The sequence below is a fragment of the Gossypium hirsutum genome, chromosome D02 (assembly GCF_007990345.1).
Source record: "Gossypium hirsutum isolate 1008001.06 chromosome D02, Gossypium_hirsutum_v2.1, whole genome shotgun sequence".
NCBI classification, from domain to species: Eukaryota; Viridiplantae; Streptophyta; class Magnoliopsida; order Malvales; family Malvaceae; genus Gossypium; species Gossypium hirsutum.
Window position 1 is genome coordinate 46,513,093 of NC_053438.1, and position 72,089 is coordinate 46,585,181.

General features: G+C 32.5%; 2 protein-coding genes and 2 long non-coding RNA genes across 5 annotated transcripts; all 4 read left to right on the plus strand.

The window, feature by feature from the left end:
• The first annotated feature begins 19,944 nt into the window (after positions 1 to 19,944).
• LOC107910145 (protein SPIRAL1-like 1) lies at positions 19,945 to 22,011 on the plus strand. Of its 2 annotated transcripts, none has more exons than XM_016837916.2 (3): positions 19,945 to 20,181; positions 20,647 to 20,881; positions 21,677 to 22,011. In XM_016837916.2, exons 2-3 carry the CDS (start codon positions 20,651 to 20,653, stop codon positions 21,764 to 21,766), a joined length of 321 nt encoding a protein of 106 aa, XP_016693405.1. In that variant the 5' UTR covers positions 19,945 to 20,181; positions 20,647 to 20,650; the 3' UTR covers positions 21,767 to 22,011. The 2 variants fall into 2 exon arrangements, with proteins under 2 accessions (XP_016693405.1, XP_016693406.1); XM_016837917.2 differs by having other exon boundaries at positions 20,018 to 20,181; positions 20,607 to 20,881.
• Positions 22,012 to 22,988: 977 nt separating this feature from the next.
• Positions 22,989 to 33,609, plus strand: LOC121214665 (uncharacterized). Its single transcript, XR_005910272.1, has 3 exons — positions 22,989 to 23,171; positions 24,639 to 24,703; positions 32,767 to 33,609. It is a non-coding gene; the product is annotated as an uncharacterized lncRNA (long non-coding RNA).
• An 8,158-nt stretch (positions 33,610 to 41,767) lies between these two features.
• LOC107910146 (ubiquinone biosynthesis protein COQ4 homolog, mitochondrial) lies at positions 41,768 to 43,901 on the plus strand. Its single transcript, XM_016837918.2, has 2 exons — positions 41,768 to 42,178; positions 43,126 to 43,901. Exons 1-2 carry the CDS (start codon positions 41,996 to 41,998, stop codon positions 43,618 to 43,620), a joined length of 678 nt encoding a protein of 225 aa, XP_016693407.1. The 5' UTR covers positions 41,768 to 41,995; the 3' UTR covers positions 43,621 to 43,901.
• Positions 43,902 to 51,240: 7,339 nt separating this feature from the next.
• Positions 51,241 to 56,498, plus strand: LOC121214666 (uncharacterized). Its single transcript, XR_005910273.1, has 5 exons — positions 51,241 to 53,539; positions 54,369 to 55,081; positions 55,160 to 55,244; positions 55,343 to 55,620; positions 55,700 to 56,498. It is a non-coding gene; the product is annotated as an uncharacterized lncRNA (long non-coding RNA).
• Positions 56,499 to 72,089: the final 15,591 nt, after the last annotated feature.

A 72,089-nucleotide genomic window follows, 5' to 3' on the forward strand; every position in this document is an offset into this window, starting at 1 on the left:
CTTGGAAACTTTGAAACCCTAGCCTTGTCTTTCTCCTTTCTTTCTTTCCTTTTTTTTTCTTTTCTTTCTTTCCTTTCTGTTTCGTTTCGTTTTGTTTCTTTCTTTCTTTATTCATTTACTTATTTGTTTGGTTTTATTATATTTACTTTATTATTATAATATTATATATATTTACTTAAATATTAAGTAACATATTATGATATATATTTTAACTTAAAATTTTATAATAATTTCACCCTTATGCCGCCTCATTTATAAACTATAGCAAAATTATTTCTTTAGGCCTTTTAACTTTTTGCTTTAATCTATAATTCAACTTTCACCCTTTATGCAATTTAGTCCTTATACCTAATTACTCTCAATTCATGCAAATTCACCTAACCAAAACCTAATTAACTACACAACTAAATAAATATTTACGAGTCTGATTTACGATAACGGAGTCTTAGAAATGCACTTTCTGACACCCGTGACTATCGAGTCGTTACAAAGTAGGACTCGTCAACTCGATTAACTCGAAATTTTTTACTTAATTCAATCGAATGATCACCCTAAACTAAATTGATGTCTAAGTTGGTGTGCACTTCTCCAGGCACTAAATGAATAATAGTAAACACATAAAACAGAAGAAGCTTTTACGTTGTTCGATTTCTCTTCTATGGAGCATAACTCGGTGAGAAATATGCACTCTCTTCAAAAATTACAAAGTGAACCTACTCAATCACACACACCGTGATCGTTCCCTTACCCTTGCACTTTGAAGACACAATACTCTTACCCTTATGATCACCCATTGTGATCACAGCTGTAACAGCCCGATTTTGACCCTAATCGAAACGGTGGTTTCGGGACCACGAATCTGAGTTAGAAAAATATTTTAAAATTATTTTATGTGTTTATTATGTGTGAATTTACTTGTGTGAAAATTCTGTGCTTTAATTTCGTCGTTTGAGTGTCCGATTAAATAAAATGATTAAATCGCATAAAATGAAAATTTAGTTGTTATTTCTAAAAGGGTCGAATAGTGGTTGTTCTTTTAATATGGAGGTTTTATGTTGCAAGTTGACCATTGAAAAGGTATTGGACGACATTATGCTTATAATATATAGTTTTTATATTATTTATAAAGGTTATAATATATATTATATTATAATGTTATAATAAAACAAATAAAAGCCACTATCATCTTTTATTTCTTTATCTACTAACCGAAACTAAAGAAAAGAAAAGAAAAGAAGAAAAACCTAGCTATTCGGCCTTCTTTGAAGCTTGATTTAAGGTTAGTTTTTGTTCGGTTTTTGATAATTTTTATGTTTTTGTAATCATTGCTTCGAATACTTCAAGACCCATGCTTGAATTTTTTATTTTGATGAAGATTTTGAGATGTGCCATTGATGAGTTTATGAGTTTTATGATGATATTTGATGAATTATGAAATATAAGTGTTAGATTAATATGTTTTGTCTTTGGATTTTTGGTGAATTTGAGTAATTAGGGTTAAATTATAAAAATAATATTTTGAGGGACTAAAATGTAAAATAAATGAAATATATGGACTTGTATGGAGCCTATGAATGTTTGGCCCCAGCATGATATATGCAAATTTTGTGTATTTTGAGTTTTATGCAATAGGGACTAAATTGAAAAAAGTGTAAAATGTCATGGGCAAAATGGTAATTTGCCCATTTATGTGCTTTTGGATTAAATCGAATGATTTGATGAATAAAAGGGTTGAATTTTAATATGCTTAGATCAAGAACCAAAGAAAACGGAACTGGATTGGGGAAAAACAAAAATAAACAAATAGCCAATTATTTCGTCCATCGATATCCGAGGTAAGTCTATAAGCATATAAATGTTGTTAAATTTGCAAATGTATAAATGTTATTTGTTGAATTGAATTTTGTGGATATATATATGTGTATTGGTTGAATGTGTGATAAGCTAGGAAGTTTTATTTCATGTTCGATTCGATCGAGATACGTTATCCGAAAGCCCCGTACGAACCTTAGGAATAGTTAGGATACATATGTCATGACATAGAATTCTGATATGTGTTTTCGTGTAAGACCACGTCTGGGGCGTTGGCATCGACTTGTGTTTACGTGTAAGACCCTGTCTGAAATAGTGGCATCGATATGTGATTACATGTAAGACCACATCCGGGACGTTGGCATTGTACGAGCCTTCCAACTATCCACGTATCCTTTTTAATTTCGAACGGTTCAACGGGCAATGTTAAGTGAAGATCGAATGTAAAATCAAATAAAAAGGTTCAGGTATGTACATATACTAAGTTATGAAGGTAAGGTAAGTTGAATGATTGAATTATTGATATAATGATACATGTTAATGTGAATTATGTGCAAGTTTATGCGATTATATACAAATTCGGCCTTGTGATGTTAATATATTGCATAAGGTGAAGAAAAAATATGTTAATATACATAAATGAGTATTTGATCAAAAGAAAGTTGGTTCAAAGTATACATGATTTGATATTGAAATTATAAAAAATATATATATATGAGATTATGATAATTTATCAATATTTACTATGAATAAATTGTGTATATGAATTCATGATTCTTTTGTTTATGACTTACTAAGCTTAACTAGCTTATTGGGTGTGTTCTTGTTTACCTCTGTTTTATAGATTTTGGAGTCAAGTTACGAGCTCGGGAATCGTTAGCAAAGTCTATCACACTATCGACTAACCTCGGTATTTTATAAGCTGAAATTTTTCTTTGAAAATTATGGCATGTATAGGCCAGCTTTGGAGTTAGTTTAATTCGAAAGTGTTTGTATAAAAGCCATGCGAAAATGGCTTAATTTCCTTACTTGTGTTCGGTTTTGGTTTAATTATGGCTTAAGTTTGTTTTGGTCATGGTTTAATCTTATATGGATAGTAATCACATGGTATGGCATATATATATGGTAATGTTTTGTTCATGTGTTTCGGCAATAAGGTAGATGAGGTATATTTGATGTATTTTAGTAAGATAAATAATGTTAAGTTTAAGTGATTTTGGTTATGTGTTACATATATATATGTATGATATGCTTAGTATGTTTTGTTATGATGATTTGATATGATTTAACTTAAATAAATTGGGTATGAGTAATGAATATGTTAAGGTCATTCGGTTTTGTAATTATATTATTTGAAAATGCATTATATGGTATGGTTTGTGAGTGGGGATGAATAGGTGTTTCGGTTTGAATAATTTGATATTAGATGGACAAGTATTGGATTTATGTTATAGGTATCTATAAGCTTATAATGTATTTGTATATATATTTATTATAAAGGTTTGGCTGCTAAATGGTAAATAATGAATTATGAGTATGAACATATTTGGCTTGTTAAAATATGTGATATGTGTATGGCATGATTATATAAATATGAAGTAAATAAGGTTTCTTATATGACCGAATAGGTAGTTAATTTATTAGTTAAGTGTATGTATTCTAACTATGGTATTTGGGCATGTGAAATAAATGTAATATTGGTTGTTATTTGTGTTCAAGATGCTTTAAATTATTATAGTTGATGCGCATAATCTTGAAATGAATTAAAATGGCTAAGTATATGATATGTTTGGTAATTGTTAAATAAATGAAATTGAATTAATGGATGTCTTAATGCATGCTATGTATGAGATGATTATATGTTTGAATATACATTGGTTATTTTGATTTAGTTGTAATGGCAAAGTATGCAACTTTATTATGCTTGAATGGTTCGGTATATGTACTTTGAATTGATTATAAAGCATGCGAATTTGGTATACAATAATTTGTTCTTTGTGGTCAATAATGTTTTAGGCATTCAAAGGCCATGCATTTGAATTTCATACGATCCGAACTTTGTATTAATGAAGCATGATTTGTATATGTGAAATGATTTAAATATATATGAATTGATTTAGAAAACTTAATAAAGAAGATTATATTGCCTAGTATTTGAATTCAATTGAATGTCTGCTCTGAGTTGTGTTTTGTTAGGTAATGCCTCATAACTCTAATCTGGTGACGGATTCGGTTTAAGGGGTGTTACAATAGCAAGTAAAACCGCAACAAACTATTTTACTATCAAAATAACACTCTTACACAATTATTTTCACAAGAATAAATTAAGTGTCTAACTTTAAATCTATTTTCCTAGGCAAGTCTCTCAAATATATAGATTTTGATTTCGAGACTTGCTTATAATTGAAGATCTAATACAATTCCAATAAAAAAGCAATATCATAAGATAAATACAATATAATAATAGCATATGAAGTAAATATGGACTCTATGGTAGCTCATCAATAGAATCACGATCCAATCCAAAGTCCATAATTCAAGGGATTGCTTTGGGGAATTTCAATCCAAATTAATTATCAATATTTGTATTCCTAAGCAACATGGTCTTTCATAACGAGCTAGATATTCACCATGTAATCAGCATAGCCCAAATATAAGGTTCAATAAGTTGCCAACACCTAAATTTGGAAATTGTTTCCACACACATTTGATGGGCAGAGAAATGGGCACTCCATTTGACATCAAATTTTCAATTTCATATTTTCAGCAATCTCCACATTTGTTAATTTGTTGAAAAAAGCACTCAATGCAGGAAGCTTGAAATAGAAAAAACCAACTCCCCTCAGCATATACACCTTAACTTAACTTAACTTAGAAAGTAATTAAGCAATTAATCATCACTGCTAGGATAATTTGCATCAATAACTAACTGACAATAATTATAACTAAGTAAGTTAAGAAGGTAATATCGAATGCATTAATGTAAATTAAAGTTAAAGAAATCCAAGTTTATCACCAACAACAGAAACAATAAAATATAGTAGAAAAATCACTTAACAAATATCCAAAAACTGTAAAACAGAAAAAAATTCATAAAAATATCCAGACAATTTCGCCCTCAAAATGAGCATCCAACAAAGGCAAAAAAAAGTCAACAACTCCAGTAAAAGCAACAACACCAACGTATTCTTTTCTCCCCCTGTTTAATCTTCTTCCTATTTTTGTTCCACAAGATTGCCAAATTAGGCTACATCATCAAAAGCTTGAAGATATGCAACCAAAGCCTGTGCATTGGATATATGACTTATACAGTATGTAGCATCATTCACAATAGTGAAATTCTTAGCCCAAGACATTGGTAAATAATATCATTTCATTGAAATTACATGATAGATGAAAAGTAAATATGGTCACGGGTAGTTTGTCTTTGTGATGAATGACTTAATTACTATATGATAATAATTGACTTTTCATAAAGGAAGATGTAATGGTTACCATAAGATAAAATAGGATCATATTAGGAGAACGAATTTATCCCAAAGAGATTAAGGATATCCTATGAGGATAACACACTTATGGCAAGGTCATTAGACAAGCATTGATCGAGTAGCTTTCATAATAGTATGTAATTGGGGAGAGCTCAATCATGATACTATAGTGGAATGACTTCGTGACTAAATGAGTTTATAATTAATAGCAAAAAGCTGAAACTTAATTATAAATTATTTGAGTTCTAATCACATATGTCCAATCAATCCCTTCATTAGCTCGTTGAAACCAAAAATGAATTGCATGTTGAATCAAATAAACATAAATTGATAGAAATGATAAAGTTAGAGAAATGGGTTACATTCAAAAATGAATGTGATTTCTCACTTAGTATGGAAATGACTTAATAACTAATTTAAATTTTTCGAATTATTATTTAGTTAAATAATAGAAGTTCGAAAATAGAATTCAATTAATTGGTCATTATGAAATCCGTTGAATGTAGAAATTAAATATATTTTCTTACAGATTCTTTTACAGTAAAGTTGTCATAATTTAATGGGCTTAGAATTGGATTGAGAAAATTGTTTAATTGGAAAATTAATTTACTCAAATTAATGTATATTTTGGGAAATAGAAAAACATGTATTGGGTAGGATTAAATTATAAAGTGCTTGGTTAAAAGTTTAGGAAGCACATATAATTGGACCTAATACAATAGAGGCCTGAATCCCCATCGTAATACATATGAGGGGAAGCACACCCTGTTAGCCCCTCTCTTTCCTAGTTCAATTAGGGGATTGTTTTTTCTATTAAATAGACATAAAATGCATTCTACTAATTCAACTAGAGTTTTCACTTTCTCTCCCTATAAATAAATGGCACTGGTAGGGCTAAAAACACAATAAGTTATATACAACTTTGATATATTGTTATTCTGCCCAAAAATAGTGAGGATTTATTTCTAAGTATAAATTCTATTTTCTGGGAATAACAATTCTACTGGTTTCTATAAGAGAGAGATTTACTTTTCTACTAAAAGTAAGAAAATTATTTATGGTTCTGTGTTTGATTCGAAATTGTTCGAGTCCACAATCAAAGTAGTTCGTTATACAAGAATAGTGGAGAAGGTCGTGCAGTTGAAAGCCAAGAACGTCTAGGATCCATCAAGCCCAAAACACAGGTACTATTTTGGGAAAAAGTTTATTGCTATAAGTATCACAAATCGACCCAGTTTTTAAAATTTTATTTTTCTATTGTGCAAGAAAATCATTTTTGAACCAGATTTTTTCCAACAATTGGCACTTCTTTTGTCACTATAACTTCATCAGAAGAGGTTCTATCATTGAGAACTTTTGTACCTTCCTTTTCTAAAACACCTTATTCATGCAAGTCTTCTTCTAAAACTAGTTCAGTAAAATTAGTGGTAAAGTCACTTGGGTTTAGTGAGTTGGTGGAATTGGATAAGGGTTCAAAAGTAGCATATGGTACCAAAGAAGGATTTTGTGGAGCACCTTCTTCGTTCTGGCTAGTTAGGGTTTGAATGAGAAAGTCAATCATTCTTTATTGAATAGGATCAATATTTGACACCAAAGGTGACAAATTTTTAGTAAAGGGTTTAGAATAGAGACTTTTGGATTTGTAACACATCAAACTCAACCCAAAATTGGATCTGAGTATGATATGTCACAACTAAAATCAAACTAACTTCAAAGCATTTGGCGGAAGCTTTATAAAATTTTACAAAGTTATATATATAAAATATATAATGGTTGTTGCTTACTATAGTTAATTATCATCATTACAGTTTAAAATAACATACAAAAAAACTTGGCATATAAGTTTTTAATAAATATATTTATTGAACAAAATATAATAATTCAAATTCAAGCATTGTCAAAATAAAATCCCGTAAAAACAAAGTATTGTCAAAATAGTAGTTCTTAATACAAATAATTTCCATAATACAAATATACGCCACCCCAAGAGTCATGCATGATACATAATAAAACTGTCAGCTCACAATAGCAACAGTACTCTAATGTAGTCCTTCTAATAAACAGTCTTTCTTTAGTCAGCAATCTTAAGAAGGAAAAGATAAAAGAGTAAGCTCATACAAACTTAGTGAGTTCCAAAAAGATATTATACATATATATACTTACATTACAACTGGACCATTAAGAGGGACTTACACACAATAGTCATAGTACACCCAATGGTGTATACAAAATAAAGACAGACTTAGCATCCCAACTTACTTAACACAGTGTACGCGCCAACTTAACACAGCTTAGACAACCCATCTTTATGCCAGCCATGTACCAGAATTCAGAATCAGAAGCATATCATATAGTCTTATTCACATACATACTCCCCATTAACTCCTCATATCGTTTTCATTCAAATTAGCATGTTTTATCTGATCTGCTAGCTCGGTTTGCAAATTAGTTGCCCTACCGGAGGCTACACAAACATATCTCCTATTCTCCATCACCACAAATTAGATTATATTTCTCATATCAGAATCATATAATAGTGGCTTAGGCATGAAAGATAGCATTCACTTCATATCACAAACAGACTAAACTCAAACTGATGACACTAAATGACAATTAACCATGCACATACACCATTCATACATTACAGAGGTGGGTTACTTACCTTACACGAATTATAAAACAAAGAATTTTACAACACATGGAAGTAAGAAGGAACTCACCAGAAATAGCACAAGTTTACAAAGTAGGTCATTTGCCTTTATCGTTTGGACCCTCGTTAGCTTCTTGAGCTAAAGGAAAGAAAATTGAACATATCATATCATCAATATATCAAATCTTAACATGCATGCAAGAATTGATAGCACAAAATCCAAAAATAAGAAGTTTCCTTCCTCTTACACCATTTTGTTATTTATGCATGCAATATTAAAAATATGTAAATGATTTCAGTGATAACCAAAGGGTTCATCAATAATTACCAGTGATCTAGTACTAACGTGGAAGTTAGCTAGATACTACGAACCTTCACTTTGATGAAGTTTTCTAAACTTAGGTTTTTCAAAAATTTTAAAGGAAATTAAGAAAGAAGAAGAAGACGTAAAGGTGTTTAGAAAGACCACCGCTATCCTTATATACTCAAGCAACATAGATAATGATTAGTGGAAAATCAGATAATTCCACTAACACTCTTGATTCTTGTGATTAAGTGCACTTAGCAATATTTAAGTCTTATCATCTACAGTAGTCTAGTTTTGTTCTAACTAAATCTCAACTTGACTAACCAAATCATCATACATTAAAATAATAAAAAATCTAAATAACTACGAACTTAACGAATTTTCCCAAAGCATCTGGGTGGATGGATACTTAACAGAATAGTCCGTCAGACCCTAGAGCTCGTCAAAACTAGAAGTTCATCGAATGGTGAATTACATAGAATTTTATACTTAGCCAATACAAATACTTTACTTACCCAAATCTATCATTAATTTTCCATCTATAAGCCAAACAATAACCAATAACGGAGACTCCACTAGGCGGGTTGTTACAGGGTTTTGTTCGTGGATGGAGGATTCTGAAACATGGGATTCTCTTGAAGGGTGGATGACTTGGGAGAGGAAATAGGAATGGTTTCAGCCCGATTTTAGGACGTACTTGATTTTTTGTGCCACCATAGAGGATGAGGGAGTGGGACCTCCCTAACTTGCATCACAACTTGATACGGCCTTAGTTTAGTGATGAATCCGAGTCGTTTAGTTGCCCAATCGATAAACGAAGAAGTATGTTTTGTTTTAGAATTTAAAAGAAAATAGACTAAGTTGAGTTTACGGAAAGAAAGATGATTCGTACAAAAAAGAAGATAATGTATAATGTTAGGATAGAAAGGATGTGGTTGGAATTTGGTCGTTTACGGTTTAGGTATTAAAATGGAATGGTTTTTGGTATGTGTACGAATTGGTATGGTTTAAAACGAAATAAACCAAATTGGCTCAAAAGGTCAAGGATGAACCAACACTAAAGAAGAGTGTTGACCCGAAACATATAGGACCTAAAAGAGTCAGAATTGGCAATTTGGAAACCTTGATCCGATACTTAAGAAAGTAAGAACCAAGGGTATTAAGGGTGAACGCCACACTCGGGTTTAGGGAGTGATAAGTTTGGAAAAGACTCGGAAAGACACCACTAGAAACTAGATAAGTCTTACGGGTCTCGAACGAAATTTGAGAGAAAATGCCTCACAAATTCGGCAGCAATTCATTAACAAAATGTCAAAAGTTCTTTACAAAATAAAAATTTCAACTATTTATAAGCAACACCTAAGCTAGCCGAATAGTCACATACATCCTTAAGAATTAAGCAAATGAATCCATTTAATTAGGCTAGCTAAATTTAGCTGAATGTGAGCTCCATTGGTCAGCTTCTAGAATGAACATTAGACTTGGAAGCTTGGAAAAGTGCATGGCAGCAGTTAGGTTCGGTTAATAGACTTTATTAAGCTCATTTAAATGGCAACTATTGCTGGAAAGTGACCAGCAATTAAGGAGTTACTGATCAGCCTTTTAAGGTGTGAAAACTTTGAACCGAACAGCCAACATGTGTGAACATAGGCCCAGCAATGTGAAAGGAATTAAAATTGGTTGCATGTTCAGCTTGGGAGTAGGAAACAATAGCTACTTTGGCCGAATGGACACCTAGAAAGCTTCAAACAGCAGCCAATTTAATTTGCCAAACATGCATGTACCGTCCATTGCATGTACCTGAAATTAAATACATGCGGCTAATTAATTAGATGAGAACACATTAAAATCAAGCAGCAACAAATTAATCATCATAAATTCAGCTACACCTTAACACATTTAAAAGATGTAATGTAACTAGACAAATTAATTAGCTAAGTATTAAATTCAGCTGAACAAAAAAAACAAATTAAATTGATGTCTGAACTTAGGACGAATTAATTATGGACAAAACACATTAAAACCATGTAATATCATAAAACATATTTAATGTAGAATTATCCACCTAATTTAATTCATATGCATGCTGTAACTAACTAAACTAATTTATTTTAAAGACAAATTAAATAAATTCCAGCATCTAAAACGCATAATCACAAATTTTGCAATTGAGCTCAAATGAGCTAGAATGAGTTCATAGAGCTGAATCCGAGCTTAATTCAGCTAGTAAAAGGGTGCAAGGGAAACTTATGGAGATGTTCGAATCATCCTTAAAATGCTCAGCTAAAATGTCATTCCAAACTTGCTCCACTAAAGCTGAAATTGCTTCCTTAAATTGTTTTGCTCGAGCTCGAGTGATCGGGCCTTGCAGAAGTATTTGTGGATCTTTGCTTGTATTTGGTACACTCTGAGCCACGGCCGTATCATTCCCCCTTCTTCGAAACGACTTGTCCTCAAGTCGGAATCTGCATCAAAAGGGGTTAGATCAGCAACATTAAAACTAACACTAATATTATATTCACCAGGCAGATCAAGTTTGTATGAGTTATTGTTTATGCGTTCCAAGACTTGAAAAGGTCCATTCCCTCGAGGAAGTAATTTGGATCTCCTATGAGCTGAAAATCTTTCCTTTCGCATGTGTACCCAAACCCAGTCTCCGGGTTCAAAAACAACTCTTCTCCGGCCCTTGTTTGCTTTCTGGGCATAGATCTTGGTTCTTGCTTCAATGTTGGACCTCACCTTCTCATGTAAATTCTTCACGAATTTCAGCTTTCTTTTTAGCATCTGTATGAACAAAATGTTCATTAAGAAGAGGAACTAAATCTAATTGGCATTAGAGGATTGAAGCCATAAACGATTTCGAAAGGGGAATATTTAGTCGCCGAATGCATGGAACGATTGTAGGCAAATTCGACATGTGGTAAGCAATCCTCCCAAGATTTTAAATTCTTTCGAATGATAGCCTTAAGCAACGTTGATAAAATACGGTTGACCACCTCAGTTTGGCCATCAGTTTGAGGATGGCAAGTAGTCGAAAATAAGAGCTTAGTTCCTAGCCTTCCCCACAATGATCGCCAGAAATGACTCAAGAAATTTGCATCGCGATCCGAAACTATCGTTCTAGGAATGCCATGTAGACGAACGATTTCCCTGAAAAATAGATTAGAAACATGAACAGCGTCGTCAGTTTTTGTGCAAGCTATAAAATGTGACATTTTAGAAAAACGATTGACGACGACAAATATTGAATCCTTCCCTGTCTTAGTCCTAGGTAATCCAAGGACGAAATCCATGGATATATCCATCCAAGGACCTTCAGGAATTGGAAGTAGTGTATATAGTCCATGCGGCTTGATTGTGGATTTGGCTTTCTTGCACGTCAAACAATGTCCACAAACTCGTTCAACATCCCGCTTCATTTTCGGCCAGTAAAAATGTTCTTGGAGGGTAGCCAATGTTTTTCCCACGCCAAAATGACTCATGAGGCCCCCACTAGGTGCCTCGTTTACTAATAGATCCCTAGTGGAACTTTGCGGGATACACAATTTTCCTTCCTTGAAAAGGAAGCCATCTTGCCTATAAAACCTGTAACAGCCATATTCTCACAAGCAACATAAATTTCACCAAAATCATTATCAGTGGCATACAAATATTTCAGAAACACAAAACAAAGTAATTTGGAATCTAAATGTGACAGAAGCGTATACCTTCTTAATAATGCGTCGGCCACTATGTTTTCTTTACCTTTTTTATGCTTAATGACATAGGGAAACGACTCTAGGTATTCGACCCATTTGGCATGCCTTTTGTTCAATTTGTGTTGGCTTTTAATGTGTTTACGCGCCTCGTGATCAGAATGAATCACAAATTCTTTTGGCCACAGGTAGTGCTACCACGTCTCAAGGGCTCGAATGAGGGCGTACATCTCCTTGTCATAAACGGGATAGTTCAGCACGACTCCATTCAATTTTTCGCTAAAATAAGTGATCGGTCTCCCATCTTGAGTTAACACGACACCTATTCCTACACCTGATTATCACACTCAATTTCAAATGTCTTAGAAAAATCAAGTAGAGTTAATAACGGGGCTTTAGTAAGACAATCCTTAATAATAGTGAAAGCCTTCTCTTGCTCATCACCCCAATGGAAGGTGGAATTTTTCTTGATTAGACTCGGCAATGGTGCGGCCAGAGTGCTAAAATTAGGCACAAAGTGTCGATAGAAGCTTGCCAAGCCATGGAAGCTTCTCACTTGGCTGATACTCGTTGGTCTCGGCCACTCTTGGGTTGCCTTAATCTTTTCTTGGTCCACCTCAAGTCCATCCAAGCTAACTACAAAACCAAGAAAAACCACTTTATTAGAACAGAACGTGCACTTTTTAAGATTAGCATATAAAGTTTCTTTACGAAGAACATCTAAAACAGACCTGAGATGCGTTACATGCTCTTCTAAGGACTTACTATAAATTAATATATCGTCAAAATACACAACACAAAACTTACCAATAAAAGATCTCAACACATGGTTCATAAGTCTTATGAATGTGCTAGGGGCGTTGGTTAGACCAAATGGCATAAATAACCATTCATACAAACCGTGTTTCATTTTTAAAGCGGTTCTCCATACATCACCCTCTCGCATGCGAATTTGGTGGTACCCGCTTTTGAGATAGATTTTTGAAAATAATTTGGCACCGCTCAATTCATCAAGCATGTCATCGAGACGCGGTATCGGATGACGATATTTAATGGTTATTTTATTTACGGCGCGGCAGTCAACACACATACGCCAAGTTTCATCCTTCTTGGGTACCAACAATACCGGCACAACGCAAGGACTAAGGCTCTCTCGAATGTAGCCCTTTTCCATGAGTTCATTGACTTGTCTTTACAGCTCTTTGGTTTCTTCAGAATTGGTTTGGTATGCTGGTCGATTCGGAATAACGGCTCTAGGCACGAAGTCGATTTAGTGCTCAATCCCACGAAGGAGTGGCAAACCACTTGGCACATCATCCGGAAATACATCTTTAAAATCCTACAAAAGAGAGACAACAGAAGATGGAATGTTCTCGGGAAGTTCATTAGTGTTAAGAAAATTTTTCTTGTACATGAACACAAGGATCGGTTGCCTCATCAAAAATGCTTTTCGAACATCACTAACCCTTGCAAAAACACTCAATTTTTCACTTCCCTTTTCCTTTTAGTCTTTTTCTTTTCATTTTCTTGTATAGTTTTTCCTCTTTTCTTCTCATTTTTCTTGTCTTTTACATTTTCACTCTTTTCTTTTTCTCTCGTTTGTTCTATCAACTGTTTCAATTTAACTTGGTCCTCATAGACTTGCTTTGGCGTCAACGGGGCTAAGGTTACATTTTTTCCCATATGCTTGAAAGAATAGCGGTTTGAGTATCCATCGTGCATGACTCGACGATCAAATTGCCATGGACGGCCAAGTAGCAAGTGACCCGCATGCATTGGAACAACATCGCATAGTACCTCGTCGCAATATTTTCCAATAGAGAATGAAACTAGAACTTGCTTGGTGACCTTGAGTTCACCGCCATCATTGAGCCATTGGAGTTTGTAAGGGATCGGGTGCTTGGTGGTTGGCAAGCCTAACTTCTCAACCATAAGAGTGCTCACTACATTCGTGCAGCTACCAGCATCAATGATGACGCTACATATTTTCCCTTGAACTTGGCATCGTGTGTGGAAAATGTTTTCTTGTTGTTGCTCGTCTTCCACACCTTGGATGCTAAGGCTCCTTTTGACAACAAGAAGTTCTCCTTCAGGGACTTGTTCAATTTCATCCTCTTTGTCAGAACCCGCTTTGGGCTCATCTCCGAGTTCTTCCTCCTCCAATTCAATTTCTCCATTCGCACGAACCACCATATTGCTACGGTTGGGACATTAGCTGGTGATATGCCCCCTTCCGAGGCATTTAAAGGATTTGATATCCCTCGTTCGAATGGCAAATGAATCTACCGCCTTGCCTTTACTCGTGTCGCCCATAGGTCTATTTGTCTTAGCAGGCACCATTGGCTCTTTGGCATGACTTGGTGGATTGTTTCTATTCATGCTTTGACCCCATTTTGTTGTGCTCGTAGTGGGGTAGCTTCGAACGGTGCTCTTTCGCTTGAGTTACTTCTCCACCTTAATAGCCATATGCACCATGTTCACGATTTCAATGTAATGTTGTAGCTCCACAACATTGGCGATGTCTCGGTTGAGACCAGCAAGGAAACACGCCATCGTTGCTTCACGATCTTCTTGGACATCGGCACGAATCATTGAAATCTCCATCTCTTTATAGTAATCTTCAACACTTCTTGAACCTTGAGTGAGATTTTGAAGTTTTTGATAGAGTTCCCGGTGATAGTAGGATGGAATGAAACGTCGTCGTATCACAGCCTTCATTTCGGCCCAAGTGGATATTGGTCGTTCCCCATTCCTTCTCCGGCTCGTGGTGAGTTGATCCCACCAAATCATGGCATAGTCGGAGAACTCAATGGCCGCCAACTTCACCTTCTTGATCTCGGAATAATTGTGACAATCAAAAACCAATTCAATCTTCTTTTCCCATTCTAAGTAGGCTTTCGGATCGGATTTTCCTTGAAAAGATGGAATAGAAATTTTTATGTTCTTCAAGTCATCATCCACTCGTCTTCGATCTCGATTGTCTCGATTCCTTGGACCTCTTCGCCTTTCACTTTGGTTTGACCCTTGATCACTTTCAGCCTCACTTAGATCATAGAGGTCTTCTTGATTGGCGTCTGGGTGGCCTCCTTCTCTTTGTGTCCCTTGGGGAGTTCGTTCTCGTTGAGTCCTCTCCTCGACTTGTTCCAAATGCTCATTGAATGATTCCATCTCATTTCGGAGCATGCGTTGGAATTCTCGCAACATGGCTTGTTGAGCCAAATCCGGCACTCCACCTCCTCCAGGCACGATGTTTTGGATTGGTTGTCTTCCTCCACCTTCTGTCATGCTTTGTTCGGGGATTTGAGACATGAAATAGAAAACCTCACAACAAAACCCTCACAATTCTCTCAAAAAAAAAGTTGATGACACTCACACTCGTGCTTGCGCTCATTTTTCAACTTTTACCTCCACTCTAATACACTCACACACTCGTGCCTTTTTCCACTCAATTTCCTCTCGTGATTTCGTAGGAGACTCGATGTGACGTTATCTTAGTCCAGAGGGTCGACTTCAAAATGGCTCACAAGGGATTGATGTTAGGTTATGGGTAGGCTAAAAGAAACAAGGGAGGGTTTAAACTAAATGTCGCGTGAAAGAAAGAAATAATAGTATTAGGGAATGATCGGTTTTACAAAGAAACAAACAACTTCTCAATACACAACACTTGAAACACGAACACTCCTTTTTTTTTTAATTCACGAATTCTTTTTTTTCAATTCACTTTTTTTTAAATTTCTTATGTATAAATATATTTTAATTTCGAAATTTTCTTTTTTTCAAACTTTTTTTTACGTACCTATTCCGAAATGACTTCAAGTGCTCGTACTTCTCGTTTTAACCAGCTCTAATACCAAATGATACAACCTCAGTTTAGTGATGAATCTGAGTCGTTTAGTTGCCCGATTGATAAACGAAGAAGTATGCTTTGTTTTAGAATTTAAAATAAAATAGACTAAGTTGAGTTTACGGAAAGAAAGATGCTTCGTATAAAGAAGAAGATAATGTATAATGTTAGGATAGAAATGATGTGGTTGGAATTTGGTCGTTTACTGTTAGGTATTAAAATGGAATGGTTTTTGGTATGTGTATGAATTGGTATGGTTTAAAACGAAATAGACCAAATTGGCTCAAAAGGTCAAGGATGAACCAACACTAAAGAAGAGTGTTGACCCGAAACTTATAGGACCTAAAAGAGTCAGAATTGGCAATTTGGAAACCTTGACCCGATACTTAGGAAAGTAAGAACCAAGGGTATTAAGGGTGAATGCCACACTTGGGTTTAGGGAGTGATAAGTTCGGAAAAGACTTGGAAAGATGCCACTAGAAACTAGATAAGTCTTACGGGTCTCAAACGAAATTTGATAGAAAATGCCTCACAAATTCGGCAGCAATTCATTAACAAAATGTCAAAAGTTCTTTAAAAAATGAAAATTTCAACTATTTATAAGCAACACCTAAGCTAGCCGAATAGTCACATACATCCTTAAGAATTAAGCAAATGAATCTATTTAATTAGGCTAGCTAAATTCAGCTGAATGTGAGCTCCATTGGTCAGCTTCTAGAATGAACATTGGACTTGGAAGCTTGGAAAAGTGCATGGCAGCAGCTAGGTTCGATTAATAGACTTTATTAAGCTCATTTAAATGGCAACTATTGTTGGAAAGTGACCAGCAATTAAGGAGTTACTGATCAGGCTCTTAAGGTGTGAAAACTTTGAACCGAACAGCCAACATGTGTGAACATATGCCCAGCAATGTGAAAGGAATTAAAATTGTCTGAATGGTCAACTTGGGAGTAGGAAACAATAGCTACTTTGGCCGAATGGACACCTAGAAAGCTTCAAACAGCAGCCAATTTAATTTGCCAAACATGCATGTACCGTCCATTGCTTGTACCTGAAATTAAATATATGCAGCTGATTAATTAGATGAGAACACATTAAAATCAAGCAGCAACAAATTAATCATTATAAATTCGGCTGCACCTTGACACATTTAAAAGATGTAATGTAACTAGACAAATTAATTAGCTAAGTATTAAATTCAGCTGAACAAAAAAAAATAAATTAAATTGATGTCTGAACTTAGGACGAATTAATTATGGACAAAACACATTAAAACCATGTAATATCATAAAACATATTTAATGTAGAATTATCCACCTAATTTAATTCATATGCATGCTGTAACTAACTAAACTAATTTATTTTAAAGACAAATTAAATTAATTCCAGCAGTTAAAACGCATAATCACAAATTTTGCAATTGAGCTCAAATGAGCTGGAATGAGTTCATAAAGCTGAATCCGAGCTTAATTCAGCTAGTAAAAGGGTGCAAGGGAAACTTATGGAGCTGTTCGAATCATCCTTAAAATGCTCAGCTAAAATATCGTTCCAAACTTGCTCCACTAAAGCTGAAATTGCTTCCTTAAATTGTTTTGCCTAAGCTCGAGTGATTGGGCCTTGCGGAAGTATTTGTGGATCTTTGCTTGTATTTGGTACACTCCGAGCCAGGGCCGCATCACAACTGGCCTGAGCATGGCCACTTGGATCACAACTAGGGTGTTTCTCATATTTTTCTGCAATCATCATCTTAGTTTTTTCCATGAGAAAAAAAAGTTAAATACTTTGAAAGATCTTCTGTAAGAGAGCATAGACTTGCAAAACAATAATGCTTGAGATGTTTTAGATAAATCTTCATAAGAGAATTGAGAGGTCTTAATTGATGTGAATAACTTTTTATGGATGAAAAGAAGTGATCACAATCTCATTAATTTCATGTCATTCCCAAAGATAAAGAGAGAGAGAAAAAGAAAAATCTTTTTGATATTTTCCCACCAAAAATAAACTATAAAAATAAGGAAAATATTCCCTCTAAAACTAAAAATAATATAGGCTAAAACTAAGATAACGTTTGTCTTCAAAACAACATTAAGAATGACCGTCTGGATGCAATTTTAATTAACAAATAACTTTATGCACTACATATACCAACTGAGCTCCTTAAGCTCTCAAACATGTTGGCATCCAAGGCTTTTATGAATAAATCAGCTAGCTATTATGGGTTCTCACATGTTTAATCTCAACAGTTTCTCTTTCCGCCAATTCATGAATGGAATGGTACCTTATATCAATGTGCTTAGTCTTGGAATGTTGAACAGGATTCTTTGATATATTTATGACACGTGTATTGTCACACTAAATTGTGGCTATTGGCAAAGTTATCCTAAAGTCTTCAAGCAGTTGTTTCATTCAAAGCAATTGTGCACAACAACTGCCTACTGCAATGTACTCAACCTCTGCGATAGATAACAGGATTGATCATTCTTTCTTTATATACCTAGATACTAGATTACCTCTTGAGTACAAACACCCTCCTGACGTACTTTTTGATCATCCGCATTCCCGGCCTAATCAACATCACTATATCCTACTAGGTACATAAGGTTGTTTTTAGTGAACCAAATAGCAAGTTCAAGAGTTTCATGGACGTACTTGATGATCCTCTTCACAACCTTAACATGAGATTCTTTTGGATTGACTTGATATCTTACATATACACCAACAGTAAAATTCAAATTTGGTTGACTTGCAATGAGATACAACATAGTTTCTATCATACTTTTGTAAGTGGTTTGAGGAGTGGACACTCCCTCAATATCTAAACTTAGTTTCTCAGTCACTAATATATGAGTCCTGGCAGACTTTGATTCTTTAAGACTAAACTTCTTTACAAGGTTATTAACATACTTTTAAGTGGCGGGATCTGATACCAATTATTAGTAAAAAAAAGCTCGTTGCTAATAACAAAAACAACACAACCAAATTGGTGCCTAAGTTGGTGGGCACTTCTCTAGACACTAAATGAAGAATAATAAACAAACAAGACATGAGAATATGTTTATGCAGTTCAATTTTCTTACATCTGTAAAGCCTAGCTCAATGAGAAACATGCATTCTCTTCAACAATTACAAAGTGAACCTACTAAATCACACTACCGTGATTGTTCCCTCACCCTTACACTTAAAAGACATAATAATCTCACTACTATGATCACAACAAGTAAATCCATAAAAAATTATTTTACTACCAAAATAGTACTCTTACATAATTATTCTCACAAGAACGTATTAAGTGCCTAACTCTCAGTCCATTTTCCTAGGCAAGTCTCTCAAATATATAGACTTTAATTTCGAAACTTGCTTACAATTGAATATCTAATAAAATCCAAATAAAACAGTAATACCATGAGAGAAACACAATATAATAATAACATATTAAGTAAATATAGACTCTATGGACTCTATTACGGCTCATTTGTAGAATCACGATCCAATCCAAAATCTATAATCTAAGGGATTGCTTCGGGAATTTCAATCCAAATCACTTACCGATATTTATATTCTCAAGCAGTATGATCTTCCATAATGGGCTAGATATTCACCATGTAATCAACATAACCTAAATATAATGTTCAATCAATTGCCAACACTTAAATATGGAAATTGTATCCATACAGATTTGGTGGGAAATGAAATGTGCACTCTCTCTGGCACCAAATTTTCAGTTTTTTATATTTTTCAAAAAAATTGGATATTAATCCTTGAATTAATATGCCACCTCACTTTTCTGTCATTAACGAACAAGTGACCAAAAAGTTACAAGTCAATAACTTTAGTTATCATAACGTAACTTTTCATAGTTCAGTGGTAAAAAAAGAAGAAATTTCACCGAAGTTTAGTGACCACTTTTGTAGTTTACCCAAAAATAAACTAATAAAGTTTAATGTAAAATTGACCCTCAAACTATATAATGTTTTCTACTTATATACCTAAAATATTTCTCTGGTAAAAAATTATACTTAAACTATTAATTTTGTCTCAATTTACTCAATATACAATACCAACCAATGGTAATGTGCCATGTGTCATGTTCTTACTAGACATCACATACTTTTGGAGTTAAAATAAGATGAAATTGATAGTTTAGAAACATCTTTTGATTAAAAAAACCGTAAGCACCTAAATAGAAAATACAATATAGTTGGGGGCTAATTTTGTAGTTAAGCAAACCAATAATAATAGTAACGCTGGCATTTCGCCTCCTTTTTCAGTAGCCAACTCCTAGTTACTGCTCTTCCACTTTCGCTCTTCTCCAGATCTGATCTCAAAAGAAAATTTCAGGCAATTTCAGAACGCTAAGCCTAGATCTTTTCTTCACACTTCAAAAGGTTCAGTGTTTTATTCACTGAGTTTAGCTTCCAATTTGTTTACTGTATCTCTGATTTGATTATATTTCCCTCGTTGGCTACTCATTTTTATGCTTCATTTAATTTGTTTGATGTTTACGTTTTGCAAAGTGGAGAGTCCAAAGCTTTTCATGCGACGTCATTAATTTGTTTTACATTGCATTCGAGAAGTGGAGGGGGCAGGGCGAGGGGATTTGAAGTATAGGAATAACATTGCTGACTATAGTCTTCATCAAGGATTGTGATGGAAGTTCATGCGATATGCTTGTTTTTCTTCCTTTTTTTCTGCAATTCATCCATAATTTTATGTTCATTCCACCTCCTCTTGCTCCAATCCCTTTTGGATTATTGCTTTTTTGGCTATACTTATAGATTCTTACTTTGTGCTGTGTTTTTTTTCCTCCCAGCCTGTGTGATATTCTTTTTTTTTTTTTACTTCATTTCCAGTAAGATGGAAAAGATGGGTCGTGGAGTTAGCAGTGGTGGTGGGCAGAGCTCATTGGGCTATCTGTTTGGGAGTGGAGAAGCTCCAAAACCAGTTACAAACAAATCCGAAGCTGCTCCAATTGAAGCACAGGATGTGTCCAAACCTGCTCCTGCTCCTCAACAAGTTGCCAAGCAAATTCCTGCGGGTATTAACAGTACGCGTGCTGATGGTCAGAACACTGGCAATTTCATTACGGTATAACCCCTTTTGTGATTGCTTCATGAGTCTTTAAAATTGTATGACACTTATGGACTTGCCCTTTCAGTGTTTTAAGTTCTTGACATTCTCTTGTTTTTCCACCAATTTTTTAAATGAGCAATAGGAAACATGTTGCAGAATAGATGTAGAGGTAGTTCAGAAAGGGCTAACTGCGTGCTCAAAATAATACCTTGAAAATATGATTTATACAAGTTAGAAACTTGAATCTCATTGAGGAGAAACTATTACCAAGGAACTTGACATTCTTGGCCGCATCTTTAAGTAATGTGTTTCCAAGTTCTGTGAATTAGGCTTGAAGCTTCCAATAAATGTTATAGGTTAATTGCTGTCTGGGATTGACGAATCTAGGAAGTTTTTTCTTCTCATTTATATATATTTTTTATTAATTACTGTTAGAAGATAGCTGAAATGTATAATCTTTTATCCTTAGTGTTCATCTCCCCTTCCTTGACCTAAGTGGTAGATGAGTGAATAACTTTGTCGTATTAACTTTCTTTCCAAGGGTGATGGCTTAGAAAAATATATATTAATCAAATATACAACACGGATGTCATTCCCCTGAATGTGCTACCTTCTTCAAAGCACCATGATACTATGCTTGTAAATTTTCTTATTAACTGGTGGTGTTTATAATTGATTTTTTATGTTTAAATCAAGCAGTAATTAAGGGTGTATATCAAATTAAGTTTGGGGGGGGGGGTTGTTATTGGTTGCTCAATACCTATAATAACTTGTATAACTGTCTGTGTTTTATTTTTTTCCTGGATGCAGGATCGACCATCCACCAAGATTCATGCTGCCCCTGGAGGTGGATCTTCTCTGGATTACCTTTTCGGTGGGGGACCTGGCGGTAGCAAATGAGATCGAATGACTTAATATATCTTGATAATGGTAGTATTTTGGTTGTTGATTCTTAGGGAAGCCATAGATTCCAGATGTTGCTGTTTTCAGATATTATCACATTAAGCAATGGAAACTTACCGTCATGTAGTGTAATATTACAGATCTTGTGGCTATTGTTGGTTTATTCGAAGAAGTCTCCAGATAGATGCGAAAACGTGTATTGCAGAACTCAGTTACTATAAAAAGCAGTGTTATATATTTCATCTGCATGGTTCTGTTATTTTACCTTCTCTTTATCCCATTTTATACAATATACAATTTTGGCTGAATTCTCATTGTTGTTGGTTTTGCTATATGCCTCTCCTTTTCCTTTTCCTTTTATGCATGTATGTGTGTAATGTATATTGTGATTGGGTTATTCGTAACTGGTGAGTTTGAGAGTTCGGTCCAGCATATAGTCATTTTTTAAGATCGTGTTACATGATGATTCGTTGTGTAAATATAAACACATTACCATGTTATACATGAATATGATAAGTGTATTAATGCTTCGTTTGGTAGGTGTATTAGTTTTCAGTTGGTTTTAATAATGAATTAACAATAAATTAATCACTTGTCTTTAGTAAAGAGAAGAAAATCTTTAGTTACTCGTATATCTTGTCTTAGTTACTCAGTAGGTCTTACGTTGATGGCAAACATGGAGAAAGTTGGCATAAGGCACGTCTTTCGGGAAGCCAACTCGATGGCTGATTTCGTGGCTAAGAAAGCGAGAGACATTGTTTTTGGTCTGACGATTTGTGAGATACTGCCGGATCAAGTTCGTGATCTATTGCTCTGAGATTTGTCTGATAGCCTGTTATCTAATTAAGTTTGGTTGTTAATATTTTTTGGTAAAAAAACAAAGTTTAATTCATCTATACCTGGTTAAGAAAATTTTTAATTTATTATTCTAATTTCAAGTTTAATTTTGTGCAACTTATTTTTTTTTATGTTAGGAAAGCTATTTCAATACATATATATAATAGTTAAGCTTTTTTTTTATATGTTTTGTGATCCTAATTATATTTTTGAACCTTTTTTAACTTCAACTTTTATTCTTTTTTCAATTTACTTTTTTTAATAGATTTGATAAAAGTATTATAAAAAATAATTACTTAGATAACCCAATAAAATAATTAGATGTGAAAAATAATAAAATAAATCATACATAAAATTAAAAAATAACTCTTAATTAAAAAAATAAACCTAACTATCGAAAAAAAACTTAATCCAATAAAAAAAACCTCTCCATAAACAAATCTATGAAACATTGAAACCTTGAACCATTTTGAAGAGGCAAGAGAAACCCAAAACCTTTCTCTATTACTGAGCTTTGAAGAGGCACAGACTGTATTTGGAATCGAGAGATTGAGGCGAAGCAAAGGTTAGTGTTTCGTTACAAATCGACTGGATATTCTAATATTTTAAGTTTAAGTTTATGAAATTTGGTGTTTAACTTGATTTTCATAGCAATATTTAGGGTTTTGAAATCCTAAATTTTGAAATTCAAAATTGAATCTAGTATTTGGGTTATTTGAGTTCAAAAGAGAGAAAAACTTATAATGGAGTGAAATAAGGTTAGTCAAATGTATCAAAAATGGATTTCTTGATCTTAAGATAGGTTATTTGTCTGCTCGTAAAAAAATAATGAAAAAAATAAAGACGATAATCAAATTCAAATATCTTTATAAAACATATTACTTTATGGGTTAGGTTGAAAATTCAAAGACACCGTTTTTAGTTCTTAAAAGCCAAAGACGCTATCTCCATCTTCAAGTAAACTGATTTAACATCTTTTCATTATTGGTATGTTTTCATAAAAACTTTTTGTTATGAGCATAACATGAAGTCACATGAATGTATATTAAGTCATTACTCTTGGTCTAATCCAGTCAAATAAATATTTATGATACTCAAAGTTTAACAAATACAAGTACAGAAATCTATGAATATGTGTTATAGAGTCATGAAATGAACACCATATTCACATACATGTTTGGATAAGTTGGAGTTGAGAGTGATTGATGTTTTGCTTAGTGGGCTTCTCATAAATGAGGATTTAATTTTTATGTTTCTATGATGTGTTAACTGTTCTTATCATGAGTTGCTAAGATGATGTCTCTATATTTGACATCTCTAGTAATTGTTGATTATTTCTAACTTGCTTGATTTTACTAATAAAACCATCTTTTGCTAAAAAAAATACAAAATAGCTAATACTATGCTTTCTAACCTTTTTTTTTTCTTTCTTGTAAAATGTTAAGAGCATATAAAAAAAATTAAAAGAAAAAGAGTTGCATTAAGAGAACTTTGTATTTTGTTTTCTGATTTGATCATGTCATTACCATGCCTTATACTTCACATTATCACAAATATGTTTACTCATCTATTTAACAAAGCAGATTGACATGTGTAATGGCAACAACAATTACAAGATGTAAAGTTCCGTATTGATTATTATTGATATAATCATTTTGATATTTATCTTTTTGTGACAAATTTAATATAAATATATTAGATTCTATATATTTTTAATACATTTGTAATATTTTAAATTGCATTGCCAAAAATTATACCAAAGTGATAGTTAACCAATATGCTTGTATCTTATTGTCAACCGTTGTCACAATAGCAAGAAGTTCCTATACCATAAACCATATTGTCAACCAATGTGGTGCACACAAAAAAAAAAAGCATAATGTCAATCATAGTCATTATAGCAAAAGGTTTCCATGAAAAAAAATGAAATATGACATGTCATTTAGCAAAAGTGTCACTTCTTTAGTTGTTTCTGTGTAATTGATTCTTGAGTGCTAAAATGGTCTTTAATTTGTTTGCGTTTTTTGTTCAGGGAGTTAATTTTCACCAGAGAGCCCATAGTAGATGTCCTACTGGATTCAAGTGCCCTAATAATTTGTGAGTTGTTATTCCTCTGTAGCAAGCAAATGAAACAACTTAATATCCAAATTGACGCAATAATTATATAATATCACAACAAACAACAATTACAACAACCTACAAATAATACAAAAAATAATAGTTTAAGCAACCAATTTCATATTTATTTAATGACACATAAAATTAGATTTACAAAATTATCATTACTGAATGTGTTACACCTTCAGCATCAGCAGTTTCTAGTTGATTGATACTCTGTAGCAAACAAAAGAAAAATTAATTTAATCATCCAAATATCAAATAAAATCCAAATTATAAGTTTAATATTTACTAAATTATTTACGACTTCAGGCTCTGCATTTTGCAATTGATGAGTCTGCAACAAATAAAAAATTTTAATCAACCAATATGACATATATCAATCATAAAATAAAATCATATTTATAAGTTTAATATTTACTGAAAAATTTGCTTCTTGAGGCTTTACATTTAGTGGTTGATGGGTCTGCAAGAAACAAAAGAATAGTCTATTTAATCAACCAATTTCTATGTTTATTAAATAACACATAAAATAAATATTATGAACCTTAAATGACAGTTACCTCCTACGGACATCTTTGTTTGTTATGAGCCTCAATTCCACAAACACTGCATGTCATTATCAACCCTACCCTACTAAGTTGTCTTGGTCTTTTTTTCTTTGGTTCATCTTTTGGGTTCCTCCTATTTTTCTTTGGCCTTCCGGGCATCTTTTTGTCAATAGGTGGGAGAACAGGCTCAATCCCAAACTTGACCCATTCATGTGCTCCATTGATAGGCTGCAGCGTATATACGTATGCTTTCTCATAGGTTTCTTTATGGTAGAATTGATCCAAGTAGTCATCTGGTTCACCACCCATATGCCATATGGCAGCGCAACCATGTGGACAAGGCAAGCCAATTAATTCCCAACTCCTACAACTACAGGTTCTTTCTTCAATGTTCACTGTGTATTACTTTCTTCCCTTTTTCACCTCACAACCATCATCACCATTCCATACCATCTACCAATCAACACCATCTCTTTTATTTTGATCAAATTTCTTCTTCACTAAAGGACCATAGTTTTGCTTCCATGATTTGCAGAACTTTCGCATCTCGACAATTCTAGTTATTAGCCTAACCCTGATTTCTTCTAACATTGTGATTATACTTTTGTACCTCACCTCTACAATGCTAGAGTTGAAAGCTTCACAAATATTATTGTCAACCATGTCAAACTTACACTGGCATCCAAAAACGGCCTTCGTCCAATGTTTAGGAGACTTGGACATCAACTCATTCGCAACTTTTTCATCTTTTTTCTTAAGATTTTAAACTTCATCTTCCCACTCCCTCTCTGTTGTGGCCTTCACAATTTCCCAAAAATCAAATTCATAAAACTTTGCTTTCTTCCTTCCAAACTAGTTGGCAAAAACATGATGTGCACAATTTCTGTGCTCTATTCTGGGCAAAACTTCATCAATTGCAATCTTTAAACCCTACGCAAATAATTAAAAAAATGTTAACATAATTGGATAAAAAATACATATAAAAGAAAAGCCTATGAAAATATTGTCTTACCTTTTGTTTGTCACTAATTATTGTATATCCAAAGCCATCTTCTAGGTCCAAATCAATAGCTAGTAGATTTAAAAACCATGCTCATGAATCTGTACATTCACCCTCAACTATAGCCCACGCAACTGGGTACATCTGGTTTTTTACATCTCTTCCAACTACTGTTAACATTTCACTCTTGAAATACCCTTTTAGAAAACAACCATCTAAACCAAGGATTGACCTACATCCAACTTTCTAACCTTTCTTTAAAGAATCAAAACAAGCATAGAACCTTGTAAAATATGGGGAAGAATCTAGAGTTACCCTATGCATTGCCATTTTAATTGTACTGTCTGGATTCTTAACCCTCAACTCATCTGCATAATCCCATAACATAGCAAATTCTTCCTTGAAGCTCCCAGCCAACCTCTTGTTCACTCTTTTTTTGGCCCTTCTACACTTAGTAAGGTTCATATTCACATGCAAATCTGAAGCTACCCTTCATTGAATCTCCTTCAACTTCATTTTTGGATGGTCCCTTGTAGTTTCTTCAAAATGGTTTGCAATTATAGCAACATTAACCATTTTGTTCTTGAATCTCACACAACAATTATGCTCTTTGTGAAAGCTGCTCACCTGTAGACACTTTGATCTCTTATTGTAACTTGCAGATATTCTCCAAGGACATTTCGCAAAGGTGATGCACTTAACCCTGATCCATTTTGGTTCATTTGTAACAATTTTCAATTCCCTTCTTGAAACCTTTGAATAATTTTGGATGACATCTTTGAAAGTTTCTCCATCTCTAAAAAGCATCCCTAAACATAATTTTGGATTTTCATAGTTTGGATTGTACACCGAAAACTTCTTTCTTCTCCTTGCACCATGCTCATGTTTCTCCTCAGAACTAGACTCCACTATACTACCATGGTCATTAGATTCAAAGTAATCTATCTCATAACCATTTGCCTCTTGTGTACTTTTATCATGCCTTTCTTGGACTTCTACATCCTCCCAAACATCATTTTCAAGTTCACATGCCATCCTCTCCCTATTAGCATCAATGTTATAATTTTTTACAGATTTTCCTCTAAATCTTTTCAACTTATCCCTAGCAGCTTGCAACATCTCATCCCCCTAACCATTTGAAAGATATTTAACATTAACCGTATAAACTTCATCAACATATTGCCAGTCAACATCCTCCCTCTTACCATCGGCCTCAAAAGCCCCTTGACCAACACCCTTACCATCCTCCTCACAGTCCCCCTCATTGGACCCTTCAATAGCTCCCAAAACAACTCCCTCACCAGCTCCAAAATCATCATTCTCATAAACATGTGATGCATTATTGTCTTGTTCTATAAGTGGCTCAATACCTATAACACACATCTGCATGTAAATTAAATAACAATTGATGCTATATAATGAAGCAACAAATAATAATTAAAAAAACAACAACCAATAATAATTATTAATTGAAGAACAAATACAAGTAACCAATAATAATTCCAAAAATATGTTGTTGTCCACATTCGAAACAAATTAACAACAAATAAATTCACATGTTGTCACACTCTTTAACTATAATTAAAGAAATAGTCATTAGTCACTGGAATATTAAGCTATTGAAGAGTTTAATTCAGCATATTCTATTGAAGAGTTTAATTTAGGTTAATTCATTTTACTTTGAAGATAGAGATGGTGTCTTTGGCTTTTAAGAACTAAAAACGGTGTCTTTAAATTATGTATTGTATTTGTTTATGTTTAAAATTACAAGATTGAGCCTTTAGCTAAAATGACAAGGTCATTTTTTGAATCTTAGAGCGTGTTTAGTTAGATAGAAAAGTAGAGGGATGGAAGGGAGTGGAAAAGTGGAAAGAAAACAAATTTTGAGTATACTTGGTAGAGAAAAGAGTGGGAGGAAAGAAAATAAAAGAAATGATCATTTTTCATCCTAATGAAAAAGTGAGAGGAGAGAAAATAAGAGAGATAGTAATTTAGTTCAAAATTATACATTTTTTCAATGTTTTATTTTATTTTGTTTTGTTTTTCAACCTCGCAAACAGTGGATGGAAATAAAATTATTTTTTCTTTGAATTTTTTCATCTTTTCTACCAAGCACACTTGTAGGATGAAAAATTATATTTTCTATCTTTCTATTTTTCTACCTCTTCCAATTTTCATTTTTCTATTTTCTTTCCACTTTACCAAGAAAAATCTCAATGTTTCAAGTTTGAGTCTTATCATGTGTAAATTTTCTCTAATGTTTATGTTGAGTTTAAGTTCTATGGATATATTTTTAGTTTTTAGTAGGTTGTAAAACTTACGAGATAGAATTAATGAGACAAAGGGTGTGTCTGTTTTACAAAAAAATGACTTGTGGAAAAATATTTTATGCATTTTCCTATGTTTGTTTCATAGAAAACAAGTTGGCCAACATAAAATGACTACGTGTCAACTGAAAATAAACTACTTTTCCTGTAAATTGACTTACCCTTTTGAAAAATGTAAGTCATTTTCCGAAAAAGAGCTCATCTATTAATAGTTTTATTTTTATATAAAAATTAACTTGAATCAAGCTTAATATTATTATATTAATGATAAAAATTTTAATTTTAATTTTTTAAAAATATTTAAAAAATCATTATTATTATTATTATAATGTTCAATATTATTAAATTCATTATTAAAGTATTTATATTTAATAAAATAATAAGTTATTAATATAAATTATTATTTTAATAAATTATGTAATATTACAAATTTGTTTTAATAATAAGTTTTAACAATAATAATTTCAAATAATTTTTTCCTAATATATTATTGAACAATATTTATATTAATATTTTAATAATAAATATATATTACAATTTATAAATATTTAATAATAAATGTTTATAGTATAAAATATGAATATTTTAATTATATAAATATGCGTATTTGTTTAAATTATGCTTAGCTTCATTTATCTTTTTCAATTCTGATGTGTCATTATACACTCATATATGTAATACTAATTTCCAAGGCCACGTGCGTTGCACCTGAATATAAGTGTTTATACTTTTATTATTTAATAAAAACATTTATTCCATAATCATTAGAAAAATATAAATTTAAAAACTAAAATATTGTTTTAAATTTAATAATTTAAATTATAATGAAAGTGCAATGGGATATGAATTACTTTAATACTTATTATGAGTTTGAATAAAGGTTAAATAATAATTCTATCTTAAAAATTTATATAAATATCTTAAAGATCAATTTAAAAAAAAAGTATTCTAAAATTGAGATTAGATTTTGACTTAATTTACACGTATACACTAATAATATATAAAACTAAGTTTTAATATTAAAATTATTGAATTAACTATTAATTTTGAAATTAATATTAAAACACTAAATTCAAATTTCTTTAGTTTTATTATTAAAAACTATTTTTAACCTTTTATATTTATTTTTTCTACTATAAAATCAAATTATAATGTTATTAATTAAAATTAAATTCAAATTGTATTAAACATAATCAAATCAATAGAGTTGGCAAGGTACATTGCACTTTTAAGAAAAGAATGAGGTTTGAGCCTTAAAGATACATTGTTAGGAGATATAGTCACGAACCCCGAATATGGACCATAAAATAGACATGACATGAAAAATAAAAATAAAAATCAAATTAAACTTTATAAATCTTATTCAAAACTAACTTATCTAATTAGCATAAGATTATCACAATATATTTTTTAATTTTTATAATAGTTTCATTTCGTAAGTGAAACAACTAATGAAATTATTAAATTATCAAATAGTATTACAAAATAAAAAATAAAAAAAATTTTGACTTCCTAAAAAAATAAAATAAAATCTAGTCTAAAAATAAATACTAATAATAGGTGGCAACTATAATGAGAATTTTTAAAATGAGAATCAAAATGATCTTTGCCATTGAATCAAAATAAATAGTTTTAAGTCTTATATTTTGTATTTACCTTACCTTACTAAAATAAAACCAAGAACACCCAATCTCTCTTCTTTTTTTCTTTCCAATGTGTAATTATCAGGGTGAAAAAAAAAGGGGATAATTTTTACTTTAGGATTTAATTTGTTTTTTCTTTTTGAGAAGAAAATTATAATGGAAGTTATTAAGATTTTTTGATTTCCCTTAAAAAAATCAATTTGTGTGACCAAAATTTTCATTCAATAAAAACAAATACAAATACCTAATATCTAAATTGATTAATCTTAGTAATCCTAATCTATTGCTTTCCTTTCCAATTTTTTCTCAAAAAAAAAAATTTAATATGAAAGTAAAGATTATCCAATTTTTTTTACACTAAGACTTCAATTACACGTTTAAAAGAAAAAATAAGGGAAAGATTGAGTGTTGCTTATTTTATTTTCATAAGATAAAATAAATACAAAATCTAAGATTTAAAATCATTTATTTTGATCTAATAGCTAATATCATTTTAGTTTTCATTACTCTCATTTTAAAAGTCCTCGCTATTACAAGTACTTTTTAAATTTTTTATTTTAATCTTTTGCTTCAATGTATTATTCTCGTCATCATCTTCTTTCTTAATTTTCTTTTTCACTCTATCATATTTGTCATCATCCTCGTCATAATCATCAATCAATGTAAATAATTACTTTGAAGTTGTAAATTATCTAAACAATTATAAAATTATAATAATTTATTGTTGTAAATTGGAGGCTTTTATGAAGTAACTTTAAAATTAATAACAACATACAATTATAAAGTGAAACTTTCACATTAGATAATAGAATGATACAGAAAACTAAATTTAGTATAATATGTATAAAAACTAAATTATAAACGTGTGATAAAATATATCATAATTTTACCTAAAAAGATCTTTCAATTCTTTCAGGTTTGAAATTTCTTCTTTGAAAAACTTATTAATACTAATAATCTTTTTTTTTTGCAATATTATTTAGATGTTATCTGTTTGAAAATGTTTTAAGTGTCGAATGTTATTTATAATAGCAAATCTTAATTTTAATTTTATATAAATGTAACACTAATTAAGTGCTAATTAATTTAAAATAATATATATTATTAATAATTAATTAATATACTCAATTGTAAAAATTCAATGCAAAAAATAAAAATTATTATTAATATGATTTTATATATGATTAATAATTAATTAATATATTCGATTCTATAGTTAAAGTTTACATTAAGGGCACGTTTGGTTCGCTGTATTGGATTAGAGGTGTATTGGATTAGAGGTCTAATGGAATAGAGGTGTAATGGAATAGAGGTGTAATAGCAAATCAACTGTTTGGTTGAATGTAATGGAATAGAGGCGTAATAGTAATCCTGTGTTTGGTTGAATGTAATAGAGGTGTAATAGCATAATGGAAAAAATTAAAATGACTAGAATACCCTTAGCAGAAATTTGTTTAGGTAAATGATTATTGTTGTTGTTATTAAATTTTAATAAGATTATTAATATCAATAATAAATAATTTAATCATATTTTAACATAATTATTATTAAATATATTTTAATTAAAATATATAATTTAATAAAATTCTTAATAATTAGCAGAAATTTGTTTTGGTAAATTGTTTTATTTAAATTTTAATAAGATTATTAATATCAATAATAAATAATTTAATCATATTTAAACATAATTATTATTAAATATATTATAATTAAAATATATAATTTAATAAAATTCTTAATAATTAATATTCTTATATGAATTTACTCAAACCATAATATATGATACTGTAAAATATAAATTAACATAATTATTATTAAATATATTATAATTAAAATATATAATTTAATAAAATTTTTAATAATTAATATTCTTATATGAATTTACTCAAATCATAATATATGATACTATAAAATAAAATTTGAAATAATTAATATTAAATATATTTTAATTAAAATATATGATTTAATAAAATTTAAAATAATTATAACTAATAAATTATATTTTATGAATTTGTATAATTTAAAATAATAATTATTACATTTAATTTAATAATAATATATAATTTTATAAAATTCTTGATAATAAATTTTCTTATATGAATTTATACAATTTAAAATAATTAATATTAAATATAATTTAATAGTGATATTTAATTTCATAAAATTCTTAATAATAAAATGGTATTATATGAATTTACTAAAATCAATATATAACTTGAACATAATTAACTTATATTAAGAAAAGGTTAGATGAAAATGAAATTGTATATTATAATCCATATGTTATATAGTTTTATATCATTAAAAAGTTTGAACATTGATATTTAATGGTAAGAAAGAAATTTTCTGACCCATTCCAATCGGGCAACAGAAGGTAAACTAAAGAAAACGATCATTTGAGTTGGATGATCAGGAATTTTACTCAAAGCATCATACCGCTGATCGTCGGTTAAACCTTCAATTGACCATAAGGTTGAATATAAATTTGAAGCTCTCTCTTCCATATTTTGATGTTCTTCAGACTTCTGCTGAACTACCACTTCGGAGGCAATTCTCCTATTGATTTGCTCGCCAACGGTCTGGATTTTGTCCCCCAACAAAGTGGCAGCCTTATTAAATGAAGAAAACACATTATCACGAGCATCAGATTTCTTCTTTCTCTTATTTGAAGATGAGGAACCCCCTTGGTCTCTATCTCCTCGCGGATCCGTACCAGAAACATCCATGTCGTCTAAAGAGACGTCAGCTTCGCAGTCATAGAATGTGTTTCTCTCTTCATTCATATCTGTAGTACGTACATCATCAGCATGTATTTCTTCAAGAACATCAGCAGCTGTTTGAGCATCTTTCCCAGTTGCTCGATCTCTTGCGTATATGGTAGTAAGCTGGTCATAGTAAGGGAAAGTACGAAATCTGAATTGAGCGGCTTCTTTGTGACTCTAAAAAAATGAGGAAATCATATTAGTCATAAGTTTGGTAAAAATAATATAATAAAAACTTGAAATAATCTTACCTTTAAATAGGACTCCCAAACCGCATCTTCAGCAACGAGCTGTCTATGCTCGTCCCAACCAAAACCGCTATTGTTTTGACTATTAAGCATGTCGTAGACGATTGACCACTCCCTTTTAAGTAATCTAATCCTTGATTCAATATTAGGTTTTGCCTTCAACATTGCATTTGGTAAAACCGTTTGTAGCATTCTTTCTAACTCGTTCAAATAACCGACTTTGAACCCGGTATCAGCATTAAATGTTCCAACATTGTGCAGGTCCACCATGAAGGAAACTAATGCTGCATCTTCCTCGGGAACCCATTTTTTTTTGGCTCCTCGAGAAGCTTGAGAAGAAGCATTTGATTCTGGAACACCTAACATAATGATCTTAAGAACAAAAAAAAAACAAATTATATTAATTGCTATTTTAATATCATGATTCAAAAGGTCAACACTTTATAAAATCTAAGGAATTAAGTTGAATATCATGAATCAAAAGCTCCATACCACAAAAAATTTAAAATTATAACACATGCTGAATTAGAAGAAATTATATTATAATTCAACAAGTTTAGTACAATACAAAAATCAATACAAAAGTTTCACAAACTAATTTCTAGATGCTTGTCATTCATCGAACATTTGGTTGGCTAGTTCCATCCTCCAAGTAGCCCAAGCATCCGATGGATGAATATTTGTGATATTCGGTTCATTGTCATCCACCACATTAATTGTAGGTAATCCTTCTCCCACCTCCGCCTCAATGGGATCAATACTCATATGGGTTCGAATAAAATTATGGAGCAAACTACATGCAATAATAATTCTATTGTGCACCCTTATAGGATAGAACGATGGACTCTTAAGTATTCCCCATCTAAGTTTTAATAAGCCAAAGCATCTTTCAATAACATTACGTGCTGAGGCATGTTTCATATTAAAAAACTCTTGCGGAGAACTTGGCTGATAACCCTGACGCCACTCGTTTAAATGATATCACTGTCCTCTAAATGGTGCAAGAAATCCATCACAATTTGTGTATCCAACATCAACTAGATAATAACCTATAAAATAATTTTTTTAACAAAAATGATTAATTCAGCACACAAAGTTTGATCTTAATGCCACGAATTCAAAGTCCTCTAACTATACACTTTACCATGAGGAACTTTTAATCCATGTCTTCTACTAATGGCATCTCGAAGAACCTGTCCATCGGCAACTGAACCTTCCCAACCAGGAAGAACATAAACAAATTGCATCTCAGGTGTACAAACACCTAGCATATTTGTTGCTATGTAACCTTTTCGCGTTCGATATCTAGGTTTATCAACTGTTGGAACCCTAATCTTGATGTGGGTTCCATCAAGAGCACCTAAGCAATTCTATATCACATGATATAAAACCTTGAGTTAGAATATTAATTTAAATCTAAATCAAGTAAATGTTGTTGAAGCTATATATAAAACTCAGTCCAATACCTTAAACCATTTTCACCTTGTGTCAGAAGAATTGGCTGTAATTGGCTCCGGCTTTTTAAATAACACATCTTGCAAGCGTATGACAGCATTTAAAACACTATGAAATGCTCTGCTAATAGTTTTCCCGGACCTTCTAAAGTGATGCTTGATAACCCGATTTTTCAGGTGATGGGAGATGATATGTAAAAACATTGCTACTTGCTCGTCAACAAGCATGAACCTTGTCGACTTCAATCCCCCTATCGATTCTAAGGCAGCTCTATTCATCCTAACTTGTTCAATACAGGTCTCGTCACTAGCATATACAAGCCTCTTCACATAATCCCGTTTTGCATAAAAATCTACGGTATAGGACCTAATCCTTGGTCTATGTAAGCTAAGGATGGCACCCATTCTAAATAAGAACCAAATCGCGATTCTATAGATTTCCAACCATATTGTCACAGCAATACTAATTCTTTTACGCCTCACACTTTGTGCAATTAAAGGCAGACGAGCCATTACTGCAACATTTTAAATTTAGAACACACTATCAAAGAATTGAAGTTGCAATTACACATTATCAAATAAAAATAAACAGCACAAATTTAGAACACACGAAGCAAAAAAATATCTATTAAATGATATCGTTGCAACTTTAATTTCTTTTCTTTATCAATCACCCAAATAATAATGAAAGAGTATATTTAATTACTGATGATTAGTTTAATTAGGGTTTTCTAATTTCAAAATAAATAAAATGAAGAATGAGGATTTGGTTTAATAATGAAATTGAAGTTTTAAAACTTTTATAACATTTTAAATGGTAATTTCATTTTGTAAAAATATATATAACTTTGAAGATGACTTATTATTTACAAGAATTGTTACTTATCTTTCTAGTTTCAATTTTAAAATACATGTTTAGCATTTTTTCATCAAAAAATTATTATTATTAAAATTTCAGAATTCTATAGAATTTATTAATTTAACAGCCAATTTTGACTTTTTAAGTAAAATTATTAAAAATTTTATTTATCATATTATATATACGTTAATTTTAAAAACTTCCTTACACTTTCACAATTATAATTTATGTATTATAGGGAAATCATATTATGAATGAGGAATATTTTATGTATAATGTAATTAACTTAAAATCTGAGATAGAATTAGACAATAAAAATTTCAGTCCATTTTGATTTCTATAATTAAGATAACATTATTTCCATTATAGGGGAAAAATAATGTTTTGAATCAATTAACATTTGTTTTAAATAACATGTATTGCGTGCATAAAAGGTTAATTATAACTATCTAAATTTTATTTCTTCAAAAACTTATATTAAAATTTAATATATTATGTATAATTGACGTAAAATTAATTGACCTAAAATTTGAAGGTTGGTATTTGTTAGATTATAACTAAACTCATTATAATTTGGACATTTAAATATATTGATTAGTTAATTAAAATCACCCAAATTAATTGACCTAAAATGATGTCGTATAAATATATTGATTAGTTACTAAAAGCATGTTCAATGTTTGAACATTACAGTTTGGACATTTAAATTTAAATTTAAATATAATTTCGTATAATGAAATTTAAGATCTAATAAAGCATGTTCAAAGTTTGATCATTGATTTATTTTTTTATTGATGATTAGTTTAGTTAAGGTTTCCTAATTTCAAAATAAATAAAATGAAGAATGAAGATTTAGTTTAATAATGAAATTGAAGTTTTAAAATTTTTATAACAATTTAAATGGTAATTTCATTTTGTAAAAAAATATATAACTTTTGTCTCATTTACATGTACAAATTTATTATTAACAGTATTGTATTTACATGTACAAATAATTGTGATTTGAAGCCCATTATTTGTAGGCATAATGCTCTTTAAAAAAAATGTTACCTATTAGTAAAAACATATAACCTATTTTAAATTCAAAAAGAACAATAATTATGCAGCAATAACCATAACCATACAAACAAAAGCTTTAATGAGCATTACAAACATACAAACAAAACCATATTCATTTGGGAAACAACAGAAGCTGCTACAGCAATACAAACATGGAATCAGGGAAAACATACAAACAAAACCATGAATACCAATGGAAAACTAACCTGTAATGATCAAATCGGGGACGACTGCGATGTGGAAGTGTTGGAACAAAGAACCTGTAATGAGAAAAGTGCTCGGATCAACCTTTTTTTTTTGGAAAAATATTTATGCTATAGCTAAATATAGTATATCAAAGCACAGCACAACCATACACCAATCATCATCCATGAGCCATATCAAACCTCTCACTATTCCCTCAAAAACATAAACACCAAATCCCAAGAGTAAAACACACAGAACAGTCAACAAGCAATCCATCAATTACAAACCACAAAATTCCGCACCAACTACAGAGTACTTGATGACCCCACCCACACCTCAACCAAATTTCTCATTAAAAGTCCAACCATCTCTAGCAAATAGTCATCATGCCAGCATACATCAGGCCCGGAAACTCATGAACAGACACATAAACTCCATTCACAGACATCCATCCTTTCTAGACAGATAATGTTCCTTGGCCAGTATCCAAGAGATAATTAAAAGAGAAAGAAGCAACATTGTTAAACATTAAAAAAGGGAATGGCTGTTAGGATAGGAGCTTTTGCGTCTATAAGGGAAACTGTTGTGGTTCAAAAGAGAAAACAAGGAGAATGAAGAGAAACACGTAAGATGTCACAGTTGGATGATCGGAAACATGCTTCTAATAATAACTTTCAAATTTAATTGTAGCAGTATAATTTAAAAGCAAAGCAGCAATTAAGAATGCAAAAAGAGGGAACTATGAAACTATTAAATCCAATTGCCAAGCTTTCAAATGATTCATGACTTTTCTTTGTTCTGTATGATACCAGGCGACAAATCGTTAAACCCAATTTCAAGTTCAATAACCTACACTGAACTGCCTCCTCATTTTCTTCATTATCTGAAATTAGTTCTCACCTCAATAATTCTTCCTAATAAAAGACCCTCAACCAGCAAGTGTCCTCTTTTCATTACAATATGAGAAGCTTAAACCCTTTTTCTTTTGTTTTTCAAGAATGCTGGAAGCAGTCATGGCACAACCATAAAACCAACCATATTAAGTAAATTCAGTGCCTAACATCATACATGTAGTAAGTTGCACTCAGTTAATACATAACAAACCACTGGCCTCTAATTCCCCCATATTCATCCCCATTAGCAAACAACACAATGCAGTCATATGTATCATCAGAAAATCATAGGCATGCACTCAATTTCTTAATTTTATGAAGCAAAAAATGCAAAGGCAAAGACCGTTCCAACAAAGAGCTTTTTGGACAAATGAAGAAACTTGAGATCATAAATAACAAAAATGGAATAATAAAAAAACCAAGCCCCCATACTGTACAGAAAAAGAAAAGCAAAATCTGCAAACAGTTTCCTGTTTATTCTTTCTCCAACTCATAGCAAAGAATAACAAAAAATGGAAAGGGAGTATCTTTTGTAAGTTTTCTTAATTTAAATGAAGTCCGCAAGGCAAAAAATATATATTATTCATATTTATATGAATTTTTGAAAATTTTATACATGGTGTTGATTTGGTTGACTTTGATTACCTATTGACAGAATATTTCCAACAATGAAATTGATTGAGATTAAGAATGCTTCACACTTTAATGTGAGCACATAAATCCTCACATAAACCTCTTCACATAATCACTGTTAATGTTTGGGTTCAACGAGACAGCTAACTAGCTAGCTATCGTTCACAATACCTATATATTATATCAACTCTTAATTTGCTTTAGCTATGAAATATATAACCTAATTTTCAGCTCTTCCCTTTCTTTTTACTCGTTGCCAACCAAGCTAGTTGTTTATTTGGAGCAGTTATAATTTAAAGAAAAATTGAAAATGAATGGAAACAAGAACTTTTAAGTGCTTCTACGTGCATGCATTGCATGGACTACTGATGATGAAACTAACAAAAACCCATTGATTGTTCTTGGTTATCGATCCACTCAAACTGATAAATTCAAGCATCTCTGTTTTAGTTGTTAGTAGAGAAGGAGAAAATGAATACTGGTTACTTTAACAAAACAAAAAAATATTGTTCGAATAATGTGCCATCTTTGGCTGCAAAAGAAAATAGAAAGAAGCTTCATGAATGCAAAATTTGTCATACGAAAATGGAAATATGATTTAGTGAAAGAAGTATATGCTTTAAACTTTTTGATGTTGGTCTTTGAAAATTCAGGATTTATAAATTACACCGCACTAAATTTATATGAAATCACCATCAGAAAGCAAGGGATATTAAACCCAGAAAAACTTTCGTTAACTAAAACTATTGAAGAATAAAAGATTCATAACCATGAAATCAGCATTAAACTACAGAAGAGTAAAAAGCCACAAGCGCAATTATACAATAATTCCAATGAAATCAGCTTTAAAAGCAGTGCATCCATATACACAATAATCTAGATGAAATAAGCAACAATGAGTAAAATAAAATAGCAATTTCAACAGAAATTAATCGGTCACAACCCCGTACCAACAATCCAACCGTCAATAGTTCCAAGCAAAATCAATCATTAAGAGCTCTAAATTGAACTATCCCAAGCATAATTTTCAACATGGCGACTAGAACATGGGCACTCAATGCCTTGCTAACACAACCAAGGTCTCATTGGCTGCTAAAACAAAAACTACTGCTACCAAAAAGGCTTAAAAGCAACAACACAACCAGCTTCACATGATGTAGTCTAATAGAGTTCCCAATACTACCCCAGATACCACTTTGAAATTTACACAAGATTTCCCTTGTATAACATCATCAAATTAATGCCAAAGCCAGAGAGGATTCATGATTTGATATTATATACATAGAAAGCATAACCAATACATAAATAACTTGTAGGAACTAAAACAGGTAACACTTAAAGGTGACGATTAGGCTTAAAAAAGTAAAGAGAAAAGCATGCAGAGGGGTTATTTACAATTGGGGAAAACATTGAGATACATGTACTACAATTGGCAGATTAATTTAGGTCAGAATTAAAACTCACCCGATATTGGATCCTACGTGATGACCCGAAAAATGCTTCACTCTTTTTTCAATGGATTAAGCTATCAGGAATTTCCAATTTTGTGAATATATTAAAGAGAAAAAGAGAGAGTTTTGGTGTGCGGCGCAGATAAGGTTGGGAGGAAATGGGGAAGGGAAATTAGATGCCGAAACGAGAAGAAACGATGACGACAGAATAATCAACGGAAGCAGTGGGAAATGGGAGGAGAAAATGATTAGGACGGAAGAGGAGAGGGTCGGGTAGGGAGGGAGGGTAAAACAGAGAGATGGGGAGGGAGGCCGGACGTAATAGCTAATACAGCGATTTGGGAAGGGATTGGAAAACACGGGAATTTGGGGATTAGGGGCGTAATGTAATACGCACGTAATACTTATTACAGCGAACCAAACGCCGGAATAGGGGTGTAATGTAATACGCGCGTAATCGGGGCGTAATGGATTGGGTAATACGGCGAACCAAACACAGTGTAAGTTTTAGATTAAAATATGTTATATGTCCCTATACTCTTCATAAATTTGAAATTTAACTCTTCTATTTTTTAGATTTTAAAATTTAGGTCCAATTGTTGACACTACTAAATTTATTTTGTTAAATTTAAGTTCATTACAACGTATTTTTTTAGTCATATGGCTATTAAGCGAGTATTTTTTTTTAATTTTAAAATAACACACCAAAAAATTTAACCAAAAGAACTTAATATTGTTAACAATTGAACCTGAATTTTGAAATTTGAAAAATAAAGAGACTAAATTTCCATAAATAAAAGTATTATAATTAAATTTTAAATTTATGAAAAGTGCTGAGAGACTATGACATATTTTAACCTAAGCTTTGATTAGGTATTATTTATCATTAAATTTATATATAATAAATTATTATAAAATATCATCTTATTACAAAATAGATTTTGGTTGTGAAATAAAATGCAACTAGAGGTCCTCATGGATCGGGCCGGGCCTATGCAATGTATTTAGATCACATTTCCAAGCTCAGGTTTGACCCGAAAATTGAGTTTACTTTATTGCCCAAATCTGGCCCAATTTAAGAAAAGTAAACCCAAGCTTGTCCTAGCCTGCCATATTTGATTTTTTTAAATGTTTTTATTTAAAATTAAAATTTTTAAAAAATATAATACACTAAATGCACTAAAAAAGGACCAAAATAAAAAATTTTCTAACACATTAAAATATTTATATTAAAAAACACAAATAAATATAATAAATGTTTTATTATATTAAATATAAATTTTAAAATTTTATATTTTGGGCTGGGTTATTTAGTTGGGTAAGTTTTGCTTAGGTCATAGGCAATGAGTTTAATTGTTATTGGATTAATGATTTAATATGAATATGAATATATAATTATTATTTAACATATATAATTAATATAATATTACTTTATAACATAATATTCCTGCTGGGTCAAGCAGGGCTTGAGCAAAAAAAATCATTCCCATGACCCGACGCATATAGAAAACGGGTCTCAAATTTATCTAAGCTCATTTTTCAGACCTCGTATTTTATCCAAACCTCCCATTTTTTAAGTAGGTCTTCGGGCTTGGGTGGGTAGCCCGGCCCATGAGCAAGTTTAAATACAACTATAATATGTAATATTTTGACAAATATATTTATGTTAGGTTTGTTGCACTAAAATAAATTTTAAAAAATATTTAAGAAAAATATTAAAAATATAAAATATTTTACGCAGAACTATTCGAAAAAAAAAGAGAAAATCAATTCATTTTCTAGAAATATTTTTCAAAAACTGTGTTTAGTGAGAGAATTAAAATTCAAAGCAGATTCTGGATGGGGTTAGTTCAATGTCCACTGTTGGCCCATGTTTAAAATGTTGTTCACCTTTCTTTTGGGCTCCTTTCAAACCAGTATGTTTGGGCCTGTAATTTTAGTCTTTTAATGTAATAAAATAGGAAAAAAGAAAACCCCTCTAAATTAACGTTTCAGCTTTCTCTAGGCAGTTTTGCAACCTGACCACCGGCGGCGGTGGCAACTTTAACGCGCCTTTTCTCTTTTCTATCTATACGATCCGATTTGCTTTGTTCACTCAAATTTCTCTTCCCTTTTTATCCCAACCTTGGATTAATACTCCGGTAATTCAAGACTTCTTTGATTAAAAGTTTAGTTTTTTGGGGCCTTAATTTTTAGTAATTAGTAATGATAGAAAGGGCTCGAATTAAGCTGAGCCCATGGCAGCAGGCGGCGGTTGCAGTAGGTTCAGCGGTGGGTGCATTGCTCGATCCACGAAGGGCTGATTTAATAGCTGCTTTAGGAGAGACAACTGGAAAGCCTGCTTTTGAAAGGGTTCTTGAGAGAATGAGGAGGAGCCCCGAAGGCAGAGTTAGTCTCTCTTCCTATCACTCGTAACCTATGTATTCATTTGTAATCATTTGAAAAAAAAAAACAGCAGATTTTTTGGCTATATATAGAAATGTAATTGTTCGAGTAATTTTGCAGTTAGAGGGATTTTGTTTGAGAATTCATATTGAATCAGAAACTTAAGTTGGTAAAAGACAAGTATATATATATATATGGATTATGGGGATTGTTTGAGTCGTCAATGGAGAAACTTTGTGTTCTTGGCATTGGACTAGCAAAGCTATCCTTTGCAATATATGATTTAAATACATAATCATAGTAACGTTGCTATCTGATAATCGAAACTGATAATTTTAATAAATTAGTGTTTCTAATTGTTAATTCTATTATTTAACTTTAAAGTTAATTCATGGATGATCAATGTGATATTATTTGCTTTAAGTGTTCTTAGAATTTAGTGAAAAATGCTAGATGACTAGATACTCTAGCTCTTTGTTGGTTTTTGAGGAATCAACTGTGCATAGAGTTACCCTTCCTGTTTAGTAAAGTTAGTAGTATTTATATGTTAACATCATTTTTAGCAATTATAGACTGCAATTTCTTCATTCTTTTTTATGTATATTGAGTTTGTTTAAGGTGCAGATTTATTCCTTTTACCTCTTCTGGTCTTGATTGTTATTTGATAAAATAAAGCCCCTTGTTAGTATGTCTTTCTTGGAATACATTGCTTTGTTTTTCACCATATGCAATGCAGTGTCCAATTTGGAAATTTAGAGCTTAATCAGAGTTCATGATGGGGAATTCTGAGTCTGCCTGTGATATTAATCCATTGCATTCTTTTTGGTCAATAAGCTGCTTGATGGTTCAAGCATCTTGTTTTCATTGGTCTTCCTCATCCACATTGTTCAAAGCTGGCATGAGTAACGTCTTCCAAATTTCATCCATAACCAAGTCGTTTTCTTTAATAGGCAGTGCTCCTTGAGCGGCCACAGGTTATATCTGCAAAGGTTGGTCATGCATGGGATCTACCAGAGAACACTTTTGGTGCTGCATATGCAAGGTTCATGGGATCCAGGAATTTTTCCCCGGATGACAGGCCGCCTGTGCGATTCATGGACACAGATGAACTTGCATATGTGACTATGCGAGCTCGTGAGGTGCATGACCTCTGGCATACCCTTTTTGGCCTTCCTACCAACTTGATTGGGGAATCTGCATTGAAGGTTATTGAATTTGAGCAAATGCATCTCCCCATGTGCCTGCTTTCAGTTGTAGGTGGGACGTCAAGGTTTAATGCGAAACAAAGAAAATTGTTCTTCCAGCATTATTTCCCATGGGCTGTCAAGGCTGGTTTTCAGTGTACAGATCTCATGTGTGTATATTACGAGCAGCACTTTCATGAAGATTTGGAGGATGTTCGAAGGAAGTGGGGGGTAATTCCGGCTCCTACTGTCCCCAAGTAAAATATTAGCCAAGATCGGCATCATAGTAGTGCATTTGGTATTCTACAAGCACTTTGCCCCCTACCCAGTATCCCTTCCTGAATGGATGCGGTGACTGCAATTTTCTCGACTACTTTAGCATTGAATGACATTAAATAAAAAACTTGTCTACTGTTTACAATTTTCCATTTGTGGTTGTCATGAAAATTTGGGGATGCTTGTATCTATGAAAGCGGATGATAGATCTTGTGGTGATCCAAAATTCACATATAAACGAATAAAAAAAATTGCTTTGAACTGTAGAATTGTTCTTTGGGCCAAATTGAAGCGTGGAATGACTGCTCTCATAAAGACAACTTTATTATAACAATTATTAATGATGCAATATTTAGATGGATATTAGCATATGCAGAAGGCCAGCAGTGGGTGCTTCTTCATGATAGTTTGATAATTAAGCTGACTTTGAATAACCCATCTTGCAAGATATAATCTGGTTGTGACAAGAATTGGAAAGGAACTAGAAAATTGAACTTATCTTGCAAGATATATTTACAGTCAAAAGCTACAATTCCGAGACTTAAGTGAAATGTAGATAAGAGCAGAGAGAGACGAGCTGCATACTGGTTGGCAAGTGCAACCCAAAGATGAGCATTCAATAACCGGGTTAACCATACCCCGTCTTTTACATGTTCGTATTGAACAGAGATGACCTTCTAAACACTGGTAGGCACGTGTGAAGACATGTTTGACTAAATGAATGGGACAGACTATTCTAGGTGGTAACAAACAGGGCATGAGATTTCAGTTTTAATCTAAAATATAAATTTGGAAAGAAATTTGGATGCTGAGTTTGGCTACGTGGCTCTTTTCAAGTTTGGATCATGCATGTGAGGAGATCAGGGTTCTCCAGTGTTCTGTAAAATTGATGATCGACAAGGCTTTTAGCGATTCTTCTATCTGACTATGTTGCCCCTTAGCACTCCAACATGGTGCTCCTTAAGCTCTCGTGTTGTGCAAAATTGGGGTTCTCGGGGCATTTTTGGGCTCCTCGATTTGGCCACATGCTCCTTTGTATCTGTTGGTAGATAATTAATTTTGGCTATTAATATTTTATATTTTCTTTGAGATAGGTAACATTATATTTTAGAAAATTGTGATATCTAGTGTGAAATAATTAGCATTGTCGTTTCACTTTATATCTCTCTCGGAACAACAACTCTTGTTTAGAATAGTTGTTGTTTGAGAATAGCCATGTCTAGAATCATTTCTTTAGTTAGAACAACTATTATCCAGTGTAATTATTATGAGGACAACTTCTATTGAGAATAGCTTAAGTTCAGAATTGCTCTTATTTAGAATAACAACGTTTCAAGAATAACTATGTTTAAAACAACCATTGTTAGGAACTTGTATTTAGAATAATTTTTTTTTTTTTGGAAGAGCCATTATTCAGAAAAAGCTCTACCAAGAAAAGTATCATCATAGAACAACTTTTGTTCGAAACAACCTCTAAATTAATAATAACTATGTTGAGAAGAACTCACGTTTGGAACAAGTCAAAATAACTATTATTCAGGAACAACTCTTGTCCAAGAATAATCATCACCTTGCGTTTCAAGAGATGTTCCGCAAAAGATATTTCACATGGTATCGCTTCACCAAAGTAGAAGTGGAAGTAACCTCGGGATATGACAAGGTTCTTGGGTTATTTTCACTCTTGGGATGTTTTAAAAAGCTTGGCTTGGTGGATCGGATATGGAGGTAGTTAAGAGGTTTTTCCCTTTTTTCAGAAACATAGTGCATTCTTATTTATTATTTACTATCACCTGCAAAATCCTTTCATAATAAAAAGAACCATTAATGCTTTTGTAATTGAAAAAATATCTATTATTACTTTCATTAATTACCAGTCTTGTAACTCCTATTTTTGAAACACTATAAATAGGAGCTTTTCACAACTGGTGAAAATACTTTTGGGCACTTTGGCATTCTAACTCTCAAATCTCTCTTTTAAAATTCTCTCAACTTGTTTTTTTTATTGAGACTTATCATCAACTATATTTCCCTTTCTCTAACTTACCAACTACTACTTGTCGTAGCACTCAGTGTTACTGGATTTGCTCCAATCTTCCTTTTCACCTTTTTTTGGGTACATATTGTTCATTTGTTTGCAACATTACCTCTTCGCACCAAAAAACCCTCTACACCACCCTATTCGTGTGGTGTGACCGGAGCTCTCCCATGTCTTTGCAACATTGGTGTTTCTCCTCCTCCCCATGAAGTGTTCATTGGCCTTTCTAGTATTTTGAAAATTGGACTCAAGCAACATTGGGGCTCTCCAGCTCTCCTGCCCATATGGCACTCTCTTTCCTATCGGCGCCACTCTTTGGACGCACAACTTGTCCCTCTTACTTTTGTGTTGCCACTGTATGTTGAAGTTATTGTCTCATCAACAAATTCGTTTGTCCTTTTGATCCATTTGGTTATGATGTTATTACTATTCAATCTTTGTAATTGTTTATTAGTTATTACTCCTTTGCAAACTCCATGATTTATAGTCCCATTACTATCTTCTTCTTCTTCTTTTTTAAGTTTCATAAAAAAAGTTATCACATTTTGGGTTTATTTTGCAAAGGATTAAATATAAAATTGGTACTCAAATTTGTCCACTTCTCCCAAATTGGTACTAATGGTTTTTTTTTGTCTTAGATTGATACCAAAATTTTATTTCCGTCCACTATATTGGTACCTAAGCCTAACGGTGTTAATTTTTTGTTGATGTGGCAGCATGCAGCATTGGCCACTTGCATGCTGCCACGTGTCACCCTATTTGGCTGCAACCCGAACCCCTTTAATTTTTTTCCCTTCATTTTCCTTGAAAAATTATTCTTTTAATTACTTTTCCTTTAAAAATTATTCTTCTCACCATCATCTTCTACCTCACTTCTATCTTTTTCGTTTTTTCTTTTCACCATCTGTTTTATCTTCTTCTTTTTTTCCTTTCACCATCTGATTTGTTTTCTATCTATTTTGTTTTATCTATTCATAACACATTTTTTGAAGGAAGAAAATTAAGTGCTAAAAAAAGTTTTGTACCCAGAATCTTGAAAACAAAAAACCCAACACATTAAAAAAACAAACAAACAAAGAACCCAACACATTCAAAAAATAAATAACAAACAATAAAAAACCCAACACATTCAAAAAAATAAATAACAAACAATAAACAACCCAGAATATTTAAAAAATAAAAAAAGAACCCAATATATTCTCAAATTCAATCTTAGTAATAAACAAAGAACCTAACATTTTCGACCTAATATTATTTCAACTAGAAAAAATTAACAACCTAATATGATAACAAGAACCTAAAAAATTATAAGAATTTAAAATTATTTGAGAGAGCAGAAACTCAGAATAAATAAATAAAATACAAGAATTTAGAAAACCCTAAAAATCCAATGGATCCAATGAACAATAAGGGCAATTCCTCCATTGAATTTGTTGACCCTTAACTCCATTACTTGAATAACTTCTACTAGGCTCCAAGAAAACCAATTCTTTGTTGTTGCCTTGGCAGTGGTGCTACTACTGCTTCTTTTAGCTCCTCAACTCACTCTCAGCCTCACCAAAAGCCTCTTCAGTCTTTCATCAGTAGGCGGAAAGTATAATTTCAAAATCTCAAGGATCAAGCTTTGATTTTTTTCGGCTTTAAAGAGATTTTCTTAGAAATACAAGGCAAGATTTGTGAAAACGAGGAAGAGAGAAGAGTTTTGATGGTCGGATCGGCTGAAGAAGGCCATGGATGGCGGTAGCAACTAGGGTTAGAAGAAGAGAAAAAGGTTTTATTATTTTTTAAAGAAAAAATGAAAGGAAAAATAAGAAAGGGGTCTGGTTTGCAGCCAAAGAGGGTGACAAGTACTAATATAGTGGATGGTGAGACAAAAAAAGAAAAAAAAAACCATAAATACTAAATTAGGAGAAATAGACAAATTCGAATACCAATTTTTATATTTAACGTTTTTGCAAATAAATATTTCACTTGCTACCAAGATATGCTTCCATGCATTCTTCCATGTTGAGAAAGATTGAATTACGGTTGGTTTTCATATTTTTCATTATTTTGGTCTGGCTTCAGGTTGCTTTGAGTTTATTAATTCTTTTTTTAAAAGTTTTAGTTTGTAATGACTTTTGTGAGTGACTGTTTGAGGAAGATTGCGATTTCTCTCTTCTGCATTAATTTTGCATTGAAATCACTTTTCTTATTTTGTTATTAGACTCTTTTTCATTGGTGTGTGAAGATGAAATCAATAAATTAAATAACTTAATATTAATTAATTATTACTCATCTAATAATCAGCTAAGTTTATTTTAGGAGGAGTGTTGAATTTTAGTGTAGTTACCATTTTTTGTAGGGATTACCACCTTTCAATCTTCAAATAGAGAAGACAATTCGAAAACTTAGGAAAAATCAAACAAATACCGAAACCTTACATTCTTCTGAAACTGAAGGCATGGTTGATCCACCAAAAATGCTTGTCTCTAATGATAATGGGAAAAAGGCGCAAACTACAGACTGTAGGAGTATTAGATACTATTTGATGCTTGATACAAATAAAATCCAAGGTAGTATTTGTCGAAAAAATCCAGTTAAGAAAACGGTTTTCAGTTACAATGGAATTTAAATTTTTTTGAAAACTGACTCAATAAACCTTGTCCCGAAAAGTACTTGTGCTTTTTGTAAGACGAATTTATATCAACCAAACGACCTTCTCTACTATCCTCATACCTTGAATTATGCTGAGTGTGGGCTCGAGTAACATAAACCAAACACAGAACAAGAAACAAATAAATTACTTTCAGTAAGAAAGATATTCTCTCAATAGAAGCCAACAACAATTGTAATTCCTAGAAAATAAAATTTATTCTAAGAAAATAAATTTTCACTACTTTCTATCAAAATAACGATATATAAAACTTGTGTGTAAATAGCTCTATCATAATCATTTATTTATTGGGAGAGATTGAACGATTTTGGTTGAATAAGACTTGAACAAATAATATTATTTAAAATAGAAAACACTCTTCTAGTCTAACTAGAGAGGAGATGGACGACACACCCTAGTAAATAATATTAGGGTTGCCGTCCCTCTCTCTTATGGAGGGGATTTAGACCTCTCCTGTATTAGGTTCAATTATATGTGTTTCCTAGACTTTTTAACCTAACACTCTATAATTTAATCAAATCCAATCTTTGTTTTCTATTTCCAAAAATAAATATTATTTATTCTATTAATTTAATTAATTTCCAATTAAATGAATTTCTCAACTCAATTCTAATTCTATTAATGCCATAAAAAATTTTCCTTAAAAGAATCTATTAGAAAATATATTTAATTTACTTATTTAATTGGATTCATAATGATTAATTAATTTAATTCCATTTCTAACTTCAATTATTTAACCATAATTAATTACATAATAGTTTGAAAACCTTAAATTAATTCTCAAGTCATTTCTACACTTAGTGAGAAAACGCATTCATTTGTGAATGCGTCACATTTTTCTAACATCATCTTTTCTATTCTTTTTTTTTTTTGTTTCAACAAGCTACCGGTTGGACATATATAATTATGGCTTAAATAATTTATAACAAAGTTCTAGATTTTCGTCTATTAATTATAAACTTATTTAGTCACAAAGTCATTCCACTACAGTATCGTGATTAAGCTTTCCCTAATTACATACCATTACGAAAGCTACTTAATCAATCCTTGTCTAATGACCTTGTCATAAGTGTGTTACCCTTATAAGATATCCTTAAACTTTTTCGGATAAATTTGTTCTCCCAATATGATCCTATTTTATCTCATGGTAACCATAACATCTTCCTTCATGAAAAGTCAATTATTATCAAATAGTGATCAAGTCATTCATCATAAAGACAAATGACCCATGGCCACATTTACTTTTCATCTATCATATAATGCCAATGAGAGGGTATCATTTACCATTTAGTCGAACTATGTATTTCACTATTGTGAATGATGCTAAATACTATATAAGTCTTATACCCAACTCACCAACTTTCGGTTCCTTATCTATTTAAACTCAAGCTTTTATTTGCATCAAAGTATACGAGTCACGCATACATGGTCCATCATCCACTCAGGAATTAGGTATGTCACATTGTGAATGCCACAAGTGAATAAATCTATAAACGAATCTAGGATTTATTCTACTTGGGTCTTGTCCGATGTACTGTTACTCCAGTCAGTCATATCTATGTTTCTATCTTCTACGAGTCATCCGTTCTAATGCTCAAGACAAAACATCTTCCCAAATGGACTTGATGGACGACATATTAGTCTTCTAACCAGTTAGCTCATTTCCGATTAGACTAAGGTCATGTTTAGGTTTATCTACTAAAATAAGTTGTCCTTCCGTATTACGATCCAACCACGTAATATTGCTTTATAATGACCCGATTTTCAATGGTGTCAGAAAATGCAATTCCAGAACCTCGTTTTCGCAAATCGAGTCTGTAAATATTAAATAGGAATATTTACAGAGTTAGTATAAAGACATATTGAAATTTGGTCAAGTAATTTAGCCGAAAAAAGTGGTTAATTAAGGCTTAGAGACTAAATTGTAAAAGTTTAATCGCTATAGAGTTTTAATTAGAAAAAGGCTTAGGGACTTAGATAACAATTATCCAAGGGACTAAAATGATTAATAAACCAATTTAGAATGGTAGTTAGTGGATTTTTATCATGATTTCCATTAAAGATTTAAATTATTATTAAATTAAGATTAAGTAAATGTAAAACATGTTTAACTTAATTAATCAAGGTTAATTAGTAATTAATTATAGTATACAAGTTAATGAAAATGGAGAAATATGATGAGTTATCAATTTCCTCACCGTCCATTGAAGCAAAAGTAAAGAAAAACTCAATTTTTGGAGCTTGGTCATTCTACAACTATTTTAAGTAAGTTTTTATGCCATTTTTCTTCTTTTTTTATAGATTTGTGATTGTATGAGCTTGATTTAGATAACCTATGTATCAATTTGTTCAATTGTTGAAATTTTATCAAGTTTCTATTATTGAGGATTTGATGAATTAGACTTGAAATTGATAGAAGTTAAACTTATATTATGAAAATGACTAAATTGTAAAGTTCAATAAGTTTGGTTGTTAACTTTTACATTAGAGACTAAATTGAATAAAATGAAAACTTATCATGAAATTATGTTAGGAATAGAAAGTATACGGTCCCTAATGAGTAAATGTGTAATCGAATTTCAATCCAAAGCTATATATCGAAAGATATGTTTACCCGAGTTTAGGGATTAAATTGAATAAAAAGCAAAATATACTTGGCTTTGTATTCAAATGTGAATTGGATGAAAATTTATATTACTTATTTGTTGAATGATTGTACATAGCTAAAGAGGATGCTGAGCCATCAAGAGAGAAAGGAAAAGAGAGAGTCGTCGACGAGTGATGCGAGATCTCGACTTGTACTTTTATGATTCGAGATCAATTTATTTGGTTGTATATTTATGTTAATTGTATGTTGAATATCAAGATAAATATATAATGATCATATGAATTGATTCATTGATATCGTCGGAAATGAGATTTCATAACCACCGTTTCCAACACCACTGAAAAACAAGTTGTTACACATTTCATGTTGGCATAAGCTCTTGAAATCTAGTCCCTCTGGCTGAAGTGAAACCACTTTAGCCAATCGTTTGTTTCAAAGTTGCAGAATTTCACAATAAAAATATGCACCCCAAAAGTAGTGATTAAAAAGAAATTTTAGCTAGAATTAGAACATCCCAAATATTTTGGTCATATTATGTAATTTACATCGGCACCAACTATATTGCAAAACAAACTACTTATTTGACATAAACCAAGACTAGAGATGCAATGAATATAAATAATAAGGTATATATAGTAATAAAAGCGAATACCACTAGTTCAACAAAGTCTAAGGTGGTTATGGGCTTTGAGAGCGGCGATCCCAACGTCAAGTCAACGGTGGAGGCTAGCTTTATGAATGAGACATTTTTCTGGGGTAAAGAAAGTGGGATGTCTCCAGCACCTCCATGAACAACAATTGCCCACCCCATTTCTCATTCTTTTGCCTTGTAAACTTTAAAGCTCTTAGTCTCCCTCTCCCTTTTCCTCTCCCTCTTCCTCTCTTCGTTCTTATTATTGGCTTTGTATGGATCTCTTCCTGTTCCTTGGGTAGTTGGTAATTTATATTTCACACCAAAGAAGACAAAATAGAGACTATGCTGTGGTTGATGCTAGTGAGTCACTCATGAGATACCCCGCTTATATTTCTTCTTAATTGGTCACCAGTTTCCTCCATCCTCTAACATAAGTCGTAAGCCAATCACAAACTTTCTAATTTCCTAACTTAAAACTATTCGCTAGCTTGTAAGAAGAACATGGAGGAGAGGAGGAGAGGGTTGGGCTGTTAGGGATTTAGAAATTGGTGGAGTGGAGGAGAGGGTTGATTTAACTAAGAAAAAAAGAAAAGAAAGCATAGGCATGTGATTTGAGTCGGACCGGGTTCGAGTAAAAAAATTTTAAACAAGGTTTAATCTGTTTAGAAAATAAATTTTGTTTTTAGCTTATAATTTTGCTCAAATCTTTAAAGCAAATGGGTGGCCCGGCCATGGTCAAGCTTATTGAAGACTTGAGCATTGCTTAGGGGTGATTTGAGGGTGTTTGGGAAGATGACGAGTTCTTAATGTATGTATAGGGGTTCGATTAGAGTGGTGTTGATGGAGGAATGAGGATTTTGGGTGAGGTAAAAGGTGAGGGTTAGGTTTTGTTTGGGTAGGTGAGGTGGTGATGGTTCATAGGTGATGAGGAAGCAGTGGACAATGGTGAGGTTGGATAGTGCTATTGGGGATTGAGGGTGAATGAAAAAAAAATGAAAGGGAAAGAGGTAACAGCTAGGGTTTGGTAAAGGAGAAGAAGAAAAAGAAGAAGTGTAAAAAAAAAAGAAATTGAAAATAGATGGGAAGTTAAAGACTAAAGAAGAGTAGAAGACGTGGGAAAGAGAGAAAAAAACATAAAAATAAAAAAATGAAGAAACAAGTAGTTGAACCCATAATAAAAAACTTTAAAAATATATACATGGCTCTATTTGAGTACGGTTTTGACAAAGATTTTTATATTTCGATTTGGTTTAAAATCAATTTGAATAATAAAAATAATAATTTTTAAATATAAATTATAAATTAAAATATTTTATCTTTTAAATATTAAAATGAAATTTTTTGGATTGACCAAATCGACCCCAAGACTTGATCCGGCTGAACCATAAAGAACTCTAATTCCAAGTTCCGTAGCCAATGCATAATGCATACGATACTGTTGTTTTAACTTTTAAAATGTGGCTGATTCTAGACAAATATGGGAGCATAGCATACAAGCGCAGGAAAGGGAAGAGAATCTAAAATCCCCAAAATAGGAGAGAATGATTCAGCTCAAATCAGAGTTCAGAGGGCAGAAAAATCAATGTCCTTTTTGGAAGATGAACAACAACGTGGGATGGATGGCCAGAGACCTACACCTGGAAGTTGAGGAAAGGGTTTGCATGCAGCTGAAAGAGATTGAAGCGACGGGGCTAATGGCTCTGAACTAGTAAAAAACAACAACAGCAACGGGAAAAAGGAAAAAGAAAACAACAGTTTGGGAAGTGCTGTAGTGAAGAAATGAACAAGCTGCTGCTGATGAATGATGTGACAATTCACAATGAAACATAGCGCGGCGCCTCTAGTCTGTGTACCAGAGAGAGAGTGGGTGGGGATTTCTGGGGTTTTTCTCTGCCTGCAATTTGCATGCTGGCGCCTGTTGCTAGTGCCCTAGTGGCTACACCCCATTTCTCCACCTCCACAACCACGCCAGTAAGTTTTATTGTTATACTTTGGCAATTTGCCCGCAGATAGATGTACGGGGTATCCTTGTCAAACCAGCTTTAACGAAACTGTGTACAAGTAAAAGATTTTTACTATTTCTGGACCCTTTTTGTTTCTTTTCTGTTCTTCACGTGATCACTGTACTTCCTTTTAATTTCATAAACCAAAGTTTCAAAAGACAATCAATTTCTGCTGCATTTTGTTCTTCTGCTAAAGGGCTGATTTGATGTGATCTTTTATCATTAATAACATTTCTATTTTATACCATTGATATAGAATTTTAAGATTATTTTACTCAAAAAAGCTGAAAAATAAAAAAAATACTAGAATAGATTGATTTTTAAAAAAATTTTGGGAATAAATTATTTTTACGAAAACGTGCTTTCAGCTGAAAGCGTTTTCTTTCAATGATAATCTTCAACGGATACTTTCTTTAACAACTATTTAATTAGCCGTTAGAACCCCCAACGGTCTAATTTTTTTCCTATATAAACCCTTTTTACAATTCAATCTCAACTCTCTGGCATATTCTCAAATCTCTTTCAAATTTCTCTCAATTCTTTGTTAAAATCTCACTCAAATTTTATTTTATTTATTAAAATTATTTTAACATTTTCGTAAATTATTTTTCTATTAAAGCTTATTTGGTGTTTTTCGAAATTAGCAATGGCCAGATATCTAATCCGTTTTTACGGCCACATTTTTGTCAATTAATTGCAAATGGAAAGAATATTTTTATTATATTTTAATGTTGTTTAATTTTCTATTTTCTTGTTATATTTGAATTTAATATTTTGTATATTTTTTACCTAAATAGGCGGAATATAGAATTTTGGAGGCCTATATTCGTAATCCACCCTCTCATCCATCACCCTTGATCAAGCCCTACTTGAGAGATGCTGGTTTTTCATACGTGGCCCTTGTAGGTAGGGGGTGTAAGTTGGACTCGACACTTATAAGCGTGTTGGTGGAAAGGTGGAGACCCGAGACACATATATCCCATCTTCCATGTGGCGAGTGTACTATTACTTTGGAAGACGTACAGTTACAGCTCGAGTTACCGGTGGATGGGTCGGTAGTGACTAGGTCAGTTCAAGCAGCTGATTGGAGAGACGTATGCGCCGAACTTTTGGGGAGGGTTCTAGAGACGATTTTTAAAGGCCGGATGGAAATCAGTTGGTTAAGAAGAAATTTCAGTGGGCTCGACGAGGATTCGACTGAAGTCCAAAGAGAACAACATGCTCGGGCGTACATTTTTCAGATCATCGAGGGTATCCTAATGCCGGATAAGTCACGAAATCTCGTCCATCTAAGGTGACTGCTAAAACTCGTCAACTTTAGAGAAGTGGGCAAACTTAGTTAGGGGTCCGCCGTATTGGCGACCTTGTACCGGGAGATGTGTTGGGTGACGCAACCACAGAAAATTAAAATTGGTGGTTGCATGTTACTACTACAATCATGGGTGTGGTACTGATTGCCATTTTTACATCCTCGAATGAACTACCCTTATACATTCCCACTCATAACAAGGTAAAATTCATTAGATAATATATTTACCATAATAAAATTAATTAAATTTTAAATTCTGCTAAGAAATTATTTCAATAGGTGGAACCATCAGCCGAGTTACGTGGGACTACCGAATGAGGTTCGAGATATACGGCTTCTGTTAGACCAACGATCGGAAGCAGAGGTATCTATTTTTTAAAATTTGAATTATATAATATTAAATTAGTTAATTTGAGATTTAGTAGTATATATAACACTAAAATTTTTATTATTTTAATACAGTTTGAATGGAAGCCTTACGAGGATTTGACAATTTAAGAATGTATCCCATCAAAATTATTGGTGAATTCCAACATATGGCACGTGAAGGTGCCATTGGTAGTGTACGCTACCGTGGAGATGCACGAGTCGGATAGAGTATTGCGGTAATTCGGGTTCAGGCAATTGATTCCAATGGCACTTCAAGGCCTCGATAATCTATATCCTATCGACTTGTGGGGGAGGATGGATGAGAATTGGCTGGTATTTCTTGCCCAATATATCAACATGTGGAACAATAGGTATGAGTTTTTACCTACTCGCGAGGTTATTATCGCTCCGGAATTAACTTGTGATCCGAAGTACATGCAATGGTTTAAGGTTTATGGCAAGCCATACTTGTTAGGGGAAGAGGAAAGGAGTCGGCAACCGCATACGAGGAGGCTACGACGGGCGCCTATAAATCCAATGTCTAGCGAGGCGAGTCCATCATTAACACTTATTCAAGAACCAACACCGATGGCCGCACCACCCCCTGGTCACTATGTCTCGTCTTATTCTGGTGCATATACTAACTCTGTCATTTTCACACAAGCACCATATTTGCAACCACATTTTTCTGCTTCTACTTCGATGCCAGTTTTATTTTTGGACTTTTGTTCGCGACATATGACACGCTAATTCCATTGACATTTTCAACGGCGACGAGACTGACGACAACATATAGGCCGTTTATGGTTCGGGCACCGATCGAGCGTTTAGTCGTTATGCCATCGATGTATAGGACACAGTGTATGGGACACAATATAGTTATACCCCTACGCCGATGGTGTCGTAAACACCTCCGAGTTCATTCTTCTACCAAGGTGGATCATCTTCCCAACCACCTATTCCTAGACTAGAGGATGTACGATGGCAATCGAGGAGCAACCGATCACAATCAACCATAGACAAAAGGTGAAGAATATGAGAGACCGAGACCATAACCTATACTGGAGGATGAACCAAGATGGAATTCAGCTCACAATCATCGACCACCCCAATGTGGCACACATTTTAACCAAGGATTAGATTGATTTACTTTATTATTGTACTTCTCATGTTAACATTTCAATAAATATCAAATGTTTTTATTGTATCCATGTTGTACATCATTATGTTTTTAAATAAATATCACTTTTTCATTAAAGTTGGTCTCTGTTATCATTTCATAATATTAAATCAAGACTGCACGTGAACAATGAAAAAAAGTTGTATAATTTATTGATTTGTATTGTATGGAAAAACACGCGTTTACAGATTACAAAAAAAATCGCGTTGTGTTATCTGATAAAAAACCACCCCGTTCTCAGTGTCACGCACTTCACCATCGTAATAAACAATAACATTAACTTATCCATTCATTTTCAACCAAATAACTTGTTTCACATATTTGAAACAAAAACATTATGCAGAAAAATAATGTTGTAACTAAATATGAACAACAAAAATCAATACTTAATTTATGCAAATAGTGTGGTTACTCCAACTTATGTCTTATGTGCGAACTTCTCTTCTTCTAATCTTCTTACAATTTTCTTTGCTTGTAAATAATTTATGCCACTTGATGCTGAAATAGGTTGCATTTATAGACCAAGGGGTGACTCGCAGTTCATTCTAAAAATTTCCCAGCCTAGTCGGGGTTTGGAATTTGTAGAGAGAAAACGCTCTAACTAGGACGCACTGTTAGCAAAAACACAGAAAACGAAAAAAAATTAATAACTAATATTTCATCCTAGTCGAGTTTCAATTATGAATCGAATTACAAAATACAATTAGTATATACGATTGGTGTAAATACGATGTTTTTAAATTTCAAATTCAATAATTATTATTTAACATTTCAAAAAAATTATAAAAAGTTAAATAATATATAATAAACTTAAAAATTTAAACCAAAATATAACAAAACCCTAAATCCAAAAAACTTTACTTTATAAAACCTAAATCCTAACCCTAAAAAACAAAAATCTACTTTAAAAAATAAAATCCTAACCCTAAAAAAATAAAGGGAAAAACGCTTCCAGTAGTTGACTTGGCAGAAAATGCATCCAGCTGGAAGCGTTTTCAGGTGACTTGGTAGAAAACGTGTCTAACTAAAAGCGTTTTCCTGAAAACACTTATAGCTAGAAGCGTTTTCTTGCAAATCACCTGAAAACACTCCCAACTGGCAGCGTTTTCATAAAAATGACATTTTCCCATAATTTTTTTCGAAAATCGGCCTACTTTGATAAAATTTTTTATTTTTTGACATTTTTGAGTAAATTAGTCGCATTTTAATAAGTCTTAAAAGTACTTGTAAGATACTTTCAAATACAATTATTCTTAAAATCAAATTCGAAAGTGGGCTCTTTGATTGTTGTTGCTTATTTTGGAAGTTTTAGAACCTATTCTTTTTTATAGTGAGCTGATCGTAGCCAAATGGATGTTATAGTGATGCAAAGCTTAGTACTTAAATTTAATTGATTAATTAAAGGGTAAACTATTAAAATAGTCACTTTTGTTTATTTAAGATTACATTTTAGTCATTTATATTTAAAATGTTACGTTTTAGTCACTTATGTTATCGCGTTATAACATTTTAGCCACCAAGCCATTAATTACCATTAACGGTGTAACGATAAGCTGATGTGGCACATTAAATCATCATTTCAAACAAAAATTTTAGGTTAATTTATACAATCGGTCCCCATATATTTTCGTTTTGAGCAATTTAATTTTTTATGTTCTTTTAACTTTTTTTTCTTTATTTTCTATACTCTTCTGCTTCTCCCTCTGTTTTCCTCCCTTCTCTATTTCTTTTAACGTAATTTTCTATGTTTTCCATTTGTTAAAACTAGTCCCTATACTTTTATTTTTTTGAGCAATTTAATTTTTTCGAGTGACGCAACCTTGTGAACTAGTTTTAACAAATGGAAAACATAGAAAAACTACATTAAAAGAAATGAAGAAGGGAGGAAAACAAAGGGAGAAGCAGAAGAGTATGGAAAATAAAGAAAAAAGAAAGAAAGTTAAAAGAAAGTTAAAATAATATAAAATGAAAAAAATATAAGGACCAATTGTAAAATTTAATCTAAAATTTCCGTTTGAAATGATGATGTAATGTGTCACGTCAGCTTATCGTTACACCGTTAACGGTGATTAACGGCTCAGTGACTAAAACGTAACATTTCAAACATAAATAACTAAAATATAACATGAGTCAAACAAAAGTGACTATTTTGAGAATTTATCGTTTTAATTAAAGTTGTTTCTCGGAATAGTAACCCAAAATATATTATGTGAATTGCAACACATGCTGAACCAGACATTGTTGGTAACTTTGAACACCAAATGTAGATCTTAAAATGAACATGAAGAATACCAAAAAATAATTTAAATTGATACATTTCATGTATCGTAATATTAACAAATTTAAATGCATTTTTTTTTACTTTACAACAATATGTTTAAAATAAACGTTTTATCTTTTCTAAAAACATGTTTTAAAAGCAATGCAATACACTTAAATATTAAATTAAACTTTAAAAAGAATAAATTTTTACCATATTTTAAAACTCGTGACCAGCATCTACCCCTTAAATGGGTTTACAAAATTCGGAGGATCAATTATTGGGCTCATTCCGGTAGATACCTTGAGAAATTAAAAAAGGGCTTATATGTAAAAAAAAAACCTCTTAAGTGCAAAAAAAATTAATTAAGCCCCTATAGTAAATCCGCTCCCAATTAAGCCCCTGTCATTAACTAAAATAATCAATTAAGCCCTTGAGATAACGAGTTTTGTCATTGACCACATTGACCATTAAAATAAATTGATGGATCAATCCGAAGGTGACACGTTACAACTTTTGATTAAAAAAATTATAAAAAATTAAAAAGATTATAAAAAAATTATCAAAAAATTATAAAAATTATTAAATATTTAAAAATATGAAACTTGATATAAACTTATAAAAATTATAAAAAGACATCAAAAATATAAAAAAAAGTCAAATAAAATATAATAAATCATAAAAATATTATAAAAGTAATTTAAAAAATTTAAAAATTTAAAAATTTATTAAAACATATTAAAATTCTATAAAAGTCATAAACAAATCGTTAAAATTTGAACTGGATCAAATCAGTCGATTGGACTGATTAGACCGAAATCGATAAGGGTATTGCTTCGGAAGAAGGCATTAGACCGGTTTACCTAGGAACCAGACAGTTGAACGGATTTTTTTTTTTATTTTTTATTTAATTGAATTGGACGTATTAGTCGAACTGGAAAACCGATGGCCTGACCGATTGAACCACCAATTCGATTCTGAAAACCTTGGTGAGAATATTTTCATTTTGACATATGCTAATAGTTGGATAATGAAAATTTGGTTTGATAAAAAATATTAAAAAAATAAAAAATCGGTTCAACCACTTGGTTCCCAAGTCAACTAGTCTAATGGTTTTCCTCATATCGGTACCATTATCGATTTTGGGCTACATGTCCAGTTCAATTTTTTATGTTTTTTAATAATTTTCATAAGTTTATATGAATTTTAATATTTTAAATATTTTTTTATAGTTTTTAACATTTTTAGTATTTTTTTAAAGAATTCTAATACGTTTTTTTTAATTTCAAGTATTTTAAATAATTTTTATATTTTTATAATATTTATAAGTTTTTATATTTTATTATAATTTTTAATAATTTTAATAATTTTCTAATTTTTTATGATTTTCTTGATGAGAAAAATATTAGATTAAACCAGAAGTTGCCACGTGTCATTATTTGATTGGTCAATCAATTTATTTTAACAGTCAACGGGGACAATGATGAAAACCGCATTGATTATTTTAATTAACAATAGGAGCTTAATTAGATGCGAATTTAATACATGAATTTAATTAATTAATTTTCATTTTCTTAAAAACATTTTTTTTTGGTTACAAAAACCTTTCTAAAACAATATTAAGCTAACCTAACTTCCTTTTAAACTTCTTGAGAGAGGGCATACCATCTTTACGCAACTTGAGGGCCCTTTGTTCCATGTGGTCAATAAAATATGAGATGAAAGGGTAATTTGGGTAAAAAAGAAGTATTTTATATTAATAAAAAATTAATTTAATAGACCATAATATGTTGCAGAGAATGCTCAGTTATTTAAAGCATAGTCTCTATGTTTTATGGACAATGTTCATTACTTCATTCATTGCTTAAGACTTATATTCATAATAATCATATTTAATATGTATCAAAGACAGAAAATGGGGCATGTACATGTCGCTTACGCGAACATATGGCCATTTGAATCTTGTATTCAAGTTGTGCTGTTAATGGCAATGTTTAGGATATCTTTAGTTTAACATTATTTTTGAAAAATGTTTGTGATGGTTTTGAAAAGTTTGATTTAATATTTAAATGTTTAGTATTGTTAAAAAAATTATTTGAAAAATGTAAAATATTTATTTTAGATATGATGTTGTAAAGTAAAAATATATATACTTAAATGATATTTAAAATTTTTAATATTATGATATATGAAATATATCAATTTAAATTATAAAAAATACTTTTTTGTATCTCATCATTCATATTTTCATATATGAAATATAAACGTTAACAACTTTTTAAGCAGTACTTTATTGAAGCAAAGGAAGAAACTTTTGGTTCCTTCACGTGATGAGGTCTATGCTTGATTCCAACATGAAAAGATGACATTTTTTTGTTTTTGTGTGGAAGAATGGGGCATAGAGATAGTTTTATTCCAATATGGATTGTTCACAGAAAACAAGTGATAGAGATGGGATGAGATATCGAGTTGAAGGCGTGGCCACAATGAGCACAACCGACGACTAGCGTTTGGCTTAGGGATGAGGGTAATTTGGGAAATTTGATTTAGGGATAATGATAGCAATCAATCAATTAAGAGAGATGATTATGGTAAGTCAATATTTTATTTTATCCGTTAATTTAGGAGTAAATCTAGTAGGATTTAGGAGGATTAATGAGTTGAGTTTAGGATGGGATGGAAGATAGTCCAATGGAAGTGGTTTACAGGAAAGAAAGACCACGATAGTCCAATGGAAGTGGTTTACAGGAAAGAAAGACCACGATTGGTAACTTTTGCCTCTATAGTTTCTAGCACCAAGGATTCTGTATAGGCTACTTTGGAACAGGATGCTGCTCCCACTAATAGTATATCGAACGACCCAGATGTATGGGCTACCATATCTAATGAAAATCCCATGTTAGAACGTCCATGATTTGGGGAACCAACAGCCAGTTCGTCGTTTGAATCACATGCTGAGGAATATGTGTCTACACCTTGTACTTTTTATTGAAACAAAGCTAAGTAGGTAGAGAATAGAAATGGCCCGTTTGAAGTGTTGTCTTTTAAATATACTTGATCTTCAAGCAGATGGTTCTACAGGAGGATTATCGTTAGGATGGAGGCAATATTTTATTGTCACTCTGTGTAGTTTTTCTTGTTCCCATATTGATATGACTATTTCTTCTAAAAAGGTTGGGTGTGATTGGAGGTTCATAGGATTCTATGGCACGCTTGATGTTTCTTTCTGACCGAAATCATGGAATTTCTTGCGACAATTGGGTCATGATCAATCTTTACCATGGTTAGTGGCAAGAGATTTAATAAGATTCTGTATTCATTTAAAAAATCTGGTGGCCAGATTCGAGATGAGCAGAGTATGGCTCAATTTCTGGAAACGTTAACTAAGTGTAATTTGTATGATCTACGTTTCAAGGGACAATGGTTCATGTGGGAGTGAGGAAGGTTACCTAAGAATAATATAAGGGAGAGGTTGGATCGAGGGATGGCGAATGATAGTTGGTGGAACTTATTCCCTAGATTTAATATCATACATTTGCAACATGGTTTTTCTTATCACTATTCGATTTTGGTCAATACAATGGAATATCTATCTAGGATAGTCAATCGAGGTGGAGCAAAGAAATTTTGATTTGAAACTGCATGGGCTTTGGACAATCCATGTGAGTTGGAAATTCATAGATTATGGGAAAATAGATTTAAGGATGTACCTGCTCGATTGTATTTATTAGGGAAAGGATTGGCAGATTGGAGTTGACGTAATGGTAACCTGAAAGGTAAGGTTGTGAAGGACTTAAATAGACATTTGGAGATTTTGAATTAGATGAATCCTATTAATGATGTATTGGTGTGGATTTAGATTGGCTCTAAATATCGAATCCAACAAAGAGGAATGTTATTGGGAATAATGAGCTCGTGCCAATTGGCTTAAACAGGGTGACTAGACTACATCTTTCTTCTACAGTTATGCCTTTTATAGAAAATGGGTAAATAAGATTGAAGCTTTAGAGGACTGTAACGCCCCAAACCCGGTCTGAACCTAGGGTGTTTCCACTCAAGTAAATAAGAAATTCAAGTCTATTAATACAAATTACATTTAATCACAACTATTTAATTACGATTTTTCTATGAAATATGTAACTGTGAACCAGGTGAAAATTTAATTAAAATACTCAGAAAATATATTTACAACTATGATTGACTTGGTATCTTGGTCTATCATAACTATTCTATGTAAAAGACTTTGCAAAACAACTTAGATTTGAAGACACCAACAATTTGCTCTATATGCATAATAGCCCTAGCGTCGCCCCTCCAAGCGTAGATCTTTAAGAGTTCACCTGAAACATAACACGCAGAAATAAGTTCAATAGTACATACTGAAGCAACCACCATTTACCTGAGTCATATTTGCACACCGCACCTAATGTTTTCAGAACCATTTTGTTGCTCTTATTCTTCAACGAGTCTCTAACAAAAGCTGCCCCCATTTCTGTTTCTTCATTCATGTTCGTTACCATACCTTACTCTAAGTCAATTCCCTTCTTTTTAGTGCCTTTGAGACCTTACCTATATTCTCCGTTCACCAAGCCATAACTTCCTCAACTTCAGGAATAGATTTATACACAGGTGATTGATACTTCTTTTTGAGTGTGTCATGATTACGTTTAATTTTAATACACATTCTCATTACCTCGCTATATCTCTTAAAATTTACATCTCAGCACAAACCTTAATCACATCGAGTACCTTACCATAATACCCATAGATACGTTTTGTACTTACTAGTCTCACTGTTTGCATTTAGGAGTAATAAGGAATATGCCTTTCACTTAGTACAGAGTTCGCCACAAAGAGCGTTCTTCATGGTTTATTCTTAAGAGCCTTTCTAGAACACCCCACAGGTGTACCCCATTCTGTATGTGTTGTAGAAACTTTCTCTATGGGATCTACTGAAGATGATGTTCCTTCGGAACCTGCGGCAAGGGCATATCCTTTATTCTTTTCTGTGAAGGTTCTAAGTCCAGAATTCACCTGTCATATCATTCCCTTCCTTATTCGTCAAGAATTCCATTCCTTCAGAATACATCCTGAAAATCATTTCTTACTTTCACGGCCCGCCGTAGAGGTGTTTCATTCAGAATATTGCCACAAGGGCCATTCTTTAGAGTGTGCCACAAAGGCGTCCTTTACAAGATTTTCCACAATACTTCAATTTTTTTTCTTAGATCGCCGCAAAGGCTTTCATTTTTCTTAGATTGCCACAAAGTCTTCCATTTTTCTAGTGTGTTTACGATAGGGATTTGCATAGATTCACACTCAATGAGGTTTGCCCCTCATTATTCTAGGTCGTAGAGAGAACCTCGTTAGGTAATAATCTTCCTTTGGTTCTTTCCATATGATTCCATATTCAATTGGAAATCATTATGTTGGTCAGACATTATGTGATCTAGGAGCGAGTATAAATCTAATGCCTATGTCTATTTTCAAGAAACTAGGAATTGGAAAAGCAATACCTACTATAGTAACGTTGCAACTGGTTGATCGATCCTACGCATATCTGAAAGGTAAAATTTAAGATGTGTTGGTAAGAGTAGATATATTTATCTTTCCTGCGGATTTCTTTATGTTAGAATGTCAAGCTGACCAAGATGTGCCAATTATTCTTAGAAGACATTTTCTTGCTACTGACAGGACTTTAATTGATGTATAAAAAGGTGAACTAACCATGAGGGTAAATGATCAGCAGGTTACCTTCAATGTATTTAATGCTTTAAAATGTGTTGATGTTAATGATGGATGCCACACCATTGGGTTGATAGAAATAGTATTGGAGGAGTTCATCAGATTTTTCCACAGCAATTCTGACAGTGACGAAGGCTCACTTAAGCAGAGTGATACAGTAAGTTTTGAGAAATTTGGTGAATTATTGGAAGCCAAGCAAATAATGGATAGACCAGGGAAGAAGTTTGAATCCATGGACTTAATAAATCACCTTTCAATCCCCCTAAACCTTCTATAGAGGAACCTCCTACATTAGAGTTTAATCCTTTGCCGCAGTATTTGAAATATGTATTTTTGGGTGACAACAGTACTTTGCAATAGTAATTTTTACGGAGCTAACACCAGAGCAAGAGGCAAGGTTGTTAGAAGTTTTTTGGCGATTTAAAAAGGTATTGGAATGGAACCTGGCTAATATAAAAGGAATTAGCCCTACATTCTGCATGCATAAAATTTTGTTGGAGGATTGACCTAACAATTCTATTGAACAACAACAAAGAATAAATTCAATCATGAAAGAAGTTGTCAAGAAAGAGATTATTAAGTGGCATAATGTTGGTATCATTTACCCGATTCCAGAGAGCTCATGGGTGTGTCCTGTACAATGTGTACCCAAGAAAGGAGGGATCATAGTGGTAAGTAATGATAACAATGAGCTCATAACAACTAGCTCTATTTCGGGATGAAAAGTATGTATGGATTACCGTAAGCTTAACAAGGCAACTAGGAAAAACCATTTTCCCCTACCATTCATTGATCAGATGTTCGATAGATTAGTTGGGAAAGTTTTCTACTATTTTTTGGATGGTTATTCAATATATAATCAGATTTCCTTAGCCTCCAATGATCAAGAGAAGACAACTTTCACATGTTCGGGTTATGTAATGCCTCGACAACTTTTCAACGTTGTATGATGACCATATTCTTTGACATGGTGGAAAATTTTTTTGAAGTCTTCATGGATAATTTTTTTATGTTCGGGAATGATTTTGAGGATTGTTTAAAAAATCTAGAGTTGGTTCGGTGCCGCTGTGAAGAAATGAATTTTGTTTTGAATTGGGAAAAATGCCAGTTCATGGTTCGTTAAGGAGTTGTCTTGGGGCAGAAGATAGCACAGAGAGGAATTGAAGTGGACAGAGCAAAAATTGAAGTGATAGAAAAAATTCCACCTCCCACCAGTGTCAAAGGTATTAGAAGTTTTTGAGGTCATGTAAGTTTTTATAAAAGATTCATTAAGGATTTTTCGAGGATATCTAAACCTTTGTGCACTTTTTTGGAGCAAAATAGACCTTTCAATTTTGATGAACATTGTTTGGACACTGCTTTTTGAACTCATGTGTGATGCTAGCAATTATGTTGTGGAAGCCATGTTGGGGAAAATAAAAGACAAAATACTACGGGAAATATATTATGCTAGTAGAACTTTATCAAAAGCGCAACTTAACTACACCGCCACGAAAAAAGAGTTATTGGTTGTAGTGTTTGCGTTCGATAAATTTCATTCTTACCTAGTTGGTATAAAGGTCATAGTCTATACAGATCAGTCTGTTATTAAGTATCAAATGAGCAAAAAAGATGCTAAGCCGATGTTGATAAGTGGATACTTTTATTGTAGGAGTTCGACTTGGAAATTAGAGATCGAAAAGGGACTGAGAATCAAGTGGCTGATCATTTGTCGAGGTTAGAATCTGGAAGTGAAGGTGATCATGACACACTTATTAAAGAAGAATTTCCATACGAACAACTGTTAGTTGCCACGACATTACCTTGGTATGCCGACATAGTGAACTATTTAATGAATGGTTTGTTACCACCTGATTTCAACAATCAAAGAAGGCATAAATTTCTTCATAATGCGAAGCACTATTATTAGGATGAACCTTTCTTGTTTAAACATTGTGCAAATAAAATAATGAGGAAATGTGTTCCTTATGATGAAATACATAGCATTTTGCAACATTCTCATTTAACTTCGTATGGAGAACATTTTGGATAGATAAGAACTATTATCATAATACTTCAATCAGGATTTTATTGGCCAAGTTTGTTTAAGGATACTCATAAATTTTATCAATCATGCGACCGTTTTCAAAGAACATGAAATCTATCTATGAGGCACTAAATGCCCTTGCAAAGTATACTAGAGATTGAGTTGTTTAATGTATGGAGAATAATAGACTTTATGGGTCCATTTCCACCATGAGTAGGCAAATTGTACATACAGTTAGCAGTGGACAATGTCTCTAAGTGGGTCGTAATTGTTGCCCTCCTTACTAATGATGCAAGGTCAGTGATGAAGTTTTTACATAAGAAATTTTTTTACAAGATTTGGTACACCTAGAGCCATTATTAGTGATGAGAGGTCTTATTTTGATTGCAAGTTGGTAGCAACTGCTTTTCATCGATATGGAGTGACACATAAGATTGCCACAGTATATAACCCTAAATAAATAGACAAGTTGAAATTTCTAACAGAGAAATTAATTTTTTTTTTTAGAAAAAGGGGTGAATTCTACTCGTAAGGATTGGTCTACCAGATTGGATGCAGTTTGGTGGCGTATCGTACCGCATACAGAACTCTGTTGAGGCTGTCACCTTTTAAGCTTGTCTATGACAAGCCATATCACCTTCATGTTGAACTTGAGTAGAAAACATTTTGGACTATTAAGAAGCTGAACATGGATTGGGTCACTGCTAACCATAAGAGGTTGCAAGAATTGAATGAAATGGATGAGTTTCGAGGAAAAACATATGAGAATGCTAAGCTGTACAATAAAAAGACCAAGCGTTGGCACGAGAAAAGAATCATGCCACGACAATTTGAACCAGGACAACAGGTGTTGTTTTTCATCTCTAGGCTCAAATTATTCCCTAGTAAAATAAAATCTCGCTGGTTAGGTCCTTTTGAAATAACCCGAGTGTATTATCATGGAGTTGTTAATATCAAAAACTTGAAAATAGGGGTCACATTTAAAGTTAATGTGCAATACTTAAAACACTACTGGGGTGTCTATATGGATTGAGACAAGAACTCCATTAACCTCTGAGATGTTTGAGCTAACAATTTCTTTTATCTCTATTTTCTTTAATTGTTTTACTTTAATTTTATTTTTAGTACTTATTTAATACTATTTCCATTTCTGTTTTTATTTTTGAATAGTTTTTTTTTGAAATTTCCAAAGATAGAATAACGAATATGAATTGAGTAGTTGTGATCTCAAGAGGAGTTTGCCGTAGCACTGTGGAAAACTAGGTAAAAGGATAACGTGAGGATGACCGAGCAGATAAGTCCAATGGGAGAGATGCGTTTTTTTTAGCTGCGCCAAATTTGTTACTTGGTAAGCCCATGGAAGAGAAGTTAAACTTTTTGTCTAAGGATTAAGGCACTTTACATTTCCCCCTAAAAAATCCTCTTAATTAACTTATTTCCTCCTCCACGTCACACAACTTCCCTAGCACGTTTCATTTTTGTTGAACTATTATCATTATCTCCTTTATTTTCCTCTTTTCAATTGCTCATGTCTCTTAAGTTTCTCCTAGAGTTTTCATTTTTATTACTCTTTCTCTTTAATCTCTCTTATCTTTTCTTCCACTACATTCGCCAAGATTTCTTCAGTTTTCTCCAATAGCTAGCGTAAAAACTGCCTCTAAAATTACTGAACCATCAAGGGCTAGAGTTGCTCTGCTAAAGACATTCTTTAACAGTGTTGCAACCACGAGAAATAATAACATCATCACGAAGTGCCCTTTCTATTTTGAGTAAAGATTCTTGTTTAAAGATGAACCATACGTGGGATACGATGAATTTGTGCCATCCATAGTAGAAAAATATTGGTGAAATATTTTCTGGTCTCATGTACATTTTAGGAAAAATTGTTCAAGAATTTTATGCCCATGTCAATTCTCCATATTTCCCTTTTATCTACGTAAGGGGCACTTTCGTTCCTTTTGATGAAGGCTATATTAATGTACAGTTTGGTTTTGTAAGTGTCCAAGACGAACACACACCATTTGCTAAAAGTATCCCTACTGAGGGTTTAACCCAGATATTGGATAATTTATGTATTGAAGGAACACAATAGAGTGTGTCCAGTCAAGAGTGTTATACTGTTGAGAAAGAGTTGTTGAAGCTTATTGGGAAAGTATGGTGTCATATTTTGAGTAGCCGACTGATGTCGTCTACACACAATACAATTGTTTCAAAATAGAGAATGTTTTTTCTACACTCCATCATAAAATGGAAAAGAATTAATGTAGGTAGGATAATTTTTCAGGAAGTACACTGGTGTGCTGAGAAGAATGCCAGTAGTTTAAACTTTTCCTCACTTACTACTTCTCTATGTCGAACCACCCAAGGCCCATTCAATGCTGATGAGGATATCACCCCTAATAAGGGTGGACTGACCAGGACTATATTTGCCAAGATCCAAGACATTGATGCTGCTAGGGAAACTCAACATAGTCATGCTACCACTTCTTCTACTAAGCATTCTCTCATGACAACACATTTAGTTTTTCATAGCCCCTTGAACAACAAATATTGCACTCTTTAAAGTAGTTGGAGTAAAGGATATCCTTTGAAATCCAGCAGTTTCACCTAGCTGAGGAGACGGTCCAAGCCCAGCAACGGCATGTTGAATATTGGGCCCATGTGAGGAGTAGGGATCTGGCTCTTAAGAGATCTAGGTAAAATAATTTTACAAAGCCAATACCAGAATTTCTTGTATTCCCAGTCGTTTTTCTCCCATTTTCTGATGCTACTGAAGAGCCCACTCACCCTGCTGCCGAGGAGCCCACTCAAACTGCTGCTGAATAGCCCGAAAATATGCCTTCCCTAAATATTGAGAAGAAAGATGATGAAGAAGATGACACTGCCACTATTGCCACCACCAAAGGTAAGGATCCTGTTCCACCTCCGCCACCAACTCTTGTAACTACAGAGTACTGTGGCATTGATCATTTGATCGATGAGTTAATGGAAACTGACAAGGAGGGGAAAGAAATGAACCCCAAAAAGAGAAAGTGGTGGTATAAAGTTAGTGCCCAAAAATCCAGTCGTCGGACATAATGAAGTATCTATATGCTAGTCCAAGCCAGCTAAGTTTTTTTCATTCTTTCATGCATCTTGCATTTCATTTCTTTTACCATAGATTTGTTGTACAAATTTCTCCTTGGTTGTTCTCTTATATATCTGGTTATGCATTAAGGACAATGCATCTCTCAGGTTTGGGGGTGTGTTGTGCATTTAGGCTGCATTTTATATTTAGTATGTATGATCATTTTAGTATAGTTATTTTAGTATAGTTAAATCTGTTTTGCTACTGCAATGTAACTATTATGTATTATTTGCCTATGAGGTGCACAATTTGTACTTTAGATGTTCGATGATGAGCTTAGATTCTTCAATACACCTAGAACATGTGACGGTGGATTAGGTGAATTTAGCTTACGATTGGTTGCTTGAAAATTAATTTCTAAAAATGAGATGTCCTATACTCAGTTTTTCGGGTTGTAGTGAGTATCTTCTAATGAACTTGGCGACTTTTGAAGTCAAATTCAATTATATTGCCTTGGCATTATTAAATAAATGACAGTGGACAGTAGGTACTCCAATGTTTAGAATTGTTAATTAAGTTAGCACCACTTTATTTGCTCCATCATGTTGTTAATTAAAAAGGTGAGTTTAAGTAAGAGCGTGTAATAGAAAATAAATAAATTAGGGGCACTCCACTGTAGTAATGGGTTGAGTAGCTAAGGAAGTAGTTGTTTGCTCCGTCTATCTTCTAAGTCAAAAGCCTTAGCTTCAAGAGTGATTTCTATTTAAATTTTGACACGATTGAGTACTAGGTAATTCGGTGTATACTCCATTTTGATTATCAAGTCAAAGAATTTTGTGACATGCTAAATCCCCTAATATATTTGATTTTAAAAAAAACACAAATGTAAATGGTTTATGCATTTCAAGTATGCTTAGAGCAAGAGTAACTTAAGTTTAGGTAGCCAATGAATTGAGTAAATTAGGAGATATTTGCTATGGCCAAAACATACATGGAACTTAGAACATATTTTTTTTAGGGAGCAATTTTCTGCACTACCTTTGTTAAACTAAACCTTTGAAACTCGAACAAATTTTTTTTGTAGTAAGAAGATGGCTAAGAATTGATGTATAGATGGGCATTCGAATAGATTGAAAGTACAATATGGGTACATACACTGGCAATACTGCTGCATACATGCACTTATGCATATTTTGCTTAAAGATAAACAATAACTGAGGTTTGGGTGTGTGATAACTCTTGAAAAGAGTTATATTTCATGCCTTTAGACCTAACTAATTGCTTGTACTGGGTACATTTAATGGCATTTTGGGTCATTTCATTAGCATTTTCATCATTGCATTAGGAGCTTGGATTGAGTTTTATGCTACATACTTTTAATTGCTTGTCAAACGATTGTGTTTGGTGGTTTAGCAGGTGCAGGATGTGGAGAAAAAAATAAAAGAATTAAGGTTTTTCATGGCACAAAAGGTTGGACAGTTTGCCAACACAAATGCCTTGATAATTTCAGAAAGATGACTAAGTCAAGACTAAACGCATACCAGTTTCAACCCAACTCTACTTGTACCAGAAGAATCTACCTAGAAACTGAGAAGATATTTTGGCCTGTTGGATTTACCCTAGGAAGAAAAGCTTATAAAAAGGATAGAGGAAACCATAAAGAGTAAGGAGATTCAGATGCAACAATAGAGGGTAGCAACTGAGTAGAGACGGAAAGAGGAAACTGAAGGTAGTTCCTTTCAGCCACCATAGGACATTGTACTGCTGGATTGTGGATTGGGTTGGTGACAACCATCTTCCTAATTTCTTCCATTATGTCTTATTTTGTTCTCCCATGAATTGATTTGATCGAAATGATGTTGGGTGTTATTTTAAACTTGAATTTTAATTGTCAACCCATAAGCTAAATCTTATAGGGTTGGGATTACATCATGAGACTTTTTATTTTCTTTAATGGTTGAAGCATATACTTGATTTAATCTACTGTTTCATTCAATTATTTTTATTTCCCAATTGTATGCGTACATTCTCTAGACATAGATCAGTATGCAATATGCCCATAAACTGAATCTAATTCTGTAGAGGTTGGATTAGTTGGACTGAAATTGAATGATAACAAGCGGGTATTTGACCGAATACTTGTAGCGGACTCTAGACATAGAGTAACGTTTGTATAGAATAAAGATGAAACATTGCAACGTTTGTATAGACGCACTTTCCCTTACTCTCTCCAAAAAAAAATTATTTCCCTAAATTTTTAAAAAAATATATCTTAAAAGCCTAATTTAAAAAAATTACATAGTAGCCTAATTTAGCCGTAAAAATAAAAACTTTAAAATTTAAAAGTACATACTTCCCTCGAGAAATGAAAAAATATAAAACAAAAAATGAGGAATAGATAAGAGTTTCCACCATTAATAAAAAGATGGTGTTTTATCCTCTCTCTTTTTTCTCATAAGTAAATTGTAATATTATTCTAATTTCAATCTTTTAGTTTTTAAGTTTTGTCATTATATACACATTTGTATAATTACTCGTGGATAGATTTTAGCATTTCCATAA

What these genes read in the sequence shown, in the direction of transcription:
- LOC107910146 (XM_016837918.2), top strand. Translation starts at nt 41,996, where the DNA reads ATGATAGAAAGGGCTCGAATTAAGCTGAGCCCATGGCAGCAGGCGGCG. An exon ending in GGAGGAGCCCCGAAGGCAGA is followed by an intron (nt 42,179 to 43,125) that starts GTTAGTCTCTCT and finishes TTTCTTTAATAG; the next exon opens with GCAGTGCTCCTTGAGCGGCC.
- LOC107910145 (XM_016837916.2), top strand. Translation starts at nt 20,651, where the DNA reads ATGGAAAAGATGGGTCGTGGAGTTAGCAGTGGTGGTGGGCAGAGCTCA. An exon ending in ACACTGGCAATTTCATTACG is followed by an intron (nt 20,882 to 21,676) that starts GTATAACCCCTT and finishes TCCTGGATGCAG; the next exon opens with GATCGACCATCCACCAAGAT.